Here is a 72,089-nt window from a genome sequence, read left to right as displayed (position 1 = left end):
AGGAACATCAAACGGTCTAATTTCGCCTTGACAGAGTCACGCAATGTGACAAATAGCTGCTGTGCCTAGAAAAAATGAGGGTGGATAGACTATTTCATGGTAATATGGGCCAGAAAACTGATAGCACAATTGATCCCAGGGGAAAACAGTGACAAAAACTCACAGTAGAGGGACTTCAGTTACTGACATGGAACTTGATATGCTGCTAAATTCACCTCATCGACAATAGAGAAACCAAAAGCGTTAAACACACCTAACCCAAACAGGTCTGTGGCATGGGAATGATCCACAACAAGGAAGGTGAGGAAATGCACAATAGATTTTTAAGATGCAGGAGAACTGACCTAGGATTGGAATCTGCTGTTTATTGTAGCTAACCAACTTCTGTGAAACCTGTGTGAGGGAAGCGAAGCCCAATTCCATGTATGTTTGTGCTTTTACTAAAGTCACTAAGCTCCTGGGTCCAGTTGCATTTTTAGTGGTTTGTTAAACACATGCAAGTCAATAAACAATTTTTTTCAGGGAGATGGTCATTGTAGAGATACAGTTTATGTACATTGGTATTACTGTGTCTGCCACATTTGAAGGGGGGCTACACACTGATGTAGTGTGGCCTTTCTTTTGACACTTGTGTGCAAACAGCCCAATGTTTAGGACACACAGCATGCTCATGTTGAATGAAGCAGTACAGGCAAGACAGAAGTGGGGTATGAGGCTGCTGTTGTGACAATTCCTGTTCCTAATGTGACCTTAAACAACGCTACCCCACGTGACGCTGAGCTGAATATTTTACTGCTGGAATGCCTTCTCCGTTGTCCTGAACACTCACAGCATGCCTGACAGGGGTTGACTGAACAACTTCCAATACCTCCCCTCCATGCAGCAATTTGATCACTTGTGGCTAGTGACATTTCAAAGGACTGCGCTGTATCGAGCCATCTGTTAGCATCGGATTCTCACATTGCAGTGCTTTTTTGCAGACTTCCTTCAGTGTAGGATTCAAATGGATACTAGTGACAACTTTTCAATGATGGGTCAACCTGTGTAAAACTGGTTTGGGCATTTTGACAGTGGTAAAATTCTACACACCCTGCAATGACATGCATTCTATCACATTAATAGATTGAGAGCAACTTGCGCATTACATCAAATGATAAGCTGGTCGGTTCTTGCAAAGATGCAAGTTGGTAAAAATGATGCACATGTGGTGAAAGCCAGGAAAGAAAGCAAGCCCTAGACAGGTTTGGACCACCCTTGCAAAAAACCTGGAAACGTTGGAATAACTGTGTCTCATGGAAGTCCCAATCTTGACCCAATTCATCATATGCTGGAAAGGGCGACAGTTGCCCTGACAAATGAGTAACCTGCTGTGAACACGTAAGTGCCACTTGATTGAGAGTGGTGATGAGAGCCTGCTGTTGTTCTGCGAAAGCCTGTTGCTGGGCAATGATACATTGGAGTATTTCTTCCACTGAGATGTTTGTCAGATGACTTGGCACTGAATTAACACTTGGAAAAAACATAACCCTCACTCATCACGTTTGTTATAGCAAGAACAAACATGATTTATGGAACATAGTACCTTATAGAGCCAATGTAAGATATGATGAAGTACAGTTTGTGCATAGCACTGAACACATTTAATGGACAACAGTAATGCAGATTAGAGAATAGGCCGAGCGCTTGTTGGCAGTCACTTAAAAGACTCATTACATTTTCCAGTTATCCTGCCAAAGAACCAAAGTCTGCCACCTGCTTTTCCTATGTCTGAGACTACTGTACTTTCCATTTCATATCACCAGAAATTGTTACATATGGGTACTTTTATGAGGTGACCGATTCTGATAGTGACTCGTCGGTACTACGATCTTGGCATACCACATTTTTGTGTTTTGTGAAGTGCACAGTTTTATATTTCTGAACATTTAAAGCAAGTTTACAATCTCTATAGCACTGTGAAATCTTATCAAAGTGTGACTGGACATCATGGAGCATTTTTCAGGTAGCACTTTGTTATGGATAACAGTATTATCTGCAAAAAGTCTGAAACTTTTAATATTGTCTACCAGGTCATTAACACAACACAAACAGTGAAATCCCAATACATTTCTCTATACCATGCTGAAGTTACTGCTCCTTCTGTCAATGACTCTCCATCCAAGATGACATGCTGCATCCTGTCTACAAAGAAATCCTCAATCCAATCACAAATTTTGTTTGACAGCACGAATGGCGGGAAGTGACTAAAAAATTAAAGAAAAACATTGTATGTTAAACAATTACACATTGAAGATAAAAATTCTTTTTCTTTAGTTATATTTATGTTTCAAAATTCTTAATTCATGACAATGGCTAAATGTATATTATTCCAAACTTTTTTTTCCAAGCTAAAACTTTTATTTGTGTTCCTGATATGAAACAACATGTGTCCAGGTGTTACGTACATCATGCATTGAACCCTCACAATGACAACTAGACCAATAAAAACTCTATTATACTTCCACATTTATACACACATAAATAAGACTTTGAAAATTCTTGGTGTAACTGGGGTGAAGTTGACCTGATGGGAAACCTAGTGTAAAATTTACAGTCCTTTCTCAAACTGTACTTTTCTAGCCTGGATTCATTGTTGTCATAAAACGCAAGGTGGTCAGCAATTGTTTAGTGTTAAGAACAAGTGGCTCTATGACTCCTTGGTTATGTAAACTGGGGATTTTCACTTACTGCCATTGATTTTCAATATATATCAAAGGCATTCCTGTTCCAAGAAAACAGTGACACATTATGTTCCTTTGTAGAAATGAGTCAGATTTTGTGGGGCTTGAAATTAATGATACAGATGTAACTGAAGTTTTTGATTTAAACAATTCAACAAACCCAGTAATTGGAAGACTGGGGGTTTTTCTTTTGAAGTTGACATGCTGAGGTTTGAGGTAAAGTGAATATATTTTTTGTGTGTGTTTCTTTGGAATTTCATAAAACAAGTTTGTGATCACCTTTCTTTGTCCTTGAACTTTGCGTGTTACTCTTACTACTATTAAAATTTAATTATTATGCCAAATTATTTTTCAATTACTGTGAAGTTCCAGAACATTTAAAGTCACCCTAGAGTCATTAAACTATCCACAATTATCACAAACAGATAATCAGTCAAATTCACCTCCAGATGGGATGAAGTTGACTGACACAGTTTTTTTCTTCAATTTTCTGAGCTGTTAGAGCAATAGGAAACAAAGAACAAAAATCTCATTATTACGACTCAGTACCCATGCTCACAAACAAAAAGAAATGTATTAATTTTATTGCTTTCAGAAATATTAAACTTGAAATTTCAAAATCACCCAGCTTCACTCCATTTGAAGGTACTCCTTATGATTACACTTTTGTTAATAAATTGTGTGTGGTACTGAGTCAAATGTTATTTGAAAGTCAATACTGCATCCAACTGATTGCCTTGATTCATGACTTACAAAATGTCATCTGCATCTATAATGTGCAAACCACCGTAAGGTGCATGGCAGAAGGTACATCCCATTGTACCAGTTATTAGGGTTTCTTCCCATTCCATTCATATATGGTGTGTGAAAAGAATGATGTGTTTGAATGCCACTGTGCATGCAGTAATTATTCTAATTTTACTCTCACAATCACTATGTCACTATGTGAGCAATACATAAGGAACTGTAGTATTTTCCTAGAGTCATCATTTAAAGCCTGTTACTGAAACTTTGTTAATAGACTCTCTTGGGATAGTTTATGCCTATCTACAAGAGCCTTCAGTATCTCTGTGACACTCCCCCATGGATCTAACAAACCTGTGATAATTCGTGCTGCTGTCCTCTGTATACATTCAATATACCCTGTTAGTCTTAATTTGTACAGGTCACACACACTTGAGCAATGTTGTGACAAAAGCACAAGTTGGGTTTCACAGGCTGAAGTTTTCAGAATCCACACTGGTTGGTATGCAGGTGGTCATTCTGTTAAACATAATTCCTTACTTTGGAGTTCAGAACATACACTCCTGGAAATTGAAATAAGAACACCTTGAATTCATTGTCCCAGGAAGGGGAAACTTTATTGACACATTCCTGGGGTCAGATACATCACCATGATCACACTGACAGAACCACAGGCACATAGACACAGGCAACAGAGCATGCACAATGTCGGCACTAGTACAGTGTATATCCACCTTTCGCAGCAATGCAGACTGCTATTCTCCCATGGAGACGATCGTAGAGATGCTGGATGTAGTCCTGTGGAACGGCTTGCCATGCCATTTCCACCTGGCGCCTCAGTTGGACCAGCGTTCGTGCTGGACGTGCAGACCGCGTGAGACGACGCTTCATCCAGTCCCAAACATGCTCAATGGGGGACAGATCCGGAGATCTTGCTGGCTAGGGTAGTTGACTTACACCTTCAAGAGCACATTGGGTGGCACGGGATACATGCGGACGTGCATTGTCCTGTTGGAACAGCAAGTTCCCTTGCCGGTCTAGGAATGGTAGAACGATGGGTTCGATGACGGTTTGGATGTACCGTGCACTATTCACTGTCCCCTCGACGATCACCAGTGGTGTACGGCCAGTTTAGGAGATCGCTCCCCACACCATGATGCCGGGTGTTGGCCCTGTGTGCCTCGGTCGTATGCAGTCCTGATTGTGGCGCTCACCTGCACGGCGCCAAACACGCATACGACCATCATTGGCACCAAGGCAGAAGCGACTCTCATCGCTGAAGACGACACGTCTCCATTCGTCCCTCCATTCACGCCTGTCACGACACCACTGGAGGCGGGCTGCACGATGTTGTGGCGTGAGCGGAAGACGGCCTAACGGTGTGCGGGACCGTAACCCAGCTTCATGGAGACGGTTGCGAATGGTCCTCGCCGATACCCCAGGAGCAACAGTGTCCCTAATTTGCTGGGAAGCGGCGGTGCGGTCCCCTACGGCACTGCGTAGGATCCTACGGTCTTGGCGTGCATCCGTGCATCGCTGCGGTCCGGTCCCAGGTCGACGGGCACGTGCACCTTCCGCCGACCACTGGCGACAACATCGATGTACTGTGGAGACCTCACGCCCCACGTGTTGAGCAATTCGGCGGTACGTCCACCCGGCCTCCCACATGCCCACTATATGCCCTCGCTCAAAGTCCGTCAACTGCACATACGGTTCACGTCCACGCTGTCGCGGCATGCTACCAGTGTTAAAGACTGCGATGGAGCTCTGTATGCCACGGCAAACTGGCTGACACTGACGGCAGCGGTGCACAAATGCAGCGCAGCTAGCGCCATTCAACGGCCAACACCGCAGGTCCTGGTGTGTCCGCTGTGCCGTGCGTGTGATCATTGCTTGTACAGCCCTCTTGCAGTGTCTGGAGCAAGTATGGTGGGTCTGACACACCGGTGTCAATGTGTTCTTTTTTCCATTTCCAGGAGTGTATATTACTACGTGACTATCCTAGAACCCAGCACCAGCTGCAAGTTGCATGTCTAATGGCTTACAGCGGCAACAAAAATTAAATTTTATTTACAGTACTTCACCCAATTATCAACTTAATTTAAAAATGTTTAGTGCTGTCATAAACTACTTGTTACAAGATATAATAATACGTTAAAAATTTAACACACAAAGACAAGTATTACAGTTAGAAACTGTGTGTGTCCTGAGGCAGCATAAGTAATGGCACACAAATATCCATACTTTATTCATCCAGTAATTGAGAAACAGAGCACTTAGCAAATTCCAACAAACTTTACACATAATTTCAACCTTTTTTCTTGCTTAATCAAACAGTGGAAAATCCATGGTGGAATAATGACAATGTTATGAAAGGGATAGATGCTACTCACCATATAGCGAAGATGCTGACTCGCAGAGAGGCACAACAAAAAGAAAGTCAAACAAAGCTTTTGGCCAACAGACTTTCGCCAGAATAGACAAAATACATACACACACAACAATGGGAGAAGCAAACTGGTTGTTGGGGGTTAGAAGGAACCTGGAATGGGGAGGTGGAGGGATAGCAGGGTGGGGGTGGGGGACGATAAAGTGCTGCTTGTGGGAGCACACAGGGATGAGGTGGAGAGAGGGTAGGGCAGTTATGTGCAGTTGAGAGGTTAGATGGGGCAGCGGAAAAGGAGAGAAGTAAAAAAAAAAAAAGATTGTAAGGAGAGTTTCTATCTACACAATTCAGAAAAGCTGGTGTAGGTGGGAAGAATCCTGCGAAGCAGTCATTGAATCGAAGAACACGGTGATGGGCAGCATGCTCAACAACTGGGTGGTCCAGCTGTTTCTTGGGCACAGTTTGTCGGTGGCCATTCATGCGGGCAGAGTGATTGTTGGTTGTCATGCCCATGTAGAGTGTAGCATAGTGGTTACAACTTAGTTTGTAGATCACATGATCGATTTCACAGGTAGCCTTGCCTTTGATGGGATACATGAATATTGTGACCGGACTGGAGTAGCTGGTAGTGAGAAGGTGTATGGGACTGATCTTGCATCTAGGCCTATTATAGGGATACAAACCATGAGGCAAGGGTTTTGGAGCAGGGGTTGTGTTGGGATGGACAAAGATATTGAGTAGGTTCAGTGGGAGGTGGGATACCACTGTGGGAAGGGTGGGAAGGATAGGGGTTAGGACATTCCTCATTTCAGGACACAACAAGACTTAGTCGAAACCCTGGCAGATAATGTGATTCAGTTTTCCCAGTCTGGGGTGGGTGACTGGGGAGATAAGGAATGGGAGAACAGTTTTTGTACAAGGTTGGGAGGGTAATTATGGGCTGTGAAGGTCTCACTGAGACCCTTGATATATTTTGAGAGGGGCTCATTACTACAGATGCAATGGCCAAGAGTGTATAGGTTGTATGGAGGGGATTTCTTGGTATGGAATGGGTGGCAGCTGTTGAAGTGGAGTATTGCTGGTGGTTGGTAGGTTTCATATGGACACAGGTACTGACGTATCCATCTTTGAGGTGAAGGTCAACATTGAGGAAGGTGGCCTGTTGGACTGAAAAGGACCAAATGAAGCAAGTGGGGGACAAGATGTGTTGAAGTCCTGGAGGAAGGTGGATAGGGTGTCCTCACCCTCGATCCAGAACACAAAGATATCATCAATGATTCTGAACCAGGTGAGGGGTTTGGGATTCTGGGCGTTTAGAAAGGATTCCTCTGGATGGCCCATGAATAGGTTCGCATAGGATGGTGCCATGTGGGTGCCCATAGCCATACCCCAGATTTGTTCGTAGGTAATGCCTTCAAAGGAGAAGTAATTGTAGGTGAGGATACAGTTGGTCATGGCGACTAGGAAAGAGGTGGTTGGTTTGGAATCTGTCGAACATTGGGAAAGGTATGGCAGTAAGGCCATGAGCATTAGGGATGTTAGTGTAAAGGGAGGTGCCACGAATAGTGATGAGCATGGCACCATGTGGTAAAGGGACAGGAACTGTGGAGAGTCGATGGAGGAAATAGTTGGTATATTTTATGTAGGAGAGTAGGTTGCGGGTAATGGGCTGAAGGTGTTGGTCTACAAGAGCAGAGATTCTCTTAATGGAGGACAGTAACTGGCCACAATGAGGCATCCTTGGTTTATGAACTTTAGCAAGCATGTAGAAGGTAGGAGTGTGGAGAGTGGTAGGGGTGAGGGGAGACTCCAGGGAGGGGTTCTGTGGTGGGCCTGAGGTTTTGGGGAGAGACTGGAGATCCTGATGGAGTTCTGGAATGGAGTTGCTGATGTAAAGTATGCTCGTGTGTCGGTGTTGGGAGGGAGGTTTTGAGGGTGGGGTAAATGTAGTCAGTCTGCAAGGCACAGTTTGTCAGCTGTGAGGGGATGTGGGGGAGGTTGGAAGGTCCTTGTAGACATGGCCATAGTGGTAGACCAAGGCAGGAGAAGGAACTGAACCGGGTGGAGTTTTTTGAGGTGACACTGTGCATGCTGCTCTAGTTCCTGGAAGGCAAGAGTTTCAATTTGTGATATGGAATCCAAGAATTTAGGATTGCATAGCAGGAGAATTTTTCGGATGGAGAGGAGGTAAGCCATGTTGGGGGAGTCCATGAGCAGGAACATTATGTGGGACTGATTTCTGGCTAGGGATAAGAAAACTTTACTGTATTGACACAGTTGGAAGGAGCAAGGATTCATGGTGGAGGATAAAAATATATACAAAATATGTATATAACATAGAAATACAATTGAAAAAATTTGCAAAAATACGTCAAATCACTTAGAAAAATTCAAGAAAAGGATGAAACTCATGAAGTATAGGGGAATCTGAGGGAGTAGGCCAATACTGAAAGACGAAAATCAACTGAAATCAATGTGAAAACACTATGAGATAAATGAAAAATTAATAAAAAGACTGTAATGTTGGTTGCAGGTCTGTGGGTAGGCAAGTATGAAGGAGGATGGCAGATGGGACTAGATCAGGTGAAGTTAGTATGTGCAAACTGGAACAGACCCACGTACTGTTCCTGCATTGTTGCTTGGCTCATGCAATCGCCCCCCCCCCCCACCCCCAAATGACCTTACTATCGAATTACACTTCTCCCTGTCCCTACGATGGAAACACCTCTCTGCCACCAACCCTACCAGTCAGACCCAACCATATACCAATGCTGAATCCTGCCTGACTCGGTTCACTCCTCCATCCAACCATGATCCACTCCCTTTGCCCCCGAATCACCCCATTAACTTTCCAGAACTTCTTAACCTCGAAGTTTGCATCACCATCACTCCTCAAATCCCTCAAAATGCAAGCTAACCTTTCATCTGCCACAGAAACAACAACATTCCATCACATAAAAACTAATCACGACCTTATAATCCTACCTCCCGACAAAGGCTCTGCCACCGTTGTTTTGAACTGCAAAGATAACCTGGCAGAAGGACTCTGCCAGCTGTCAAATTCCTGCCACAGTGACCCCATTCCAGAATTCCAACAGGATCTCCAGTCTCTCCTTGAATCCTTAGGTCCATCCCAGAACCTCTCCCCGGAGTCTCTCCTCACCCCTACCACTCGTACCTTCACGTGCTTCCTGAAGTCAATAAACCCAACCACCCAGGACACTCCATTGTGGCCAGTTATTGTGTCCCCACTGAGAGAATATCTGATCTCGTAGACTAACACCTTCAGCCTATTACTTGTAACCTAGCCTCCTATATAAAATATATCAACTGTTTCCTCCACTGACTCTTGTTTCTTTACCACATGGTGTCCTGCTCATCACTATTGATGCCTGCTTCCTTTACACTAACATCCTTAATGCCTTTGGCCTTGCTGCTATTGAACACTATCTTTCCCAATGACCAACAGATTCCAAACTACAACCTCCTTCCAAGTTGTCAGGACCAACTATATCCTCACTAACAATTACTTCTCCTTTGAAGGCATCACCTGCAAACAAATCTGGGGTGCAGATATTGGCACCTGCTTGGCACCATCTTATGCCAACCTATTCATGGACAATCTAGAGGAATTCTTACTAATTATCCAAAATCCAAATGCCTCGCTTTGGACAGATTCATTGATGATATCTTTGTGATCTGGATTGACGGTGAGGACACCCTATCCACCTTATCCCCTATTTGCTTCACCTGGTTGTCATCAACCAATAAGCCACCTTTCCCAATGTTGATCACCTCAAAGATGGCTACATCAGTGTCTGTATCCACATCAAACCTACCAATCACCAGCAATATCTCCACTTCAACAGCTCCACCCATTGCATACCAAGAAGTGATGAGCAGTTCCTCTCAAAATGTACCAAGAGTGTTATTGAGGTCTTCACTGACCATAATTACCCTCCCAACTTTGTAAAGAAACAGATCTTCTGTGCCTTATCTCTCCTGTCATTCACCACCTCTGAAAGTCCCACTGTCTGGCCGCAGAAGAGCATTCCCCTCATGACTCAGTACTATCTAGGATTGGAGCAGCTGAATCACATTCTTTGCCAGGATTTCAACTACCTCTCGTTGTGCCCTACAATGGGGAATGTTTTACCTACAGTGGTATTCTGCCACCCACTGAACCTTCACAATATCCTTGCCCATTCCTACACAACCCCTGTTTCCAATCCCTTGCCTCATGGCTCATACCTCGATAACAGGCCTAGATGCAAAATCTGTCCCATACACCTTCCTACCCTACCTTCTCCAGTCCGGTCACAAGTATAACCTATCCCATCAAAGGCAAGGCTACTTGTCAAACCAGTGATCTACAACCTAAGCAGCAACCACTGTGTTACATTCTACGTGGACATCATAACAAACAATATGTCTGCCTCTGCATCAATGGCAACTGACAAACTGGTCAAAAAATGCTGCCCATCACTTCATCCCTTGTATGAATGACTGCTTCACAGCCTGTGTCATCTAGATCTTTCCACCAACTTAAGATTTTCTGAACTGAACCCGTGGGACCTCTCCCTACAATATATCGAACGTTCCTGTAACCCTCCTGGCCTCAACATACATTAGTCCTTGCACTTTGCCTACCTATACCCTTCCCTGTCCCCATTCCAGCACTACACACATCTTTATTCCACTAACGCACCCAGAGTTTTTTTACTCCTTTTCTACTGCCCCCCCCCCCCCCCATGCCCTCTCTCTAACCTTAGTTGTCCTACCCTCTCCACACCTCATCTCTGCAAGCTCCCACCCACAAGCACAGAACGTTACTGTCCCCCACCTCTACCCTGCTATCTCAAACTTCGTCTGACACACTTTTTGTTGCACCTGTATGCAACTCAGCATATTCAATTTTCCTCACTTAAACGCTTAGTGTCAAATATTTAACACATTAACTCATTAGTAAAAAAATCATGTTTTAAGTTGATTCTTACATAGAAATATCTGAGATTTCCTGGTATATTCTAAGATTATAAAACAGGTGGATGTGAATGATACTGGATAGTAATTTGTGTATGAAGTCCGCCAAACTACTTTTACACTGGTGGTTTGTGCATTCCTTCAGCTACTAGTCAGAACAGAATCTGATTGGGATTCTATCTGGCCCTCTGGCTTAATTCAATTTTAGCAATTTCAGTTGTTTCTCAACATTGCTGACACTAATATCTGTATGACCCACCACTGCAGTGGTGTGAGAATTAATGAGAGACAATAATCCTGGATTTTCTTTGCCAAGGAACATATGAAAGGTGGGTTAGTTGTTCCTGTGCTTTTTCTTTGCTACCCTCAATTTCAATACGTGTGTTATCAGTTTGTGCCTGGACACTAACTCTTGTCTCTGTATGACCATCTTTTCAGAGATGGTTACAGGACTCGGCTGTTGGATGCAGGATGTCAAATCAAACACCTTTCGGCAGTCTAGTTTCCAAACTTATTTTATTTGGCTACCAGTTTCGGCGATTTACTACGCCATCTTTAGGCCCCTGACCAACGTGTAGCAAGATTCCACCTCTGTTCTGGTCAAAATAGGAGCCAGCATTCAAATACTGGTATTAGTAGATTTCTGCTTGCTATAGTAGATCACTTCAACCATTATCTACCAACTGTTGTTGATTTATCTAACAGTCGGCAGATGAAGGTCAAAGCGATCGCTATAGCAAGCAGAAATTTACTAATACCAGTAGTTGAATGCTGGCCCCCATTTGACCAGAACTGAGGTGGAATCTTCCTACGAGTCAGTCAGGTGCCTGAAGATGGCATAGTAAATCGCCAAGTAGCCAAATAAAACAAGTTACGAAACTAGACGGTTGAAAGATGTGTGTCTGCCTCTGTAGCCGAGACATCAGTGTAGATGGCTGCCATGTGGAGGGCCTGGATTTGATTCCGATTTAACCAAGGATTTTTCCTCAGGATAGGATTGGGATGCATTCAGCTTTGTGATATTTATTGAGGTGCTGCTCTACAGAGATCAGTGACTCCAAGGTCTACACATTGACAATGGCAGGGAGAGTGGTGTGCTGATCTTGTGCCCCTCCATATCACATCCGCATCGCGCCATATGGTACAGGATGATGCAGTGTCCGGTTGATAGCACGAGTGCTTCAGGGCCTGATTGCAGAGTTTCTTTGTCAGTGACACTAACTCTTGTTTTACTGGCATTTCTCTGGGTTTTGTGAGTCTTTCATTAAGATTCCACTGTGAAGGCTTTGCGCATTGCTCTTTTTGTCTGTTCACAGTACTGTGTTATGTAATAGACTAGTGAAGCACTTGATACATCCTACTAGTTTGGTGGCCGAGCCCATGTCTTGAGTATTGCAAGGTACCTTAACTATAGTTTTGAGTTGAGCAAAGCCTTATTAAATGTTATAGGATTTCATTATTAATTACAATAATAACATTTTGGTTTTTACAATACAGCTATTTTCATGTAAAATTAATGTCTTATAAATTCTTGTAAAACAACATAGTAATGTTAATTGTGTCCGGAAGTATATTTCATAACCAACTTGACTAAAATAATCAACTTCTGCAAAAGATCATGTGAAAATGTTAGTAATTGAAAATATGTAATTAGTAACAAATTTAATGTTATTTTGAACAACTTGTTTATATTCTGCATTTTTCAAAATTTTATATACAACACTAATTGTCTCTAAAACCTATTTATGCCAAACATTCCTGTTTACTGTAATATTTTAAGCTGTACTCAAACATTTGTGAACACACAACTTTCAATTATAAGTTTACTGAGACATGTTTAAATAATGGACTTAAACATTTTGCATTTTTGTGACTTTATTTATAGTACGGCAGCGGCATCTGCTGAGTTAGCTCAGTTTGAGTACAATTACAGATGTGGAAAGGCCTAGGTTGTGTTTTTACTTAACAACAAACAGTATTTTGTTTTTCAGTGATGTCCTAGCAAGTTTTGTCATGGACTGGAGTGTAAAAAGGAGGTCCTGTGTGGTTCAGTGTATAAATTAGCACTGCTGCAAACAATAAACAGAAGAACAAGTGCAAATAGTTGCTAGGTTTGCATCTTCATGTTTTCGTGGCATAAAGACTGTTCCATAAAATGTTGGGCGTGCAGCTGTATAAATTCAGCTTCTTCTTCTTCTAATATTTCAGCTGAATACTGTCCAGTCATCTTCAGAGTGAGTCGAGGTGGCTAACGCTCCAGCATTTGCTCCATCCCTTTAAACCCGAGGACCGAACTGCTGCATGGTCAGAGCAAGTGCTGGGGTGTTTGTCACCTCAGCTCACTCTGAAGATGGCTGGACAGTATTCAGCTGAAATATTAGAAGAAGAAGCTGAATTATGTGGCTGCATGCCCGAAATTTTATAGAACAGTTGCTACATTATTAATTAATGTACACAAACCCAAGAGCTAATTGTTCAATATCCTGAGTAAAGTAACTTTAAAAAAAAATTATTTTTTTAGGTACTGTACGTAAAATTCAGTCTCTTGGCGATTATCATTGGCTTGTTGTTCCAACCAGTTCATTTGCTAATCCAGATATATTTTCTGCTAAGGAAAATAATGGTTTTTATTATGTATAACTATCAGATGATGACATTAGAACTGTAAATTTCAGTAGGAAACAGCCACCACTGTCTTCTGTAATACTGACATTGTTAAATTCATTGATTTAATGAATGTATAATATACTCATTGGATACAGTGGTTAGTGGTTTATAATATTTAGCAATTTATTTCTCCATAAAACGATACAAGACTAGAACAACACTGCTATGTAAACATTCAGTTTTTTTCTTTGGTGTTTCACATTAAATCAATCAGTCAAAGGAATGGTGGAGCATTTTAAATAAATATAATTTATTGTAAATAATGCTTCATTTCCAAGTAAATGTTATTTGTCTATAAAATCCCAAGAAATAAAAATGTATAAAGGTTAATATATTCTCAAGACAGATACATCAAATGCAGCAGAACACAGCTGAACTAAAAATTAACAACATTGTGCATATTAACTGCGGTGATTAAACATTTTATTATTTACTACATTCTACAATATCTGACAGTTTCACTAAGTCACATTGTAATTTCAGCTTCAATCTTTCATACAATGGAACATATTCATCTTCATCATCATTGTTGGCTAATTCTTCTTGTTTCAAATCCACTGTGTTATCTGGACTACATTTTCTGCCTACAATATCTTCAATTATTGATGTGAGATCCATATCTTCATCACCAGAAACCTTACACATGTCACATTCATCTGACAGAATGGAACAGTTGCAAAGCAGTGAACTGCTTTCACTTTCTTCACTACTTTTATATTTCTGCGTACATTCTGATTTGACAAGAGATTGAATGCCCTTTTTTAATACTTTCATTCTAAGATCAGTTTTGTTACTTGCCCGTTTGGGAGTACTCTGATAGGTTGGGGTTAATGCTCTTTTGTATTGTTCAGCAGACTCTCCAGAATTAATATCTGTTTCTAAGTTGTCAACAGTACTGATTGACAACCGGCTGAAGAACTTCTCAATATTATGGTATCCTTCTACAACAGTTTTCTTCGTAGCATTTTTCCGTTGGCAAGCTTTACCATTAACATGCTGACAACCTCCATTCTCCTTAGATTCACAGAGACAAGGCACAGACACTGTTTTCACGGAAGGCTTTTGTTTTCTTTTGGTCTTCTCTTTTCCTGATAATAATGAAGAACATATTAGCAAAATCTTATTTATGATGCACTTCTCATTTAATTACAATTTTGTTTTGTATGAAACTGTATCTAATAACAAACTACATTTGAAATTCAGCACTACTTAAAAAATTAAAAAAAATAAAAATAAAATAAAAAATAGTCTGTGATTTTGTGTGTCTATATCAATGGCCATAAAACCATATAAGTAACAATACTTATCAAATGAAAAACAGCGGAAGTATTAGTTAAAATAAGAGAAATCATCACATTTTAAGTAATTACTCCTTTTGTGGGATTTTCATCCACAACTTCATACATGGAGGTCTCTGAGGAAGTGATTGTTGCTAATCTTGCAGAAAACCAAGATCAATGAATGTGAGACATTATTATTTTTAAAGGAAAGAACCGAACCTAAGCAAATCATAGCTTCTTATCACAGTTTTTCATTTTTCATTGCTGATACAGCAAGGAGAGCACAAAACTTATCAAACTGTAATAGATGGAAACAAATACTGTAAATTTCCCACTGCACACAAAGTTAAGAAATCAAATACGTCAGATTCTATACAAAAACACAATGTAACATTTTGAAAATGTTCTTGGTACCTTTTTTAGATTTTTCTTTTTCAGCCAAGAATTCTTGTACTACATCAGGGTATGCTTTCTGAACTAGGTGTTGTGGTTCCACAGTCGTTAACAATTTGTCAATAGTAATGCCATCATCCATTTCAATGGTATTCATAAAACCTTCCACATCATTCCAAAGTATCTCATAACTACAAATACCTTTAACAATCCTTTTCTTTGTTATTATTTTTGGAGATATTTTCAAAAACCCTTTTGTAGCCTCTACTTTCTTAATTTTACCTTCACTTAAATGCACAAGATGCCATCGTGTTACCAGTGGAATGAATTTTTCAATAGCATAGCATTCTGTCCATTTCAGCAACTTTCCTGTGTACTTCTGGAAAAGAAATAAGCAAAAGTATGTCAATTGCTCCAGGCAGAAAGGGCTTCAGTCAAAAAATTTGCAAAATGAGATTTTGATGGATATCGTATCTTTATGGATACTTCCATCATTCTGAGCACAAAATTATTCAGTCCAGTGCATAGAAATACACAAACTGAAACTTCTTGTTTAGATTTCTATGCTGGAAGGAATTCAGTCCAGGACTAAAGTTCTTCTTGCTAAGTAACTGCATTTAAGAAGGGAAGTAGGACACTTCACAGGGAAATGCTGTTAACTTCAATGTGCAAAATATACTGAGGGGGAAAAAATGCAGCACCAAGGAACAAGTAATGTACAGTAATTAAATTTTCTGAATACATTTGTCCAGGTAACATATTTAAGTGATTAACATTGCAAGATCACAGATTAATATAAGCACGAGATAAGCCATTGCAAATTTAAAATGCTGGTACATTAATAACCAATGTCAGTGCCAAAATGTGAATGCAAGCATGCAATTGTGCATGCATTGTGTTGTACAGGTGCTGGATGTCACTTCGTGGGATGGAGTTCCATGCCTGTTGCACTTGGTCAGTCAGCACAGGGAAGTTAATGCTCATTGTAAATGATGGTGCAGTTGTCATCCGATGATGACATGTAGAAATGGAGGCAGTTCTGGTAATTGAGCAGGCCAAGGCTACATGATGACACACTGTAGAGCATATTTGGTTACAACAGGGGCATGTGGATGAGCGTTATCCTGTTTGAATATAATCCTGGAATGCTGTCCATGAATGGCAGCACAACAGGTCGAATCACCAGACTCGTGTATTAATTTTCAGTCAGGGTGCATGTGATAACCACAAGAGTGCTCCTGCTCTCATACAATATCACACTCCAGACCATAGCCCCAGATGCAGATCCAGTGTGTCTAGGCTGCAGAAAGGATGGTTGCCAGATGCTCACCTGGCCTCCTCCTAACCAGCACACAGCTATTAATGGCAACAAAGCAGAACTAGTTTTCATCAGAAAACACAACAGACCTCGACTCCAACCCCCAATGAGCTCTTGCTTGACACCACTGAAGCCACAAACTGTGCCAGGTTGGGGCCAGTGGAATGCCCACTACAGGTGTCTGGCTCAGAGATGTCCTTGAAGTAATTGATTTGTACAGTTCATGGCGTCAATGGGGTTCCAACTACTGCTCGAATTCTGCTCCAGAAGCAGTACGATGCGCCACAGCCATATGCCGAACACGGCAATCTTCCCTCTCTGTAGTGCCATGTGACCATCCAAAGCCCAGTCTTCTTGTTACTGTACCTTCCCATGACCACTGCCGCCAGAAATCATGTTCAGTGGCTACATCCCTGCCAAGTCTTTCTACAGTATTGTGGAAGGAAAATCCAGCTTCTCATAGCTCTACTATGCGACCTCGTTCAAGCTCAGTGAGCTGTTGATAATGGCATTCTCAGTGTCTTAAAAATATTCTTCAGTAACACCAACTCACTACATCCAATCTCAAAGGTAACAAATGCTCAAGACTGTTAAAGTGCTTATTTAAAGCCAAACTGATTTGTGTCCTTGTAGTGTGCCACTCTCATCCAACATGTGCCAAATTTCAACGCTGTCATCTTTTGGATGTAGAAACATGCCTACCAACTTCAGTTTTCCTTGCCCAACTCCTCCTTTGTTGCAATTTTTTTCCATTAGTGTATATTGGCTAACCTGTACAATTTGTTTATTGGAGGGAAACAGCTGGTATTGTAGGCCCAAAACATTTCTTTGGTAGATAATATTTCCACTTTATCAGGACAAGAAGAAATTAGATTAGAGAAGAAAAGAGAAAGTAAACCTTTAACATGGGAGAGGAATATTTCAAAAACAGCAAAGGTAAAATGCCAAGTACATGTTCACTATAAAGGACAATACATACCAGCTAAAATTATAGGATATGAATGCAGGAAATTTTTAACTATAATGTATGTAACTAACAGTTTCTTGAACACTAGCGTCTGTAATAAACAATACACTTTATTATGATAGTGTTAACTGCTTGGATATGTTTCTACAGTGGATTCTTTTATGTTTTCAGGTGCAAGAGGTTCCAGTGTTTGATGTGAGATCCATATCTTCAGTGCTTTAGTGCAGATGATAAGGGGCTATTTCAGTACACCTTCAAAACCTCTCCTTTTTGTATAAACAAGATATTTACATCCAGTCACTTACAAACATACATGACATCCTAGAAAAGAGGATTCAGTTTGGCAAGTTGATAAAGTTTTTACTTATCATGCAGTTGTGAGCAACAACAAAAGGAAGGCATGTTACAAAGCAATTCTGCCTCTTCTAGCTACAACTGACAAGAGAGTGAAACAACTGAGAAAGTTATCTATATTAGATCAGAGTCCAATCAAGCAATGGAAACTTCAGGTCGAAATATCAGCATTGTAGGAACAGACAAACTGCTGCTTACCGTAAAGAAGAAACATCAAGTTGCAGAGAGGCACAATTAGAAGGCACTTACATAAAGCTTTTGGCCACAGCCTTCATCAGTACAGGACACACACACACACACACACACACACACACACACACACACACACACACACACGCGCGCGCGACTGCCAACTCTAGCATCTCAGGCCAAAATACAACTAGCATGTACGATGCAAGCAGCAATTTGGAGGCGCAGGGAAGGGGAAGGGATAGTAATGTATGGGTGGGGAGAGAGATGAACACTGCCTAGTGGAGTGTACAGGGTCTAGACTGCCAACAGGTGCAGCATCAGGAGATTGTGGGGCAGAGAAGTAGGGAAAAAAAGGAGAGGAGCAGGGAACAATGGGAGGGTGCATTGGCAGGGGGCTGCAGACAGAGTGAGAGATGAGAATGGGGAGGAGGCGATAGGACAGAGGGGGTGGAAAATGTTGGGTGGAGGATGTGGGGACAGTATATTATTGTATGTTGAGGCCAGGATAGTTACAGGAACTGAGAATGTGTTGTAAGGATAACTCTCATCTGCACAATTCAGAAAATCTGGTGGTGGAGAGGAGGATTCAGAAAGCTCGGGTAGTGAAGCAGCCACTGGAACCAAGTGTGCATTGTGTTCAGCTGCATGTTGTGCTACAGGGTGGTCTACTTGCTCTTGGCCACAGTTTGGCGGTGGCCGTTCATTCTGGTGGACAGCTGGCTGGTAGTCGTACCAATACAAAAGGCTGTGCAATGATTGCAGCATAGCTGGTAAATGACACGACTGCTTTCACGTGTGGACCGACCTCTGATGGGGTAGGATAAACCTGTGACATGACTGGAATAGGAAGTGCTGGATGGGTGGATTGGGCAGGTGCTAAAAAGGCACTACTATCCCTTCTCCTTCCCTGCCCCTTCCAGATAGCTGCTTGCATACCATGTGATGCTGGAGCTGGTGGTCATGTATGTGTGAAGTGTGCTTGCTTGTGTCTCTCTCTTTTAGTGAAGAAGGCTGTGGCCAAAAGCTTTACGTAAGTGTCTTTTAATCATGCCCATCAGCAACTTGATGTGTGCTGTTTAAGGTAAGTAGCTATCTGATTTTTCCTACATTATAAGATCAGAGCCCCAATGATGAAATAGGGAAAACTCCCAGTGTAAACACTTTGTCACCCATAATCAGAAAACTTGTCAGAGAACAATTAAATAGCTACCCAGTAAAAGAAAGCCATTCCTCTGGGAGGACAATTAAGTATTTATATACAAGACTCAATAGAAAGTTGATTCATAAAATGTTCAAGGAAAAGCATATTAACGTCAAATGTAGCTATCAGACTTTTGCTTTGTTTTTTAATGAGAACTACTACTTGTCACTTGGGTGACTTCAGGTGATGCATGCTGCTTGTGCGATGAATTAAAAGTTAATATTTGAAATCTTCATATTAATGATGTGGCAAAAAAGGTGTGTAGTGACTGTGGTGACTGTGCCTAAGAGCAAGGCTAAAAATTCTGTGAGAAATGAAGTTGAAACTCTAATGAAAGATCAACCCCATGTATAATCTCTGGCAATAAATTTTATACAGAACATTCAGTTACCAGTTATCCCAGTCTAGAAAACATTTTGCTTGCCCTAGCTGACTACTAATGAGTTTTGTATTCATGATATTGGGGAAAATAAAGTTAGAATATTGTTTATCACAAGGGATTTGCCATGAAAGGATTTAATGAGGTGTATTCTTTCTTGCATAATTACCTGCACATCATTCCTGCTGAAATTAAATGGCTACATTTGTTTTCAGAAAACTGTGCAGAGCAAAATAAGAATTTTTAACAGACATTGACTGATCTTTAAAAAATGAGCAATTCTTTCGTATCAGAGGACATTCTTTTCTGCCCTGTGACAGGGCAATCAAATACAACCAATTGTACTCTGTGCATGAAATAACCAAACTGATCATAGAAAGAAACAATCTGCAAAATCTGAAATATGTGAAATGAAAACAGAAGATGATTTGGATTTCAAGAACTGGTGGCTACTGATTTATAAAAGACACTGCATATCAGAAGAAGCTGTACTGAAGTCTGTATGATGCAGTTTCCATACAGTAGTAAACTCTGTGGATGTCTAAGAACTTCCCATTTTGTTGATGGTATCATGAAACAGACATTCTGTCTTTCTCATCCTGGGCCTGTTTAAAATTCTACTTTTCCACCAAACTGGGCATATTCCATGGGGAAAGTTCCAGCAAAAGCAACAAAAATAAAGAACATTACTAGGGTACTCACTTCTATACCTAATAAACATCAAGAACTCTACCACAAAATTACATGTTGGCCCACAAGTGAAGTTGTTAACCCACAAGAGCAAGACAAGTCTCAAGAAACTCGAAATGGTGTATTGAATTTTTTTCTTCTCAGTCATTTTCGTAATAAATATTAATCGAAAACCAATTGTTTTATTTTATTAATACTCACAATCCTTTTATAAGCATATCTTCAAAGTAATAAATGAATCATTTCCTTTTCCCCAAGAAAATGTAAAAGTGAAATGTAAAAATATTTTGGTCCATGCCAAAAGGATTTTAGTAAAAAAACTTTCTTTTGTAATTTAAAACACATCAAATTCATTGAAATTCTCTAAGGACTTTTTCACTCAATCAATAAACAATAGTGATTTTTTTCCTTTAGCTTTGAACTCATACAATAGTGTCCAGAATGTTTTTTTTTTGTTTGTTTTTGCTTTTGTTTTATTAAAACTGGGAATAATGGACTGAAGCCCTTTCAGCATGGAGCGATTCATTGAACATCATTAAGACAACAATGCAGATTTGTATGTGTCTGTGGGACACCGTTACAAATAGCATCGCCCAACAGCGTTCCCAGGCGGAGAAGTGGGACATCTATGACTGAGACATGCAGTGTGCCGTACAGTGCATTACTGGTATGTTCCCTTGTCCTGCTTACATTGGGGACTTATGTGAACACTGGGATAACCATGAAATTTCATCTCGAGGCACCTTATTGCTTATTAACAACGTAGCCACTGAACATAAAACCTGGCTTGTTCGCACTTCCACATGGCTCTACTGCTCTGATTTCATCAGGGCCTGCCACTGCTCAGTGTTTGCATTGTCTTCAACAACAAAGTGCATAAAACCAAATTAATGTACTTACACTCTGAACCTACAAAGGCAAGTTTCGGTGACACAGCATATTCGGTATACAGGGAGACGCATATCGTGCCAACCTTATTGTCATAACATCAAGTCAAACACATATATTTCAAAACGACACAATATATGTACGTCACTGAGAAGCTGACAAAACACGACATGTTAACACCGTGACATTCAAATGAGCACTGAGTCCAAGTCTAGCAGCCGCTGGCTGGCTGGCCGCTTAGGTGGCGCGGCTGCTGCACGGCTGGCAGACAGCGCCGCATGTAAAGGATGTGCGTAATTGCGCGGCGGCACTTTGAACGATCGGCGAGTCACAACACTTTTCCCCCCTTTGAAATTTTTGCACTGGTCTTGATGGAGGTGGCCTGTAGATTGCTAACGTCCATAGGCATTGTTTGACTGGCCGTAAAGTCTTGAGGAGGAGGCTTCCTGTACGGACGGAAGTGTCCCCGATGATAACGGGTCGAGAAGACAGGAGACGTAGGGGTCGAATCTGCTGGGGCCCCGTGCACCAATCTGCCCGTTGCAGCAAGTCTGGTTGATATAACAGGAGACATGGGCGATGTGTCGGCGTCCGTAGGAGGAGGAGGCGAGTCGAGTTGCTCTGACAGATGGTCATCCGGTTCCTGCATGGGCACGTCTCCTGGTGGCGTCCGTTCTTGTACTGGTACCGAGATGATGGTGAGAGGGCTGCGTTGTGAGTAATGAGAGATGCCAAGATCCTGAGCGTCCCGTAGAGCTGAAGGTGGTGTAGCGGCATTCGGAACAGGCGTTACCGGCACACGAGGCTGAAGCTGGTCCGAATGACGCACTGCAACACCCGTGTCTGTCTGGATTTCATACAGGCGTCGGCCACAGTGTCTTAAGATGCAGCCCGGACTCCATTTTGGCCGCTGCCATATCCCCGTACCCATACAAGGTCATCGGCGGTAAACCGGCCAAGCGAAGGCACCCGCGGCCGTGAGGTGGAAGGCCGCAGAAGATGAAGTAGCGTGCGGGGCTGTCGGAAATGTAAGAGCTCAGCCGGGCTGTGGTCGCCCATGGGGGTGAAATGGTAAGAAGCCAGAAATTGGAGAAGTGCATCATCAGCAGCAGAAGAAGTCAGGAGTTTCCTCATCTGAGCCTTAAATGTGCGGACTAGTCATTCAGCCTCACCGTTTGATTGTGGATGAAACGGAGGGGCCGCGACATGCATCACGCCGTGACGAGCACAAAAATCCGCAAATTCGGAAGAGGCAAATTGTGGACCTTTATCAGTAACAAGAGTAGAGGGAAGGCCTTCCAAAGAAAAAATGCGGGTGAGATCATTTGTGGTTGCCACGGTGGTAGGCGACGTGCAGACCGGAAAGTTAGAGTAGGCATCAATGACGAGTAGCCAATAAATACCTAAAAAAGGTCCTGCGAAGTCAGCATGAATGAGCTCCCAGGCCATCTCAGGCGAAGGCCATGGTGACAACGATGACTTCGGGGCGGCGGCCTGTGACGCACAAGGACCGCAGGCAGCGACCATGTGTGCGATTTCAGAGTCGATGCTGGGTCAGTACACATGATGGTGCGCCAGAGATTTTGTGCGAGAGACACCCCAGTGCCCTTGGTGAAGGAGGCGCAAGACCGAAGCACGCAAAGACGCAGGTACCACAACTCGGGGTGAAGCATTGTCGGTGGAAAGGAGGATAACACCATCCCTAGCCGTGAGGCAGTAGCGCAAAGCGTGGTAGTTCTGCAACACATCAGAAGTCTTAGCGGACGGGCGATCTGGCCAACCCTTCTGAATACAGCGTAATACCCGGGAGAGGGTAGGGTCAGAACCCGTAGCAGCCGCCAGCTGGTCCCCGGTGATGGGGAATCCGTCCACAACCCGCTGCTCGGCAATATCCAGGTGTAAACACAAAAGTTCGTCCCTATCGAATGCCAGATCAGGACCCATGGAAAGGCGAGACAGAGTATCAGCATTCGCATGTTGAGCCGTCGGCCGAAAATGAATCGCATAACTGAAACGAGACAAGTAAAGAGCCCAACACTGGAGGTGGTGTGCAGCCTTGTCGGGAAGTGACGTTGATGGATGAAACAAGGTTGGTTGGTTGGTTTGGGGAAGGAGACCAGACAGCGTGGTCATCGGTCTCATCGGAGTAGGGAAGGATGGGGAAGGAAGTCGGCCGTGCCCTTTCAGAGGAACCATCCCGGCATTTGCCTGGAGTGATTTAGGGAAATCACGGAAAACCTAAATCAGGATGGCCGGATGCGGGATTGAACCGTCGTCCTCCCGAATGCGAATGAAACAAGGAAACAAGTGGTTTGTGATCCGTAAAAAGATGAAATTTGGATCCATAGAGAAAAACATCAAACTTATGAAGGGCATAAATAATGGCCAAAGCTTCTTTTTCAATTTGAGAATACTTTTGTTGGGCATCCGTGAGCGTTTTGGAGGCATTCCTGTGGCCCTTCGTGACCAGGTAAAACGGGAGCTGGATCATCTCACTACTTCAGGGGTCTTGATTCCTGTCACTTCCAGTGAGTGGTCCTCTCCTGTCATTGTCGTTGCTAAGCCCAATGGTGATATTCATCTCTGTGGCGATTTTAAAGCCACTGTAAATGCTCAATGCCTCATTGACACTTAGCCTATGCCCCGACCTGAAGAATTGTTTACTAAACTTGCTGGAGGCCAGTATTTTTCTAAAATTGACCTTTCAGAAGCTTATCATCAAATTGGTTGTTCAGAACCGTCAGAAAAACGGTGCGCAAGGACTGCACCAACCCCATATTGAGAGGCGTCCGTGGCAAGAACAAGATGTTGGCCAAGTCGATAAGTAGCCAGGCATGGGGCCTGTTTCAGCATAGTCTTCAATTTCTGGAAAACCGCATCACATTACACAGACCAGTGAAAAGGCACGTTTTTATGCAACAGGCGATGCAACGGCTGAGCCACCAAAGCAGCAGATGGTAAAAACTTGTGATAGAACGCTATTTTCCCCAAGAAAGCCTGCAGTTCCTTAACGGATGTAGGGCGAGGAAGGGCATCGATTGCAGCGACAGTTTGCTGAAGCGGACGAATACCATCCCGAGAGAGTTGGAAGCCCAAGTATGTGATAAATGCCTGAAAAAACTGCGATTTCTGAAGATTACACTTATGACCGGCGGTCTGTAAGACATGAAAAAGTGTGCGCAGATTCTGAAGATGTTCTTCAGTGGTGGAGCCAGTGACAACAATGTCGTCCATGTAATTGATACACCCAGGGACAGGGAGCAATAACTGTTCCAAAAATCGCTAAAAGAGAGCAGGGGCACTGGCAACCCCGAATGGCAAACGTTGGTACTGATAGAGGCCGAAAGGCGCGTTAAGGACCAGAAACTGCCGGGAAGCGGTGTCGAGAGGAAGTTGATGATAAGCTTCTGAAAGGTCAATTTCAGAAAAATACTGGCCTCCAGCAAGTTTAGTAAACAATTCTTCAGGTTGGGGCATAGGCTAAGTGTCAATGAGGCATTGAGCATTTACAGTGGCTTTAAAATCGCCACAGAGATGAATATCACCATTGGGCTTAGCAACGACAATGACAGGAGAGGACCACTCACTGGAAGTGACAGGAAGCAAGACCCCTGAAGTAGTGAGATTATCCAGCTCCCGTTTTACCCGGTCACGAAGGGCCACAGGAATGGGCCATGCCCGAAAAAACTTAGGCCGAGCAGTGGGTTTGAGCGTGGTATGAGCTTCAAAGTCATTTGCGCAGCCTAACACAGGAGAAAAAAGGGGCGAAAATGTCGTCGACAAGGAATCCAATTGAGCATAAGGAATAGCATCAGAGACGATATTGACAGAGTCATCTATGGAGAACCCAAAAATGCGAAAGGCATTGAAACCAACAAGATTCTCAGCATTCCTCTGGTCAACCACAAATATGGGAACAGTGTGAATGATGGATTTGTAAGATACTTCAGTATTAAATTGTCCCAAGAGAGAAATCTTCTGTTTATTGTAGGTCCGTAATTGCTGAGTGACAGATGATAGGAGTGGAGAACCCAACTGAAGATACGTCTGAGAATTAATGATAGTGGCAGCAGAACCAGTATTCACCTGCACGCGAACATCCCTACCAAGGATTTGGACAGTGAGGAATAACTTCCCCGAAAGGGAAGAAGTGCAATTAACAGAAAACACAGAAGCAGAATCAGCATCATGTTCATGAACATCATAGATGCGATCGGAAGATACGTCTGAGAATTAATGATAGTGGTAGCAGAACCAGTATCCACCTGCACGCGAACATCCCCACCAAGGATTTGGACAGTGAGGAATAACTTCCCTGAAAGGGAAGAAGTGCAATTAACAGACAACACAGAAGCAGAATCAGCATCATGTTCATGAACATCATGGATGCGATCGGATTTGCAAACGGAAGACCCATGACCCTTCTTTTTGCAATTGTGACACACGGCCTAATGTTGGGGACAATCCTCCCGTGAATGTTTCATAAAACACTGTGGACATGAAGGAAGTTGCCGGGGGTTTTGTTGCAGTTTCTTAGAGGGTTGTTTAGGGTTAGGCCGAGGCTGCGCGTGGGAGCGTACTGCGGCCACGTCGGCCGGTGGGGACACGCCGCATGCGTCGTCAACAGTGCACAGAGGTTGTATTTCCCCGACGTCACCCCACGCCTCTATTTGCGCCCCAGCGGCGCGAGAAATTTCAAAAGACTGCGCGATGGAGAGGACTTCATCTAGAGTCGGATTTGCCAAGTGAAGGGCACGTTGCCGAACTTCTTTGTCGGGCGCCGACCTGATAATAGCATCCCCTACCATGGAATTGGCATAGGATTCTTTGTGAACGTCAGTAACAAATTGATACTTTCGACTGAGGCCGTGAAGTTCAGCAGCCCAAGCGCGATAGGATTGATGCGGTTGTTTTTGACAATGATAAAAGGCAACACGAGAGGCTACCACATGCATTTGCTTTTGAAAATAGACAGACAGAAGTGAGCACATTTCAGCAAAGGACAAAGACGCAGGATCTTTCAAAGGAGCCAATTGCGACAACAACTGATACATTTGCGGTGAAATTCATGAAAGGAACATAGACTTACATGTTTGTTCGTCCGTGACATGAAATGCCAAGAAGTGCTGTCGAAGACGTTTTTCGTAATCAGACCAATCTTCTGCCGTCTCGTCGTAAGGAAGAAAAGGAGGTATAGGCAACGACGAGAAATGGCCCGCATTAGATGCCGCGCCGAAATCGCGAATTGCCGATGTTAGAAGCGTTTGCTGTTCAATGAGACCTTGCAATAGTTGCTCTACAGTAGCCATGGAAACCGGCGGGTCAACGATGAAAAGGAAAAATCCCATCCTCTTCGCCAATTGTTATAACATCAAGTCAAACACATGTATTTCAAAACAACACAATACATGTACATCACTGAGAAGCTGACAAAGCACGACATGTGAACACCGTGACATTCAAATGAGCACCGAGTCCAAGTCTAGCGGCCACTGGCTGGCTGGCCGCTTAGGTAGCGCGGCTGCTGCATGGCTGGCAGACAGCGCCACATTAGAGGACACGCATAATTGCGTGGCGGCACTTTGAATGATTGGCGAGTCACAACACTTATCTTCCGCATCTACCACACTGCGATCGCTGTCATTCTACACAATCACTTTGCATGTTCAACTGCTGTGCAATGTCAACATCTTGTTCAGGGCTACAACCCTATTGTGGATGCCAGTGGTGGCAAAAGTCATATCTTATTATATGGCTTTCTCAGTGCATCCGTTATCAGACCATACACCACAGTGCCGAGATACACCTCAACCTAAATTCCGTCTTTCTGTCCTGACCAAGTGACACTGTGGTTTGCGACAGCAGAGTCGTCTTTTCTTAGGCGGGCATAGTGAATGACAATTCAAAGTTTGTTATGCTTATCTGACACCTTGCTGAACATATTGAACAAATTAGTGCCATCTTGCCCCTCCTACCGACTATAAGCAGGACACTGCAAAGGCAGATTGCTACAATGAGTCACTCACACAATGGAGCAACAGGCACACCAAGTGATTTACAATGAACATCTGAATACTGTGTCTCCTTTAAACTGTGGCACTGGCCATGTCTTGTGGTGCTACTGCCTCAAACCTATTGTGACCTTCCCAGGTTCCTCAGAATTCTCAATTTCTAGCCCCCTCCCCCCCCACCCCTCCACACACACACACACACACACACACACACACACACACACACACACACACACACACACACACAGGAGATGCAAATGGTATTCAGACACACTAAGGAGTGTGTCATGAAGGCTGTTCCCTAGCACCTAGCACACCCTATACCAGATGAACAGCTTACCATCACTACGGATGCAAGTGATTCAGCCATCTACATCTACATCTACATTCATACTCCGCAAGCCACCCAACGGTGTGTGGCGGAGGGCACTTTACGTGCCACTGTCATTACCTCCCTTTCCTGTTCCAGTCGCGTATGGTTCGCGGGAAGAACGACTGTCTGAAAGCCTCCGTGTGCGCTCTAATCTCTCTAATTTTACATTCGTGATCTCCTCGGGAGGTATAAGTAGGGGGAAGCAATATACTCGATACCTCATCCAGAAACGCACCCTCTCGAAACCTGGCGAGCAAGCTACACCGCGATGCAGAGCGCCTCTCTTGCAGAGTCTGCCACTTGAGTTTATTAAACATCTCCGTAACGCTATCCGGTTACCAAATAACCCTGTGACGAAACGCGCCGCTCTTCTTTGGATCTTCTCTATCTCCTCCGTCAACCCGATCTGGTACGGATCCCACACTGATGAGCAATACTCAAGTATAGGTCGAACGAGTGTTTTGTAAGCCGCCACCTTTGTTGCTGGACTACATTTTCTAAGCACTCTCCCAATGAATCTCAACCTGGTACCCGCCTTACCAACAATTAATTTTATATGATCATTCCACTTCAAATCGTTCCGCACGCATACTCCTAGATATTTTACAGAAGTAACTGCTACCAGTGTTTGTTCCGCTATCATATAATCATACAATAAAGGATCCTTCTTTCTATGTATTCGCAATACATTACATTTGTCTATGTTAAGGGACAGTTGCCACTCCCTGCACCAAGTGCCTATCCGCTGCAGATCTTCCTGCATTTCGCTACAATTTTCTAATGCTGCAACTTCTCTGTATACTACAGCATCTTCCGCGAAAAGCCGCATGGAACTTCCGACACTATCTACTAGGTCATTTATATATATTGTGAAAAGCAATGGTCCCATAACACTCCCCTGTGGCACGCCAGAGGTTACCTTAACGTCTGTAGACGTCTCTCCATTGATAACAACATGCTGTGTTCTGTTTGCTAAAAACTCTTCAATCCAGCCACACAGCTGGTCTGATATTCCGTAGGCTCTTACTTTGTTTATCAGGCGACAGTGCGGAACTGTATCGAACGCCTTCTGGAAGTCAAGAAAAATAGCATCTACCTGGGAGCCTGTATCTAATATTTTCTGGGTCTCATGAACAAATAACGCGAGTTGGGTCTCACACGATCGCTGTTTCCGGAATCCATGTTGATTCCTACATAGTAGATTCTGGGTTTCCAAAAACGACATGATACTCGAGCAAAAAACATGTTCTAAAATTCTACAACAGATCGATGTCAGAGATATAGGTCTATAGTTTTGCGCATCTGCTCGACGACCCTTCTTGAAAACTGGATCTACCTGTGCTCTTTTCCAATCATTTGGAACCCTCTGTTCCTCTAGAGACTTGCAGTACACGGCTGTTAGAAGGGGGGCAAGTTCTTTCGCGTACTCTGTGTAGAATCGAATTGGTATCCCGTCAGGTCCAGTGGACTTTCCTCTGTTGAGTGATTCCAGTTGCTTTTCTATTCCTTGGACACTTATTTCGATGTCAGCCATTTTTTCGTTTGTGCGAGGATTTAGAGAAGGAACTGCAGTGCGGTCTTCCTCTGTGAAACAGCTTTGGAAAAAGGTGTTTAGTATTTCAGCTTTACGCGTGTCATCCTCTGTTTCAATGCCATCATCATCCCGGAGTGTCTGGATATGCTGTTTCGAGCCACTTACTGATTTAACGTAAGACCAGAACTTCCTAGGATTTTCTGTCAAGTCTGTACATAGAATTTTACTTTCGAATTCACTGAACGCTTCTCGCATAGCCCTCCTTACGCTAACTTTGACATCGCTTAGCTTCTGTTTGTCTGAGAGGTTTTGGCTGCATTTAAACTTGGAGTGAAGCTCTCTTTGCTTTCGCAGTAGTTTCCTAACTTTGTTGTTGTACCACGGTGGGTTTTTCCCGTCCCTCACAGTTTTACTCGGCACGTACCTGTCTAAAACGCATTTTACGATTGCCTTGAACTTTTTCCATAAACACTCAACATTGTCAGTGTCGGAACAGAAATTTTCGTTTTGATCTGTTAGGTGGTCTGAAATCTGCCTTCTATTACTCTTGCTAAACGGATAAACCTTCCTCCCTTTTTTTATATTCCTATTAACTGCCATATTCAGGGATGCTACAACGGCCTTATGATCACTGATTCCCTGTTCTGCACTTACAGAGTCGAAAAGTTCGGGTCTGTTTGTTATCAGTAGGTCCAAGATGTTATCTCCATGAGTCGGTTCTCTGTTTAATTGCTCGAGGTAATTTTCGGATAGTGCACTCAGTATAATGTCACTCGATGCTCTGTCCCTACCACCCGTCCTAAACATCTGAATGTCCCAGTCTATATCTGGTAAATTGAAATCTCCACCTAAGACTATAACATGCTGAGGAAATTTATGCGAAATGTATTCCAAATTTTCTCTCAGTTGTTCTGCCACTAACGCTGCTGAGTCGGGAGGTCGGTAAAAGGAGCCAATTATTAACCCAGCTCGGTTGTTGAGTGTAACCTCCACCCATAATAATTCACAGGAACTATCCACTTCTACTTCACTACAGGATAAACTACTACTAACAGCGACAAACACGCCACCACCGGTTGCATGCAATCTATCCTTTCTAAACACCGTCTGTACCTCTGTAAAAATTTCGGCAGAATTTATCTCTGGCTTAAGCCAGCTCTCTGTACCTATAACGATTTCAGCTTCGGTGCTTTCTATCAGCGCTTGAAGTTCCGGTACTTTACCAACGCAGCTTCGACAGTTTACAATTACAATACCGATTGCTGCTTGGTCCCCGCATGTCCTGACTTTGCTCCGCACCCTTTGAGGCTGTTGCCCTTTCTGTACTTGCCCGAGGCCATCTAACCTAAAAAACCGCCCAGTCCACGCCACACAACCCCTGCTACCCGTGTAGCCGCTTGCTGCGTGTAGTGGACTCCTGACCTATCCAGCGGAACCCGAAACCCCACCACCCTATGGCGCAAGTCGAGGAATCTGCAGCCCACATGGTCGCAGAACCGTCTCAGCCTCTGATTCAGACCCTCCACTCGGCTCTGTACCAAAGGTCCGCAGTCAGTCCTGTCGACGATGCTGCAGATGGTGAGCTCTGCTTTCATCCCGCTAGCGAGACTGGCAGTCTTCACCAAATCAGATAGCCGTCGGAAGCCAGAGAGGATTTCCTCCGATCCATAGCGACACACATCATTGGTGCCGACATGAGCGACCACCTGCAGATGGGTGCACCCTGTACCCTTCATGGCATCCGGAAGGACCCTTTCCACATCTGGAATGACTCCCCCCGGTATGCACACGGAGTGCACATTGGTTTTCTTCCCCTCTCTTGCTGCCATTTCTCTAAGGGGCCCCATTACGCGCCTGACGTTGGAGCTCCCAGCAAGAGATGGCAGGAGACACTCAGCCCCTCCATTTCTTTTGCAAGAAATTCACAGCCTCACAAATGAAATGAAATGGTCAGTATTTGACCACGACTTGCTCACAATATAGAAGATTATGTGCCACTTCTGGGAGGATACTGAGGGTTATGAAGTTATCATAAACAATTAACACAGCCAGCTGGCAGATTCCATGTCACCCATCAATGTCTGTCAGCCCACTACAATTCCACCATCTGTCTCTCATTCCTCCATACTCCACTAACCTCTATCATCTGCACAGCATGGAAAACACTGTCGCCAATGATCTCTCACACGTGCACATGACTTTCCTCACTCTCAATTATGGCAAACTGGCTGAGGAGTGGAACATCTGTGACACACTATAGTTCGTTCTAAGACAGACCATGTACTGTTTGCTTTTGTGTGTGTGTTTTGGGATCTTATGGGCGCCCAATGGCGAAGTTATCAGTGCCCTAACATTTAACAAAACAAACAAATGTGGATAAGAATGAAAACTGTCATACACGCATGCACTCGAAATGACCACGCTACATGTGGATCCCAAATGGCATCGTGTCTTGTGGACAGTCAGAAAAAAGGCACTCCAGATGTGGATGAACAAAGTATAGTGTGTGGGTGAAGTTGGAGCTGTGAGGAACTTACGTGCTTGGCTCACCACGAGAAGCTTGAGCTGGATGGTGTAATGTAATGGACTACTGAAACTACCGATACCACCGGCTGGCGAGATGTGCGGGGCCGTCAATCAACTTGAAGGAGCAAGTGAACTTTAAACTACGTAAACATAAAGTGAAATATTATTATTTTGTTACAAAACTGTTAATATGATGACAATAATGAGGTATATTGCCACAGAACTATATTATAAACACTTTTCAGTTTTCATACTATATTTTTCATATATGTATACGTGCGATGTGTAAAATATCGATATACAACCAAGGTTGGCAGTACTGCACAGTTTGTAAGCTCTGTGAACAGGAGCCGGTTGTTGGCAGGTGTAGAGACAATGGGCAGTTGGTGTTGAGACGTCTTGTAATACGCATGCTTTGAGAAGGTCAAGGATAGAGGGAACGAAATGATGTGTTGGTAAAGCTGTTACATTGAAAATTATTGAATATCATCATGATTGGTTGGTTGGTTTGTGGGATTAAAGGGACCAGACTGCTACGGTCATCCATCCCTTTTTACAAAAAAACTAAAACCACCCACAGAGAATAAAAAAACGAACAACAGAAAAGACGGCAGACGACACAGGACAAGAAATACTCAGACAGAGATCAGACAAAACAAATTAAAATCACACAGAGTGTGACGGTGGTTGGCCGACCATAGAGATAAAAAAGGAAAAGCCAACCACCGAGAACACATTAAAAAACAAAGTTTAAAATCGTAGGCCAAAGGCCAAAATCAACACAATAAAACAAACTCTCAGATTAGACGATAAAAACCCCCTGCCCGAATAACATGCAAAACTAAGTCCACCATGGCAGAGTCTGCCTGAGCACACTTAAAAGTGGACAGTCCAACAAAATGTGGACCACCGTCAAAGCCGACCCGCATCGACAGAGGCGGGTCCTCATGCCACAGTATAAAGCTGTGTGTCAAGCAGGTGTGGCCAAGGCGGAGCCGACAAAGGACTACTGAGTCCCTGCGCCACACAGTCGTCGTCTCCCTGACGGCACGGAGTTTGTTAGGGGTGGTCAGACCACGCCATTCAGCGTCCCATAGCGCGAAAACTTCACGGCGTAAGACTGCTCGCAAATCAGTCTCTGGGAGGCCAATGTCCAGGGTTGGTTCACTGGTGACCCGTTTGGCCAGGCGGTCAACATGTTCATTGCCCGGGATACTGACATGACCGGGGGTCCACACAAAGACCACAGAGCGGCCGCAACGGGCAAGAGTATGCAGGGACTCCTGGATAGCCATCACCAGACGAGAACGAGGGAAACACTGGTCCATAGCTCGTAAACTGCTCAGGGAGCCGATACAGATAACAAAGGACTCACCTGAGCAGGAGCGGATATACTCTAGGGTACGAAAGATGGCGACCAGCTCAGCAGTAAAAATGCTGCAGCCAGCTGGCAATGAATGTTGTTCATAGTGGTCCCCTAGAGTCAGAGCATAACCGACACGACCAGCAACCACCGAGCCGTCAGTGCAAACAACACCAGAGCCCTGATACGTTGCGAGAATGGAAAGAAAGCTGTGGCGGAAGGCCTCCGGAGGGACTGAGTCCTTCGGGCCCTGTGCCAATTTGAGCTGAAGGCAAGGGCAGGGCACACACCACAGGGGTGTACGCAGAGGGGCCCAGAAAGGAGATGGAACAGGGAAAACCCCAAGCCCGGAGAGAAGCTCTCGGATGCAGACGGCGATCGTACAACCCGACCAGAGCCGACGTTCTGGGAGATGGACGACTGACTGCGGGAACAGGAGCTCATAATTTGGATGCGCGGGCAAGCTAAAAACATGGGCAGCATAAGCAGCCAGTAAATGTTGGCGCCATAACCGCAGTGGAGGGACACCTGCCTCCACAAGTATGCTGTCCACAGGGCTGGTCCGGAAGGCTCCAGTTGCAAGTCGTATCCCGCTGTGTAGTATTGGGTCCAGCACCCGCAACGCAGATGGGGATGCTAAGCCATAAGTCAGACTCCCATAATCCAGACGGGACTGGATTAACGCCTGGTAGAGCTGTAAGAGAGTAGATCGGTTGGTGCCCCAGCTGGTGTGGCTCAAGCATCGCAGAGCATTTAGATGCTGCCAACACATCTGTTTAAGCTGCTGAATATGAGGCAGCCAAGTCAACCGGGCATCAAAAACAACTCCCAAAAATCTATGTGCGTCCACCACAGCAAGAAGTTCGCCGGCAAGATAAAGCCGCGGCTCAGGGTGGACTGTTTGTCGCCGGCAGAAATGCATAATGCAGGTCTTGGCAGCTGAAAACTGGAAGTCATGCGCTACAGCCCAAGACTGCGCCTTGCAGCTGACGTTCAGCAGCTGCAATGCCAATGGAGCTATAGTACAGGCAGAAGACGTCAGCATACAGCGACGCTGAGACAGAAGTTCCCACCGCTGCGGCGAACCCATTTATTGCAATTAAAAACAGGCAGACACTGAGGACAGATCCCTGTGGTACCCCATTCTCCTGGACTCGGGAGGAACTATATGAGGCCGCGACTTGCATGCAGAATGTTCGATGTGACAGAAAATTTCGGATGAAAATCGGCAGTGGACCCCGAAGACCCCATCCATGAAGCGTAGAAAGGATGTGATGACGCCATGTCGTATCATACGCCTTCCGCATGTCGAAAAATACAGCAACCAGGTGCTGACGGCGGGCAAAGGCAGTACGGACGGCTGACTCCAGGCTCACCAGATTGTCGGCGGCGGAGCGGCCTTTATGGAACCCACTCTGAGAAAGAGCCAGAAGGCCCCGAGACTCCAGAACCCAATTCAACCGCCGGCTCACCATCCGTTCAAGCAACTTGCAAAGAATGTTGGTGAGGCTAATGGGACGGTAGCTGTCCACCTCCAAAGGGTTCTTGCCAGGTTTCAAAACGGGGATAACAATACTTTCCCGCCATTGCGACGGAAACTCACCCTCGACCCAAATACAGTTGTAAAGGTCGAGGAGGCGTCGCTGGCAGTCCACTGAAAGGTGTTTCAGCATCTGACAGTGGATACGATCTGGCCCAGGAGCGGTATCAGGACAAGCGGTGAGGGCACTGCGAAATTCCCACTCACTGAATGGAACATTGTAGGATTCAGGATGGTGGGTGCGAAAAGAAAGGCGTCGACATTCCATCCCCTCTTTAATGGAGCGGAAGGCCAGTGGGTAATTGGAAGAAGTGGAACTCAGAGCAAAATGTTCTGCCAAGCTGTTGGCGATTACGTCGGAGTCTGCACAAACTGCTCCATTCAGTGAGAGCGCAGGGACACTGACAGAGGTCCGATAGCCATAGAGGCGTCAGATCTTGGCCCAGACCTGCGATAGAGTGACATGGAGGCCAATGGTGGACATACACCGCTCCCAGCACTCCTGCTTGCGTTGGCGGATAAGGTGGTGGGCTCGCGCATGCAGCCGTTTGAAGGCAATGAGGTGTACTATGCAGGGATGTCGCTTGTGACGCTGGAGAGTCCGCCGGCGATCTTTAATCGCCCCAGCAATCTCAGGCGACCACCAAAACACAGTCCGCCGCTGAGGCGACCCAGAAGAACGGGGAATGGCAGATTCTGTGGCAGTAACGATGCCGGTGGTGACTAAGTGAATCACCGCATCAATCTCGTCATTAGAGTGAGGCTCAATAGCGGCAGTGGAGGAGAACACGTCCCAGTCAGCCTTATTCATAGCGCACCTGCAAGGGCGCCCAGAAGACTGACGCTGTGGCAGTGACAGAAAGATCGGAAAGTGGTCACTACCACACAGGTCATCATGCACTCTCCATTGGACAGACGGTAAGAGGCTAGGGCTGCAAATTGAAAGGTCGATGGCGGAATACGCGCCATGCGCCACACCGAAGTGTGTGAAGGCACCATCACTTAAAATCGAAAGATCAAGCTGTGCCAATAAATGCTCAATGGTGGCGCCTTGACCTGTCGCCACTGGCCCACCCCACAGAGGGTTATGGGCGTTGAAGTCACCCAGTAACAGGAAAGGCGGCGGCAATTGCGCTATCAGCGCAGCCAGGACATGCTGCGGAACATCACTATCCAGTGGAAGGTAAAGACTGCAGACGGTAACAGCCTGTGGCGTCCACACCTGAACAGCGACAGCCTCTAAACGTGTTTGTAGAGGGACAGACTTGCTGTGAAGAGAGTGAAGGCCATAGATGCAGACGCCACCAGACACCCTTTCATAAGCTGTTCGGTTCTTATAATAACCCCGATAGCCACGGAGGGCGGGGGTTCGCATCGCTGGAAACCAAGTTTCCTGAAGAGCAATGCAGAAGAAAGGGCGAAGGCTGATAAGTTGGCGGAGCTCAGCTAAATGGTGGAAGAAACCGCTGCAGTTCCACTGGAGGATGATATTGTCCATGGCTGAGAAAGGCGTGAAGGGACTGGGGAAGCAGATTACGCCTGCTGGGCCCCTGCTGCTACCAAGTCACTACCTGTGCAACAGCTATCTATCGCGTCTGAGGGACTGGTGAGATCCAGGTCCTCAGCGGACGCCAGAATCTCCACCTCATCCTCAGACGCAGAGTTGGAAGGTTGCGGTGGGACAGGTGCCACCGCAATGTCAGGATGCTTGGGAGCCTTTTTCTTCGACTGCTTTGCACGCTGTGCCTTTGGTGGGTCTGGCTGGGAGGACCTCACTGGGTCAGTCTCAGGGATGGACGACGACCATGAGGCCCTACGACCAGCGACCGGTGGTTGCTTCAAAAATTTGCGGGTGTCCGCTTTGGCACTGGGCAAAGCCTGGGATGGGAGGGCCCCAAGGGACCCCTTCCTGGCGAGAGTAGCCGAAGAAGTCTCACGCTTCTCCGGCTGGGAAGGGGGAACTAATGTGAGGTGGGGTTGCTCCTGAAGTAGATGGAGCAGGAGCAACAGAGAGGGAAGTGCCCCCCCCCCCCCCACAACCAAGGGGGCCAGTGCATTCTGACAAAGCTGAGAGGCAACAGTACGTGGCGACACGGGAGAGGATCGTACCAGTGTTGCAGCAGCAGCATAAGTTGATGGCACTGGCACAGGATGTAGCCGCTCATATTTCCGCCTAGCCTCTGGGTAGGTCAGGCGGTCCAGGGTGTTATATTCCATTATCCTCCTTTCTTTCTGGAATATCCTACAGTCCAGCGAGCAGGGGGAATGGTGTTCTCCGCAGTTAACACAGATAGGAGGCGGGGCACATGGAGTATTGGGATGCGAAGGACGTCCACAATCTCGACACGTGATGCTGGAAGTACAGCGGGATGACATGTGCCCGAACTTCCAGCATTTAAAACACCGCATTGGAGGAGGGATATATTGCTTCACATCACAATGGTAAACCATCACCTTAACCTTTTCGGGTAAGACATCACCCTCGAAGCCCAAGATGAAGGCACCGGTGGCTACCTGATTATCCCTCGGACCACGATGGATGTGCCGGACGAAGTGAACACCTTGTCGTTCTAGGTTGGCGCGTAGTTCATCGTCGGACTGCAGAAGAAGATCCCTGTGGAAGATAATACCCTGGACCATGTTGAGACTCTTATGGGGTGTGATGCTAACTGAAACATCCCCCAACTTGTCACAAGCGAGCAACCTCAGTGACTGAGCAGGGGATGCTGTTTTGATGAGTACTGACCCAGAGCGCATTTTGGACAAGCCCTCCACCTCCCCAAACTTGTCCTCTAAATGCTCCACAAAAAACTGAGGCTTGGTTGGCATAAAAGATTCACCACCAGCCCGTGTACAGACAAGGTACTGGGGTGAATAATCTCCACTGCTGTCTTTAGCCATGCGTTCCTCCCATGGAGTGGCCAGGGAGGGAAATGATCTTGGATTGTACTGCTTGCCATTGAGGTTAGACCTCGATCGCTTAGAGACTGCTGGTGGAGGCCCATCAACGAGAGATGATGTACCACGCTTCATTGCGGGTCATCCGCCCTGATGCCACCCACTCCGACCAGGGGCTCTCCCCACGGGCGCCACCCAGCCGCAGCAAAGACCACCTGGCAGGATGGCCTTTGCTGGGAGTCCCGATGCCTCAGAGGGATAGGCATCGACTCCTCGGCATACGTGGGGAGGTAGCAGCTCAGGCATCAGCAGTGCGATCCCTGTGTAGTCAGGGGGCTACCACCAAGGGGTACATGACGACTCCACCACAACGGACTGGCTACCGTGCTGGATGACGGGTGTCGAAATATCCATGTACATCACGAGGGCAAAGATGGAAGTGCACAATGGAGGGAATGTATGCTACCCAGAACACACTGCAGTGGATGTGGCCGGAAGCTCGATGTAAGTCCAACTCCATGACAATATCGGGTGTGCCAGATCTTAGGGCAAGATGGATTTAAGATGCACCACGTAAGGCGTCCTTCCCCAAATGGTACGCACTAATGGAAAATTTGGAAAGGTAGTGGCCAAACCCCTTAGGGGCGATCACTACTGATGGCTATGGCAAAGAGGGTAACGATTAAAACACTGCCCTGACGGACAGCATTCTCCTGCTCAAATGGATCACAGAGTGTGGAAGCAACTCGGGTCCGAAAAAACCGCTGAGACAGGAAAGACCGAACGAAAATTGGGAGGTGGCCACGAAAGCCCCACTGATGCAGTTGCGCAAGTATACAATGTCTCCAAGTAGTATCTTGTGCCTTACTTATACCGAAGAAAATGCCAATACAGTGATGCTAACGGAGGAAAGCCTGCTGAATAGCTGCCTCTACAAGGGTCAGGTTGTCGACAGTGGATCGATATTGGCAGAATCCACACTGAGAATGGCTAAGGAGTTGCCTGGTCTCTAAAAGCCAGACAAGACGACGGTTAACCATTCGCTCCATGGTCTTTCCTATACAGCTTGTGAGGGCGATGTTCCGATAACTACTTGGATATGTACGGTCCTTTCCTGGTTTGAGGAGAGGGACCAGAATTGCCTCCCTCCAAGAGTTGGGGAAGTTGCCCGTCTGCCATATTAGATTAAAACATTCGAGGAAGATTTCCTGGGATGCCGCTGACAAATGTTGAAGCATGCAGTACCGGATGTGGTCGTGACCAGGTGCAGTGTCCGAAGTCTCAGCCAGTGCCGATTCGAGCTCCCACATGGAGAAAGGGCAGCTGTAGGTCTCAGAACCATTTGACCTGAAGTCCAATTTTTCCCTCTCTACGGTTGCACCGTAGTGTCGAAACAATGCATCCTGGCTTGTAGTGGCAGTAGTTTGTGCAAAATGCTCAGTCAGTGTCTGAACAATGTCCCTAGGAGTCGTTTGGAGGCAACCCTGTTTCAGCACTTTAGCTATCGGTAAATGGATGTGTGTACCAGAAATCCTCCAGATGGCTTCCCATACTTTTGTGGAACAAGTGGAATGGTTGAGGAATCCAGGAACTCCTGCCATGACTGTTTTTTGCTCCCTTTAATGACACAGCAAGTCTTGGCTCTCGCGATTCGAAAGGCGGTGAGGATTGTCTGCTGTGGGGTGGCACTTAAACAGTCGAAGAGCTGCACACCTGTCCCTGATGGCTGAGTGGCACTCTTCTGTCGACCAAGGTACGAGTCGCTCCTTAAGAGGGCTGAAAGACTTTGGTATGGACAGGTCAGCAGCATGATGGATCACACGTATGATGTCATCCACCCATTCCTGGACGCTGTTATGGTGTTCAAAGACAGCCAACTGACTGAACAGCGGTCAGTTAGCCCTGCCGATCATCCATGTTAGCGGCTTCTGTTCCAGCAACACACCATCCAGGAGGTGAATGCGGATGGGGAAGTGATCGCTGGAATGAAGGTCGTGAATAGTCAGTGAGGGCTGAGAGCAGAGATAGGTCAATGGCTGAGAATGACCTAGTAGCAGCACAGAAATGAGTCAAGAGTACCAATGTTGAGGATGCACAACACTTGAGATGTCAGGAGGCTCTCCAAAACTTGATCCTGAGGGCAAGTAGAGGTTGAGCCCCATGGGACATGACGGGCTTTGAAGTCTGCCAGGAGGAGAAATGGTCGAGGGAGTTGTTCCGTAAGATCTGTGAGAGCCTCGAAGTCTCCTGCATCCAAAGGAGGTAAATAAAGGGAGCTAACTGTAAGCCTCTGACGTGAACGAATTTCAACTGCAACTGCTTATCCAGGTGGCCATTATTGACAAACATGGCGACCGCTTCTTTGGCCCTTCAGTCAGGTCATCCTTGTGACAGAGCATATAGCCCCTTAGTGCAGAAACATCAGATGTTTTTAAATGTGTTTCCTGTAAACACAAGCACAGGGGGTGTTGATGTACTAGGAGTTTCAGTTCCTCCACATGTGTCTGGAATCCATGCATGTTCCACTGTACAATGGGAACCATTTATCAGGGTGGGAGTACCTTCATCCTGACTTTCTGCCAGGGGGATGGGGGGAGGACAGGGGTGGGGTGGGGGTGGGGGGGAGCCCACAATAAGTGGAGGCTCAGTTTTCAGGCGAAATGATTGCCCCAGTCTGACATCAATCTCCATCGCCTCTGAAGAAGAGTCGAGAGAGATGTCCGAGAGAATGACGTTGACATCACTGGACGTGTATCTTCTGTCTCCTTCAATGGGTGAGTCTTTGCCTTTGATTTCGATTTTTTGGTCTGAGACGGCTTTGGAGTCACAACCTTAGAAGTGGAAGGGGGTGTAGCAGCACTGAGCGGTGCACAAGACTTGACCTGTGGAGGGGCAGGAAGGTCCATGATGTTAGCAACCACAGCCTTTTTGAAGTTAGGAGGAGAGGGGCAGGCTTCAAACGAACTGCAGCAGCACATGTGCATTGACAAATGCAGATGCCAGTGCTGACAGTAGCAACCTCCGTTTGTGTAGTGGCACCAGTTTACAGGACAGGTTGTTTCAGAATGGAAGAAAAGGAGGCAGTGAAGGTGGGTGGCTGCATGGACTTGTATAACTTCTTGGCTTCACCATACAGGATGTTCTTTATGGTTTGGATCTCCTGGCTCTTCCCCTCCTCAAGGAAAACTCTGCAGTCCCTGCTCCACACAGGGTGATCCCCAGAGCAACTGACACTCTCTGGAGGAGAGGAGAAACCAACTCCCTCATGGGTGGCTTTAGCACATTTCCCTCAAGTGGCTTGCCCTCTACAGCCGAGAGTAGTGTGCCCATGGTGCTGGCATTTAAAACATCGCTTTGGATTAGGGTAATAAGGCTGTACACTGAGACATTGGAAACACACCTTCACATGCTCTGGTAGTTTGGTGCTGTTAAAAGTAAGGATAAATGGGTCTGACTTCACGAGAGTGCCATCCATCCATTTCATAATGTGTTACACATCAACAATGCCTTCCTGGGACCATTCAGCTTTCAGTTCTTCTTGGGGAACGTCAACTACCAGGTGTACCGGTATGAAATGAGTGTTAAGATACAAATGTGTCGATAGGTAACATTTGTTTTGAACGAGCCTTAATTTTTGTTTGTTTGGTTGGTATGACAACTGTCAAAGATATTTAATATACATCAAGTCATGGAACAAACAACATCATATGTTTTCATCGTGGTAACAAAGTCGAATTTTGTACCAGAAAGTGATGATATGCGGAAAGCATTAATTTTTTGTTTTCATTTGAAAAGAAGTGCTGCAGAGTCGCATCGAATGCTTGTCAAGGCATATGGTGATCATGCTCTATCAGAAGCAACATGCAAAAGTTGGTTTCAACGGTTCAGAAATAATGATTTTGATGTAAGAAATGAAGAACATGGAAGACCACCAAGAAAGTTCGAAAATGCCGAATTGCAAGCAATATTGGATGAAGATGATACTTTGAGTCAGAAGCAAATGGCAGCAATGCTAAATGTTGCACAACAAACAATTTCTGACCGTTTGAAAGCTATGGGAAAGATCCAAAAGTGTGGAAAATGGGTGCCACATGAATTGAATGAAAGAAAGATGGAAAACCAAAAAACCATTTGTCACATTTTGCTTCAAAGACATGAAAGAAAATCAATTTTGCATCTAATTGTTACTGGTGATGAAAAATGGATTTATTTTAAGAATCCTAAACGGGAAAAATCATGCGTTAATCTGGGACTACCATCAATATCGACTGCAAAACCAGATCGATTCGGCAAGATGACAATGCTATGTGTTTGGTGGGATCGGAAAGGTGTGGTGTATCACGAGCTTCTAAAACCCGGTGAAACTGTGAATACTAATCGCTACAGACAACAAATGATCAATCTGAACTACGCATTGATCGAAAAAAGACCAGAATGGGCCAGAAGACATGGCAAAGTATTTTTTTTACATGACAATGCACCTGCAAACAAAGCTAAACTGGTTCAGGATACAATCAAAACACTTGGCTGGGAGCTGCTACCACACCCGCTGTATTCACCAGACTTGGCCCCTTCCGACTACCATTTGTTTTCATCAATGGGACACGCACTGGCTGAGGAACACTTCGATTCCTACGAAGAAGTCAAAGCATGCCTTTGCTTCTATTGGCATGGTGTCCACAAATTGCCAGAAAGGTGGTCAAAAAGTATAAAAAGCAATGGTCAGTACTTTGACGTTTTTACTTTTCAATTCAAAATTAGTGTTTCATTTTCACAAAAAAATGCTTATTTCATACCGGTACACCTGGTAGATCCCTGCAAGTCACAACACCTTTGCTGTAGTTCAAGGTGTTGTGCAATTCAGTTTCTATTGCAAACTCCTCACGGCATTGTGCTTTCTGAAGGTTCTTGACTTGTTGGAAGCTAGATGTTTCAACCAACAGGGTCCCATTTCGCAAGCACTTAACAGATTTTAAGGTACCAGCAATGCCTTCTAAGCCTTTCTGTATGTAAAATGGCGAAACTTTGTCAAAACTCCCCTCTTTTCTTTTAACTATAAGAAACACATTCTGTGAAGCAGCATGCATTCTGTTACTACTGACTGAATCACGAGGACTGGCTACACAATCCCTCTTGTTGGACCGGGTGTTGCACCTTCCAGCAGCCCACCTTTTACACTGGGCAGAGGTAAAGAAAATTTAGGAGGATCCATTTCGGTCCCACAAGCAGCTATTGAAATAAGGGTCCACTCAGACAGAGCCCGTGTGCCTGAGTAAGCCTTATACAACTGAGGTGCAGCAGGTTCCCCAGAAGTTGCCTGCTAACGACTGTTCCATTTCAACAGCCATGCATCTCATCAGTGTGCAGCACACTTTGAGATTGAGTTTTTTTCTTACAGAGGTTTATTCCGTCCTCGCGATCCGTGGAGTCAAGCCGAGATCCCCATTCCCTGCGACACACAATGTTCCACCGCCACACTGCACGGTGGTCACTGAAGCGTGCTTAGAGCTTATGCTAGCAGAGAACTGGCGGCACCTACCAGTCGCCAGCTCAGGAACCCTGGAGTCACCGAGCCTGTACCCAGCAAATGAATGCCGAGCCCCTGGGGGCGCTGTTTGCTTTGTGTGGTGTCGGAACTGAATAAATGCTTTACAATGAAATTCATGTTCGTTGTGAGGAAAACTACCTATACGTCCACAGTTCAACTGATTTTCAGAAGTGTAGGCAAATAGAATTTTAAAAGAAGAGGAAACAACAAAGCTGGCCAGGATATTGGAATAGAGTCAATGTACAGAATATCTGAAAACTGAGCTGTGGTCAAACACCAAACAATCAGAAATTGAGAGTAGAATGACACACTAACTAATATTGGTCAATGAACGAGGACATATGATTGCAAAGCAGAGAGAAAGTAAACTGTTCAACAGTGGATGTTTACTGCAACACATTGAAACAGACTACCACATAAAAAAGTAGATAGGTTAACACAGCTTTTAAGCACGTATCAAATAAAGGATATGTATCATAAAACAGGGGAAAAAGGGACTGGACACAGTCAAATCTCACTGGGGAAAGAAAGACAGGTTGCTAAATATGGGAAAAAAGGTTCCTGAATATGAGAGAAAGGTTACTGCAGATTCAATTGTATCAAAAGGAAAAGAAAATTGGGAAAATTAAAATTATGAAACAGAATTCCTGCCTAGAATTTTTACACTCATGAGGTGGTATTTCAGTACTGCTGACAGATACATATAAAACTACACACACTATCCTAGGTTTCAGAACTCTACAGGGAGGAGAGATGGATTGAGGAACATTAAAAAGGTAGTGCAGACCACTCAGACCCCAGACTCATTACAACATGTTGGCCTTTCATATTCTGGTGTCCAAGTGAACTTCCTTTCCTTTATTCAACCTTCTATGATACTACGTACCCTTCCTCAATTCACTTTGTGTCTTCGCACATGTTTCTACCTGTTCCAGCACCTTCTTGAGGAAGAGTTGTATAATTATATAACATCTTATACGGAATCAGTTTTCAGATTTCTTCATCGAAATGACCAATACACCATCTAAAAGCTTTAGCGCCAAAGGACTTATTCAGCCAAATACTATTGCAGTGGTTTCCTTAATATCACTACAGTTGCATTACTCTACAGGAAATGGTCTGCATTCTGTTTAACCTGTATGCAAAGGCACCAGTTGTGAATTCTTCAATTTTCTTGTGGCTTAGGACAATTATTTTATTGTGAACTTAAAGACATTTGTTTCATGTTACAGTGTTCCTGTGCAATGTCAAAAATAACAGATGTCACAGAAGAGTGAGTCACAAAAAGAGACATGAGGGTAAACAAAGATATTCATTTCCCCACATACTCTCAATAGGCAGGTCTGATTGGCCTGCCTGTCCTTTATAATCTTTCCCAATCAATCCCTCTGTCCTTGAGAAAGGAACTAATAGTGCTGAAAGGTACGATTAAAGGTTTTACTTTTAAATGTATCTCTTGGTAGTACCAAAATCTCACTTCCTGAAGATAAGTATTGTGTCTATATAATTTTCTCATGCAAATTTCCTTTTCAAACAATTAACTCATTTTTAGCAACTGTAATAACTTTGCAACAGTCTCCTCTTTCATAGCTTCTTCCTGCAGTATTACTCACCGACAGTTCTCCCTTCCCAATACCTAAATACTGTAAAACAACAAAGTAGATTTCAAATGTAATATCCAAAACCAAACAACCGAACAAAAGAAACAAAACAAACAAATAAAACAAAGACCATGAAAAAACAAACCGGGAACAGCCTCTTGCCACCTTCACGCTGGTTATTCCCAGAATTCACAGAGAGCGAGACCTTATTGATTCAATTAAATCACTCAGGAGCCTGTCTTTTATGGTTGAACAGTGAAATTGCAAACAACACTATCGCCATGTACAACATGCGTCATATGGTGGACAGATTGCATGTATAGCGATATATAGAGGTACTTCCAACTTATATCTGGCTACTGCGGCTTCAGCATGTAACTTTATCACATATTGAATTTGTTGTTAAATACACTATTAGATTTACTACAAAAACTTTTTACCATTTCAAAAATTGTGAGGTAAGGGGAGGATTTCAAAATATATCAAAATGTTTAAAGATGTTATTTCACAGTAGTTGTAAAGTACAGTATCAACCATGGAAATTGTGTTTCAACATCTTTGATATATCTCTTACTGTTTTGACAATATGTGCTCAGAATGATAACAACCACATTTTCTTTGGGAGGGTTTTCAACAATTCAACGGTCGTATAGGTGTGTATAGAAAGTACGCGTCTCATTTTGACCTAGACTATAACATACTCGAAAAGTATCAAAATCGGTGAGTGGCACTTAGGTAGTGCTACTTTTAAGTATAAAGTTTACTGCTGTTTCTTAAGTATGTCCAAAGAGTTACACATCTCTGGAATTTTGTCAGGTGAAATCATAAGCTGTTACTGATTGTTACAGATACTGTAACTGTTGTATGTAATAAATGCACATGTTTGTGGGCAACTTTTCTCTATATCATCCTCTCTTCAAAAAATAAAAAATAAACTAAAGATAAGAAAACCAAAATCATTTACAAAAACTGTTGAAATGCTAATGAATCTTAACAACCAGCTGCTGCTTAAACCTTTGAAGTATGATTTCCTTTCCTTGTGGGAAGCCATGTTCAAGTACAAATTTCCCCATTTTTATGAAGAATGGTAACAACAATTTACGCAACTGAAATACAGAAAGGGGGGGAAAAAATCAGAAAATGTTATTCTGCTGGACTCACTGAGAAGAAAATAAAACATTTTTGTTCTAAGTCTGGATAATTAGGTACCTTTATCTGGAATTTAGGCTATATTTGCATACATTCTCAAAATAATTCTCAAGTTAGCCTAGCTGCAAAACATAGATTTTGTTCACTTAGCTTAAAATCATCACTTTTCCAAAAGGCACATCTTAACTGATAACAAATGTTTGAAAAAGAAGTAATTTATGGAATCTGATGTCTGTGTACAACTGCTTTTTAGACATGTACGTGCTGTTTAGAACTACCAATTTTTCCATATAATATGGTACATAATTTTGATATGAAAGTTTTGGAGACTGCATCTGTTCCTGAAAATGTACATTTGAGGCAAACATTTAAAAATATAAACGGCTGGTTTCAAGTACCCTGGTACCAAACATCAACAACAGTTTGAATGCACGAACTAATGAAAGTTAAAAGTAAAAGGTGCTCGTTTTTCGATTCACTCCTTGGTTCCTTAGATCCACAACACAAGCTGATACAGTTAGTGTCAGTTGTTCTCATAGTGTAGATGTTAGTGCATGAGACTACTGAGCTGTTGGCTAAGATTTGATCCTTGCTACCATTCATTGTCCAATTTTTTATCTCTCTCTTGTTGGGTTCCAGGAAGCCTAATAAATATTATGTTTGGCAACACTGTCTCTGCAGACTACTCGAATCTGTGCGCACAATGACTTGATTGGATAACTTCAGTACTAACTGAACAAGAAATGGTGCAACATATCTAATTTTTTTCTTAACAATTATTTCTCAGCACCGCCTACACTGCAATACTCTTACAAGCTTTCCAAACTGGTTCTGACCACCCTGTGTATTTCCTAACCCTGTTTTTCCTCCTCCTACCGTCATCTCATTTCTTACACTCTGTGCCTTTCCATTTGCCTGCATTTGGCAAACTCTTTTCTCAATTTCTTCTCTGTTACTGTCCCGTTTCTTCCAGTTTCATACTGACCGTCTTAGGTGCAACTTTTAACTTTAAAGTTTTTCATATCTCATCTATTGATGATATTTCACTGGAACTTCCACCTTGTCCTGTCCCATTGCCATGTTGCCCCTCGATCTATGTTTTTGGGTGACAAATGGGTAAATATTTTGTGACTATGGATGTTTCTTCTTGTTTTTGTCTACATCTACATGGATACTCTGCAAATCATATTTAAGTGCCTGGCAGAGGGTTCATCGAACCACCTTCACAATTCTCTATTATTACAATCTTGTATAGCATGTGGGAAGAATGAACACCTATATCTTTCCGTACGAGCTCTGATTTCCCTTATTTTATCATGGTAATTGTTCCTCCCTATGTAGGTCGGTGTCAACAAAATATTTTTGCATTCGGAGGAGAAAGTTGGCGACTGGAATTTCTTGAGAAGATTCCGTCGCAACGAAAAACTCCTTTCTTTTAATGATTTCCAGCCCAAATCCTGTATAATTTTTGTGACACACTCTCCCATATTTCGCAACAATACAAAATGTGCTGCCTTTCTTTGAACTTTTTTGATGTACTCCGTCAGTCCTATCTGGTGAGGATCCCACACCGCGCAGCAGTATTCTAGAAGAGGACGGACAAGTGTAGTGTAGGCAGTCTCCTTAGTAGGTCTGTTACATTTTCTAAGTGTCCTGCCAATAAAACACAGTCTTTGGTTAGCCTTTCCCACAACATTTTTTGTGTGTCCTTTCCAATTTAAGTTGTTCGTAAATGTAATACCTAGGTATTTAGTTGAATTTATGGCTTTTAGATTAGATTGATTTATCGTGTAACCGAAGTTTAACAAGTTCCTTTTAGCACTCATGTGGATGACCTCACACTTTTCGTTATTTATGGTTCACTGCCACTTTTCGCACCATTCAGATATTTTTTCTAAATCGTTTTGCAGTTTGTTTTGATCTTCCGATGACTTTATTAGTTGATAAATGACAGCATCATCTGCAAACAAGTGAAGATGGCTGCTCATATAAAAAACAGCAAAGGGCCTATAACACTACCTTGGGGAATGCCAGAAATCCTTTTGTTTTACTCGATGACTTTCTGTCAATTACTACGAACTGTGACCTCTTTGACAGTAAATCACAAATCCAGTCACATAACTGAGATGATATTCCATAATCATGCAATTTCACTACGAGCCGCTTGTGTGGTACTGTGTCAAAAGCCTTCCGGAAATCCAGGAATATGGAATCGATCTGAAATCCCTTGTCAATAGCACTCAGCACTTCATGTGAATAAAGAGCTAGTTGTGTTTCACAGGAACAATGTTTTCTAAACCCATGTTGACTGTGTGTCAATAGACCACTTCCTTCGAGGTAATTCATAATGTTCCAACACAATATATGTTTTAAAATCCTGCAGCATATCGACGTTAACAATATGGGCCTGTAATTTAGTGGATTACTCCTAGTACCTTTCTTGAATATTGGTGTGACCTGTGCAACTTTCCAGTCTTTGGATATGGATCTTTTGTCGAGCGAATGGTTGTATATGATTGTTAAGTATGGAGCTAATACATCAGCATACTCCGAAAGGAACCTAATTGGTATGCAGTCTGGACCAGAAGACTTGCTTTTATTAAGTGATCTGGGTTGTTTCACTACTTGGAGGATATTTACTTCTACGTTACTCATGTTGGCAGCTGTTCTCGATTCAAATTCTGGAATATTTACTTTGTCTTCTTTTGTGAAGGCATTTTGGAAGGCTGTGTTTACTAACTCTGCTTTGACAGCACTGTCTTCGATAGTATCTCCACTGCTATCACGCAGTGACGACATTGATTGTTTCTTGCCGCTAACATACTTCACATATGACCAGAATCTCTTTGCATTATCTGCCAGGTTTCGAGAGAAAGTTTCATAGTGGAAACTGTTATAGGCATCTCGCATTGAAGTCCATGCTAAATTTCAAACTTCTGTAAAAGATCGTCAATCTTGTGGATTTTGCGTCTGTTTAAATTTGGCACGTTTGTTTCATTGTTTCTGCAACAGTGTTCTGACCTGTTTTGTGTACCAAGGAGGAACAGCTCCATCGTTTGTTAATTTATTTGGTATAAATCTCTCAGTTGCTGCTGATACTATTTCTTTGAATTTAAGCCCCATCTGGTCTACACTTACATTATTAATTTGGAATGAGTGGAGATTGTGTCTCAGGAAGGTGTCAAGTGAATTTTTATCTACTTTTTTGAATAGGTATATTTTTCGAGGATTTGGGGATTACGATATTCAATCTTGCTACGACAGTCCTGTGTTCACTAATCCCTGAATCACTTTTGATGCTCGTTATTGATTCAGGATTATTTGTTGCTAAGAGGTCAAGTGTGTTTTCACAACAGTTTACTATTCACGTGGGCTCATGAACTAACTGCTCGAAATAATTTTCAGAGAATGCGTTTAGCACAATTTCAGATGATATTTTATGCGTACCTCTGGAATGAAACATGTATTTTTGCCAACATATGGAGGGTAAATTAAAGTCACCACCAACTATTATCATATGAGTCAGGTACGTGTTTGAAATCAAACTCAAGTTTTCTTTGAACCTTTCAGCAACTGTATCATCTGAACTGGGAGGTCAGTAAAAGGATCCAATTATAATTTTATTCTGGTTGCCAACAATGACCTCTGCCCATACTAACTCACAGGAAGTATCTACTTTAATTTCGCGACGAGTTAAACTACTACTGACAGCAACAAACACGCCACCACCAACCATGTTTAGACTATCCTTTCGGAACACCATTAGGTTCTTCGCAAAAATTTCAGCTGAGCTTATATCTGGCTTTAGCCAGCTTTCAGTGCCTATAACGATTTGAGCATCAGTGCTTTCTATTAGCGCTTGGAGCTCTGGTATTTTCCCAACACAGCTACGACAATTTACAACTGTTGTACCAAGGGTTCCTGTATGTACGTTCTTCCTGTGTTCAGCCTGCACCTTTTGTGACTGAAGCCCTTGTGTTTTCCTGTGACCCTCTAACCTACAAAACCGCCCAGTCCATGCCACCCATGTAGCCGCCTCCTGTGTATAGTGGACTCCTGACCTATTCAGTGGAACCCAAAACCCAACCACCCTTTGGCGCAAGTTGAGGAATCTACAGCCTACACTGTCGCAGAACCGTCTGAGCCTCTGATTCAGACCATCCACTGGCTCTGTACCAGAGATCTGCATTTGGTCCTGTCAACTATGCTGCAAATAGTCAGCTCTGCTTTCATCTTGCAAGCAAGACTGGCAGCCTTTACCACTCCTGTTAGCTGCTCGAAACCAGAGAGAATCTCTTCTGATCCAAAGTGACACACATCATTGGTACCGATGTGAGCAACCACCTGCAGTTGGCTGCACCCTGTGCTCTTCATGGCATCCAGGAGGACCCTTTCCGCATCTGGAATGACTCCACTCGGTATGCACACGGAGTGCACATTGGTTTTCTTATCCTCCTTGTCAGCCAAGTCCCTAAGGGGCCCCATAATGCGCCTAACGTTGGAGCTCCGAACTACCAATAATCCCACCCTCTGCAATTGCCCGGATCTTGCAGGCTGAGTGGTTTCCTCTGAAACAGGGCAGGCAACAGCATCTGGTCCAGTGGCATTGTCAGCCACAGACAGCACCTGGAACTTATTTGTCAGACAAACCGGGGAGACCTTACGTGCGGCCGTCTGGGAAGTCTTTCACCGCCTGCTTCGCCCCGGGGCGACCTCCCACTCGACCACAGGTGAGGGGTCAGCCTCAGTGCAAGCAGGAACTGGGTTGGCCACTGGTGAGGACCACAACAGTGGTGCCCATCCACTGCAGCCTCAAGCTGTGTAACCGAATCCATCACAGCCTGAAGCTGAGAGCAAAGTGTCACCAACTCGGCTTGTGGACAAATCAACTTAAGGTCACAAAAGCTAATGGACCTGCCAGTTTTTAGCTGTCAACTGATCTGCTAATGGTTGGTAATAAAACATTTATTTCTATTTTCATTCCATTTATTTCTGTAAATGGTGAATTTTTGTAAAAATAAGATTTTTCAGAACAACATACTGTTGGTTTCCAGCATGGTTTATTTATCATTCCCTAATCATAGCGAACAGTTTCATAAAACTGTTCCATTTTTTGTTGTTGCTGTAAATGATTGAAATATGATTATTCTGCAAATGAGATTACACAACTTGGTATGTTAGTTACTGATTTTTAAAAGTGCTACAGTAATCAAGTTAAAAATCTGGTAACCATGTCATAAAAATTTTATGTCCAGAAAACACAAAATAAAATTAATATAATACTTACAATAAATTTAATTAAGTCTGGTTGTTTCCATGAAGTGTCTATCGGCAAAGATGTTTTTGCTTGGTTTTCTTGTAGATATTCATCAAGGACTGCTTCCGAAGGAAAGTATGGGTCTGCTACTGCTTTTTTTCGTAACAATAGTTCAGATACAAATATTCTGAAAATAAGATACCTTATTATGCCTCTGGTAAAAGTAATTATTAACAAGAAAGTAAAACACATGACAAGCAACACAGTAATACCTGAACTGAAAGCAATGTGTGATACATCTTGTAGTGCTAATGTTATGTGATACAGTCCTTACTTATATCCATCGAAAATAAATCATCAGTGCTTGCAGCAAAAGCATTCTTAACAAGAGATATTTGTGCTGAGGATTTTTTTTTTTTTATTCTTAGCTGTTTAGATGGCTCTGCATATCTTTGCATTCCTGTGCAATAACATGCAGAAAGCAGACAAATACATTCATTCATACAGTACTGGCCAGGTTTATGGAAGATATACAGGACAACAACTCTCAAGGTTTCTCTTGGTATCCAGCTGCAGTCTACAAGAAGTCTTAAGGGTGTTACATGCATTGGTATACAATCCTTCAAGGACAATAATAAGAAATACTGAACAGTGGTAAGTCCAGATTCGAATATCAATGATATCATGAAAAGGATATGTTGCTATTCACAATAAAGATGACGCGCTGAGTTGTAGATAGGCATGACAAAAGACTGTAAAAAAGCACCCCACATTCTCACAAGCATGCACATCTTGCACACATTAATGCTACCTCCAGCTGCTGTGCCAGAATGCAATCAAAATGCATCAAATGCGAACATTACAGATTTTGGTGGGAAGGGGGATGGGATAGCAGGGTACAAGCAGGGGAAGAGAAATCAGCACTGCCTGATAGAGTATGTAGGGACTTGATGTGGCAGTACAGGGCTGCTACGTGCAGCATTAGGAGGCTATGGGGGTGGGAGAGTGGGGGAAAACAGGGAGAGGAAAGGGAAAGACTGGTGAGTGGGCCAGAAAACAGCACTGCACAGTGAGGGTGAGGGGAGGCAAATTGTGAAAAGGTGACAGGGCTGAGAGGGTAGGGCATGGGCACAGTAGATTGAGGCCGGGGTGATTTCAGGAGCAAATAATGCGTTGTATGAATAATTCCCATCTGCACAGTTCAGCAAAGCTTGTGGTGGAAGGGAGGATCCAGATGGCCAGGGTTGTGAAATAGCAACTGAAATCGAGCATGTTATGTTCAGCTACATGTTGTGCCAAGGGGGTTGACGACTTTGTTCTTGACAACAGTTTGGTGGAAGCCATCCATCCTTGTGGTTGGTAGCAACATCAATATAAAAAGCTGAGCAATGATTGCAGCAGAGTTGATATGACGTGGCTGCTTTCACAGGTGGGCTGACCTCTAATAGGGTAGGATAAGCCTGGAATAGGAAGTGCTCGTTGGTGAATTGGGCAGGTCTTGCACCTGGGTCTTAACAGAGGGATATGATTGGTGTTTCAATTGGGAGTGGCATATGGATGAACCAGCATGTTGCGGAGGTTGGACGGGTGGTGAAACACCACTTTAGGAGGGGTAGGGAGGACCTTGGATAGGATATTCCTAATTTCAGGACATGATTATAATCAAAGCCCTGACGCAGAATGTGGTTCAATTTTTCCAGTCTGGGGTGGTAGTGGGTGACAAAAGGGGCAATCCTTTGCATCTTGTTCTTGAGGGTAGTTGGAGGATTGGGGGTGTGTGGGGATATGACATGGGAAATCTGTTTGCAGACTAGGTGAGAGGGTAGTGCCTGTCTGTGAAGACCTTTGTGAGATCTTCAGCATACTTTTCAGAGGAGATCCTTCCAATAGATACAACATACACAGGCTGTATGGGAGGAATTGTTTGGTATGGGAGAGATTTTTTGGTGTGGGAAGGATGACAGCTATTAAAATGCAGGTACTGTTGGTGGCTGGAGTGTTTATTTGGAAGGTGGTGTGGATGGAGCCACCAGAGAGGAAGCAATCAATGTCAAGGAAGCTGGCACACTGAGCTGATGAGGACCAAGTGAAGAGGATGGGAAAGAAGGTGTTTAGGTTGTGAAGGAATGAGGATAGGGTGTCCTGGCCTTAAGTGCAGATCATGTAGATACCATCACTGAATCTGAACCAGACCAGGGGTTTGGGTTTTTGGGAGGCTAGAAATGTTTCCTCTACCAGTTCATAAACAAGGTGGCATAGGAAGGTACTATGCGGGTGCCCACGGCTGTGCCACAGATTTATTAGTATATCTTCCCTTCAAAGGAGTAGTAGTTTTGTGTTCAGATACAGTTCGTAAGGTATATGAGGATTGAGGTTGTGAGTCAGAAGGATACAGGGAGAGGTAGTATTCAATAGCACCAAGAACATGAGCACGAGGGTCATTCATGTATAGGAAGGTGGCAACAGTGACGAGTAGGGAGGCAGGTGGTAAAGCGGTGGGGATAGTGGAGAGTCAGTGACTGAAATGGTTGCTATTTTTGATGTGAGGGGCTAGATTTCAGGCAGCGGCGGGGGTGGAGGTGTTGGTCAATGAGGCTAAATTCTTTGAATGGAAGCACAATAACCAACTAAAATGGGGCGGCCAGAATTCTTGGTTTTGTGAATTTTGGGGAGCATGCAGGTGGCAGCTGTGCAGGGTGTCATAGGAATGAGGAAGGAAATGGATTCAGGGGAGAGGATTTGAGTTTATGTTAAACTTCTGGATGGGATCCCTCTGGCAGAGTTTATAGAAAGAGGAGTCAAACAACTGGTGTATGCTTTCTGCGAGGTAGTCACTGCGATTCATAATGACAGTGGTGGAACATTTGTCTCCAGGTAGGATGATTACGTGAGAATCTGCAACTCAATGTGTCACGTTCATGGTGATTATCAATCTACCCTTTTTATAATATTGTTGATATAACAAATGCTGAATAATTTATAATAACTTTCAATTTACATCCAAGTCTGACTGCTCTAAAGAACTGTCACCAGTAACATGAGAGTATTTTTCTGGTATCTTACTTGACACAACCATTGCTCCAGAAAAAAATTAAAGAAACAAGAATTTGAAGCATTCAACTTTTCATTCCTTATAACACCTTTTTACCTGTCAGTAAGTGGAAGACGGTCAGGATCCTGAACACAGCCAATACTTGGAGCCCCAGGACATTTAGGGCAACCAGACTTTTCATGTCTTTGTTGCCGTCCGCTATGTCCACATCGGGCACATTCAGCACCACTTGTTACAGCCTCATGTGCTGCATCAAATCGTGCCAAGCAAGGATCTGCTCGCCAACCTTGTATCCTGATGTTTTACAAAAGAAAATGATTATACTTTATAAAATCAAAGCTTCTCATATTACACACAAATTGAGGTAAAACATTTTGTAAATGTCAGCTCATACATAAAGGATGTCGAAGGCCCGTAGTTACTTCAGCAGGTTATACAAGAAAATAAATGACTGTAACAAAATAGCAGATTGACATGAGAAAAGAGAAGGATGCAAGTTTTGAATAACTAAAAGTGCGGACCTGTTGAAATTTAATATTGTAGTGGACTAGTAAGCAGCGTTTCAAACAAAAGATGAAAATTTGAGAGAGAGAGAGAGAGAGAGAGAGAGAGAGAGAGAGAGAGAGAGAGAGAGAGAGAGAGAGAGAGAGAGGTTCTAATCCATTCTTTTGTATCTAAAGTAGTGTGACTCCATATAAGTTATCACCACTTAAATTTTGTGATGTTTCTGCATCTACATACTTGTGTTTATACCACGCAAATAAGGTTATCTATGAGGCTTATGTATTTTGCAAATTTTTATTAGGAAGCAAAATAATGAGGAGCAAGGAAAGTTTCAAAACACAACATGCATTTCCTCACTTCCTATGGTTAAAATGGAAGTGAAATGAAAATTGGACAGAGAAATCAAAACAAGTCTGGACAATGCACGAACAGTCAATCACACTTCAGAAAAATAAATGATGTTTTAATGGAAATAAGAACAGTGATACGGAGCAGGTCTCCTAAGCCCAACTGTGGGCTGAAATGCAATGTATGAAGGAAGAAATGTTACCACAACCACCACCAGCAACAAAACATGCTGCCTTTTTCTAGATCACGTAAGAAAGTATTAGACGGAAGTTTATGGGCAGTTTTTAACAGAAAATATTTGTGACACAGAAGTAGGTGCAGAGAATAATCAATTAATTCTATTACTTAAAGCATCATTACAAACTAACTGTAAAAAAACTATGAGAAATGTAAATCTGAGGGAAAAAACCCACCTAGTTCAACGACATGATAATATTGTATGATTACACAACACTGAACAGTGCTGTGGCAAGAATTAAGATTATTAATCAAATATATGCTACCTCTAAAAATGAAGCTTCTGTACCTAGAAATCAAACCTGTATCAGGGACCTGATCCAAGAAATTAACAACTGCTTGTCTTCCAACTCCACGAATACCTCCAGGCGTGTAATCACATCCACACAGCAAAGCCAAAGCTATTAACTTCTCCCGTCCAAGTCGTAGTTTCTGCTTAGCTTCATTCAAATTATAAACATCTACACTGAAACCTGCACTGCCATCAGTTCCTGAAGGGCTGATTGTAAAGTTACGATATACTATTTGAGCTCCATACAGAAAGCAGTCCCCATCTTGTGAAACACAACCATCCACAAGCTGAAAAGAGAGAAAAAATATGCTGGGGGATTCTTACAAGTACTATACATTAAAAATGTTGTATTGCATGTTACAAAAATACACAGACGGACAGTTGTTTTTTACAGTAATATCTGATTTATAAATAAAGAATGACATCTCTTCTAATAAAACATCAGATGATAGAAACATATACCAATTTAACTTAGAGTTTTAGAAAAATGGCAGGCATTCACAAAGATATAAGAAACAGGGTGGTAAGTCTTATCAGTACAGAATTATGTCTTTACAGTAACAAGCAACAGCCCAGTATAAACCCTGAAAAGGGAACCATAAAATGGAGCTAACTGAATTTGGTACGATGTTGATGGAAGTGCTACCCTGAAATTGTGACTGACAAGAAAACAGGGCCAATAAACATCTTCCTGGAATATTGAACACTACTAAATAATAAATAAAAATACACAGAAATCCACATACAATATTACAAGAAAAAAGTTCAAGAGATACAGAGAACACTGTGAAGCAAAAACTTCTAAGAAATCAATTGACTTTGATGGGGACCAAACCCAACTATGTTAGAAACTGCACAAAAAGGATACACATTTCATGAATTGTAAATGTAGTTGAACTCACTTTACATCTACACCACTACAGTGAGTGCAGTGGGGAAGTATATTTTTGGTTAGGGCATGTACTGTATGCCAGAATTTTCCCATCATTCCTATTCCATTTATGAATGGTCTTGAAGAAGAAAGACAATTGGTACTCTGTACTGCTTTATGTCCACACAAATTTCTCTAGTTATCATTCTGAGATACATAAGCTAGACCATGAAATGTGGTTTTTGACTAATTTTACAATGTGAATATTTTAAATTTATGGAGAGAGTTCCATGCTTTCCCCATAGCATCTCTCACTGGCATTTCGCTGGTGGTTTTTTGGACACCCTTCACAATGACTAAACAAATCTTTGACAGAATGTACAGCACTTCTTTGAATCTTCTCTGCACGTCCCATGAAGCCTACTTGAGGATGATCCCAGACCAACAAGCTATTGTCAAGAACTGGTCGAACGAGTTTCTTTTTCTGTAGATAAGTGATTGTTCTGATTTAAATGACTCTGGACATATGATGCTAAATACTTAACAGCTGTGATTAATTTCTGTAATGATAATCAATTATACCGTCAAACAATATTCATTATTTTTGCATATTTATGCTCTATTAGATTATGTTGAGAGCAAACTAGCAGCAAGAGCTGATCCTCATGTCTTCCTGTACTCGACAATAATGTGGTCTCCCCCTATATGAGCACATAACCTGAAAACAATCTCAGTGAACTAGTAACATTGCCTGGCAACTATTTTATTGCGGTCAAGAACAGTAATTGTCCTGTCTCACTTTCTTGACTGTCTCTCATGACCTCAATGTCAACGGGAAGAGGTACAAGTCAATTAATAAGTCACATAATCAGTTTACCTTACACCATATTTAAATTATGCACTCATATTTAGTCTGCAGATAGCAGCATATATGGCTTTTCATAGATCATTGCATAGCAGCCACTGCGAGATAGCGGGTGAGCTACATGATTGTACACCAAAAGAATTAAAAACTAAACTCTGCCCGAACAGGCCATGAGAGCTCAATGGTAATGACTGGCCACCATGTCGTCCTCAGGGCACAGGTGTCACTGGATGCAGATATGGAGGGGCGTGTGGTCAGCACACCACGCTCCCATCCATATATCAATTTGCAAGACCAGATCCGCTACTTCTTAATCAAATAACTCCTCAGTTTGCCTCACGAGAGCTGAGTGCAACCCACTTGCCAACAGCACTCGGTAGACCAGATGGTCACTCATCCAAGAGCTAACCCAGAAGGACAGATTACAGTTATTGTGGGTCAAAGAACTGCCCACCGAGACATTGCATTGCAAAATGCGTCCCATGTATGGTAACAACTGTTTATGATGGAAAGCTGTGTTCAACTGGATCCAGGAGTTTAACAAGGGAAGGCAAAGCATCAGAGGTCAGAAGTATCCTGGTCATCCTGAAGTGGTGGCCACAAACCACAATGCAGTATGTGGCATAGATCATTCGTAACGACTGGAATGTGATGATGCACGACTTAGCACATGTTATGCATGAGCAGTTGAGAAGTTCCATAAAATTTGTGCACAGTGTGAGGAACACAAAAAATGAGTCTGCTTTGTAGCACCTCGCTGAGTACTCTGAGGAAGGAGAGTACTTCATGGCACGAAATGTTACAAGGGTCAAGTCTTGGATTTGCCGCTTTCAACCGGATACATTACGATCTTCCATGTAATGGAAATATCCAACCTCCCAAACATAAAAGTCCAAGACCACTCCATCAGCCCACAAGGTTATGCTCACTGTGTTTTGGGACATGTAAGGGATAATATTGATGAAATTCCAGCCTCACAGTGAGACCGTGAATGCTGCAGCATACCGACCATCCTGGAGGATCTCTGACAGGCCAGGAGACCTGGTTTCCTGACAAAGGGAGTGCTTCCCCTGGATGACAATGCCAACCCCCACACAATGAGAAACTCAGGAGCTGTTACAAACATTTCATTGGCACACTTTGAACATCTGATCCACAGTCCCCACAGCCTTTCATGACCCAAAAATCTCGTTCGAGAGGCCAATGTTTTGAAAATGATACCATAGCCAAAGATGTTATGTATTGGCTGTGTCAGCAATCAACAGACTCCTTTTCTGCTGGCTATTAAGTACTTGTAATGATATGGGATAAGTGTCTGAATATAGGGGATATATAGAGGATGTATACCGGCATGTAGAAGACAATTTATCTCAGTCTTCATTTTATAATATTCTGTTTTGGTGGTATTATGATCAACAGCTATCTAGTCAGACTGATTTTACGTGATGCCAAATCTACTTCAAGCTTTCTGATAACTCAGCAGGTAATATCTTGCTTTCAGTCAACTGCTTACTTCTACACGGCTGTCTTTACACTTCTTTGGACTTATTCAGCATTTGTTTGTCAAAAAGTGCTCAGTTTTGGTTGAGTCTGCTACGCAGCAATATCAGCTTTTTTGATAACTTTCTAATATTGTTATTGAAAATATCCAGGCCCATGCTAGTGCTTGCAGGTGGCTATGGGGTGTGGGGTGTTGGGCAGCAGAACTTCCCACTAATGGATCAAGCAGCAGAGGCTCAGGACAACTAACTCAGATGGCCCAGCTGGGGACTGCGGGGGACCGTAACACACAGGCTGCGGGCTTCACTGGTATGAAAGGGCCGAGGAGAGGCTTGGGCAGAGAGAGTAGTTTCATCTCCACATGTTTCCACACTGTGGTCGACTCCCCAACCTGTAAGGAAGCACAGGTGTAGGGTGTACTGGGGCACAGATGGTGCAGTGGAATGGCATGGCTGTTGGTGGTCCTGGTGTCTGGGCCAAGGGTCAGAGGCAATATTGGGGGGTGCTGACTGTGACGGACTTTGTGGCTGGACCTGGTTGCAGTGTCATGTCAGAAGGTCATACTCAGGCATGATGTCACACAGCTGACAAATCCCCTCTATCAAAATGGCTCTGAGCACTATGGGACTTAACATCTACGATCATCAGTTCCCTAGAACTTAGAACTACTTAAACCTAACTAACCTAAGGACATCAGACAACACCCAGTCATCACGAGGCAGAGAAAATCCCTGACCCCACCGGGAATCAAATCCGGGAACCCGGGCGTGGGAAGCGAGAACGCTACCGCACGACCACGAGCTGCGGACCCGCTCTATCCATTTATCCCCCCCCCCCCAATCACCCCTTTATCCACCACCCTGTTATCACTCCAACTTTCTAGATATTAAGTAATATGTATACCAAGTCTGGTTGAAATCAATCAGGGGGGGGGGGGTTAGGGGAAGATGTTGAACATATACTTATGTGACACATATTGCACACACATATATATTTGATTCTCTGCTGCTTTGCACCACACAACCCCAGAGAGGATGTTAATTTTATCTGTGGTATTCAGCCATGTGGCTTGATCTTAAGTCTCGGACCACATAAACAAAACTATTGGCTCACTGAAGTGCTATTTCTCATGACCTGGTTGACACAATGAACAGCACAAATAAGAGACAAATTGGACATCATACTTTTAAAACTATTCCAGGTCAACTAACTACAGGATGTTTTTGAAAACTTTTACTTCACATGCCTGCCCATAGTAGTAGTGGGGAATCTTTCTCCCAAGGTTTTTTTATACCTATAATTTATGAACCTACAATATCTAGTTGAAACTGCTCGAGTTATACTTCAGTGTCACCCCCTTTTCATTCCCACCTTTATGTCATTTAGATTGTTCTTAACCCCATAATGCTTCTTTTCAGACAGTATGTAGCCAGAACGAATTAGTACGTAATCAATAAACCAGAGTCTTCACAGAATTAAGTTCCATGTATAAAACAGCTTCAAACTTATTACTTTACAACTGAATTAACGTGTTAAATATTTAAATTTAAGCACATAAACAAGAAAAACTTTGGAAAAGTTCTGGAAGTTGCCAAGTAACCTAACACTCAAATACTGCTGGATGAAGACAGACTGGGTATTTGCACGTGGTGTGTTACATTTCTTTTTCATCCCCCCTCCCCCGAGGGAGGTAGGAGGTTGTTACACCCGCACAGTCTTTCTTTGCAGGCAGCAAGTGATCTATGCAGAACATGTGGTTGAAACTGATTCAGTAGTTTAAGAAAAGATAATGAATGTACATGCAGTCCTTTTTTTATAAGATACATTTATTAAAAATAATTCCTGCTTACCCCAATTTCATTGAGGTGGGCACACATAGCTTCCGCTTCTCCTTTACTTCGAATGCAAGTCAGTCCCATAATTGTAAGAAGTTCCTCGCACTATAACAGACAGACTATGTACCATACATATACAACTCACTACCAAAATAGGTAAGTATATTTATTAAATGCTATTATGTTCGCAACTTTTTTGTAGTTCTCTGCTCTAGTGCAGAGCCAACTGAAATATGTTGTGCAGTCTCTTACTCCATATTACAATTACTGAATATCAGTTCTATGTTTATCAAAAAAACAAAAAAGGAGGGAACCGTCAACACTTAAGTAATTAGAGGCAGAGCACTTTGTTGGTTTGTACAATGGTGTTATAAGAAATTGCTGTGAACTTCCTGCAGGCATTTGTTTTTGGTAGTTTTTGAAAACAATGAAAAAGAATAATGCATAAACAAAACCTACATGAAGTACATAACTTTATTAAGAAACGCACAGTATCACATTTCATGCAGTATGTGTCGGAAAAGACATTCTTAACAGTTTTTTTGACTACGGCCTGTTTTCTCCTCTTATAGCAGAAGTAATAAAATCATCAAGTCATCTTAGACAAGCTGTACATTAGCATAACACCACAATCAAACCAACACACTGGTAGCATCTAAATTTATGGAAAAGAAAATAACATGAAGTTAGCAAATCACTGGCCAAAATCAGCAGCAACAGCTCTGCCTACAACCAAATTAACTGTCACCACAAAATGTGTTTTAATCTATTTCTAACATTTAGATACAGGCCGCAGCAAGCAAATGTAAATACTTTTTATTATTTTCTTTGCAAGAACGATTTTATAGCATAAAATATATACTAAGATGATTCAATTAACATTAACTGTGACTGTCACTTTATATAAATTATTTTTAATGTTATTACACTGTATTATAATTATGTAATTTCTATTTCTAAATTGGGAAGTAAAATAAAATTACCGGTATGTTACATATTCCAAAGTGTAATCTTCATGATATACTAAAATTGTATTATCTTGTTTATTTTCTGGATTATTTGTCTGTTTGATTTTTTTTAATCATGTGAGAGATAGAAATTTTCAGGTTTTCATATTCAAAAGGGCTTTAAGAGAGGGAGACGCTGGCAAAACAGAAAGTTACGATTCCACCCATCCCCTTTGACCCATTACATCATCAAAATGGCGGACAGCCCTATTTCAAGCATTTACAATACGACAACTAGGATGCAACTCATTACACCTGTGAACAAACATAAATAACATGCAAAATATTTGGGATAACGGAAGCGTCTGATTCCACCCGTCTACTTTGACCCATGTCACCAATATGGCGGAAACGACCATTCACAACAACTCCCATATCGTGCCTACGACATCATTACATACACATCACAACAAACACAAAAATAGATCGAAAAACATTCAAACACATACTCATTGAAAAATACAGTGAAACTAACGGGAGTAGCGGGAGAAATTGGGGGGGTTTTTAGGTTTGGACAAATCAAAAACAAACACATGCCACTAAACAAAACGAGAAAAACGATAAAATAAAACAACCACAACCTTCCGAAAAGCAACTAAAAACAATATCCACTGGAATTGATCACTTCCCTTGACCTATATAGGGCAACAGAAACTAATACCAAATCATAAAACCCAAAACTAACACCACCTCCACAATCATAGCTACCTCAAAAAAACACCCACGACAATAAAATTGGAATCGTTCACTTCCCTTGAGCTATAGGCATCACACCCTTCAACTGCAAAACAATAACAACAAAACAAATTCTCCACAACAAAATCAAAAAGCACCGACTACCCCCCATCCACCTACCTCCCCAAACGTTACCAACCAAGACACCCCTCCCCCACCCCCCAAACCAAACTAACCCACAACCTTCAGCCTATACATCTTACTGACAGCCCTTAAAAAAAGACCCTCAGGGACACTCTTCCGCCAACAGTACTCATCTAAATGAGCCTGAAGGTTAGAAGAGCACCTCTTCCCCCACCCAATGACAGGCTTAACAGCCCCCCAAAACCCCTCTAGGCCTACAGTATTAGTACAGGCCCCACTCTCATAATTCTTAAACTCAACACTGTGGTTAACTACTAAATGCTGGTACCCCTGCTGACCCAACACACTATAAGAAGAAAACATGCCTGAAACTATTGTGCTACCAATTTCCACATATTCCTCAATCAAACCCACTAACTCCCTTTTTGTACGCCCCTAGCCAACCCTGAAAACACATTCTGAAGACCCCCCCCCCCCACGCCCATAAACCAACCATAGGCTTACCCCTCGTATACGGTATCCTTCCAAACTGCAACTCATCAACCTCTACAACAACCCCAGGCCCACCCAACTTACCCCTATATTTAATATATTCCGAACAAACCTCACGACAAAAAGAATACCAATCAAGCACTGTCCTCTCACAAACACCCACCTCATGAGCACAAAAACTGTGAGAGGATTGATAACAAAAATGATAACGCATCAACACAATTTCATGCATGCCCAACCTAGACTTCTCGAACCAGGAACTTCGCCGTATAGAGCGCCATAGTTTATCCCTATGACATCTCCACATGTCTCCCATAAGCCCCCACAAACGAAAACTGTTTATCTTCTGCGTCATATCCATACGTAACAAAGATATAACAACAATTATTTAAAGAAGTCACACACAGCGAACTGAAAATGACACTAATATAACTTAGCAATAACGAAAATTAAACCGTCAACTGACTGCAAAATATTCCACTAGACACACAGTCAGCACCACAACAAAACTTGTCAACGACTACCACTCAAATGGACCTAATACAACACGTAACATGCAACCCACAAACACCACCAGAGTATCACCGACCACAGAACACCACCTACAAACACACCACAAACGCAAACTAAATCCACAACAGCACACATCACGCAACCCAGAGAGCACCACTGACCGCATCAACACTACACTTACAAACACACGACACTCACGAACTAAACTTCGCGCCATCATGATGTCACAAACCACAACAGCCTTACGTCACGGGTCAAAACCGACGGGTGGAATCGGACGTTTCCATTGACCCAAATATTTAACACCAAAAAAAGAATGAAACTAAAGGGACAACCACAGGAAGTGAGGGGTTTTGAGTGGGGTCAGACTAAATATAAAATAAGAAGAACACCACCATTCCCCAAAAAATATTGATCCAAAACTCAAAATTCAACACAGTCAAAAATACAAACAAAAAAACCATTGTAACTGTAAATTTCACTTGACTAATATAGCTGAAACGAAGAGCAGCAACCCACACAAAACTCTGAGCCAAAAATTTTACTTGACCTCATGCATAACTGTCAGTACCATGAACCCACCCACAACTCCAAAGTCTGAAGCTCCAAATTTTACCTGACATATATGGCAACTAAAATAAAGCCAGAAGTACCAAAAACCAACAAACTCAATCCCACTGTCCATCAGCATTCCCCCCTCTCACCCCAACACACACTTGAAAAACAAAACCACCCAATCAGCCACCATAAAACTGGTACAAACTTGTCCAGAAACAACCTGACACTCTCAATGCAATATACCTAACAAACAACTTTGACACTCTAACATTCAGCATATGAGAATGCCACCAAATACTACAACACACCATCTACAAACACGATTTGACTCAAAAATACAACTATGATGTCACACAACACTTATGTCATGTGTCAAAGTAGGCAAGTGGAAAGCATTGTAATAAATAGAAAATATGTGCAATGTGGCCTCAGTTGCCTGAGACTGCAGTCATGTGTGTGTGAGTTGCATTTGCACGTGTGCATTTGTAGTATAATTTTGACAAAGGTTTTACTATCCAAAAGCTATATTTATGAGTCTTTTTGTTGTGTCTGTCTGTGATTCAGCATCTCTGCTATACGGTGAGTACCAACCTTCGTTTTCACAATATTGTTAGAAAATATACTTAACTACACCACTGCTTTGTCTCGTGTTCACTTTATAGTATATTTATATTAGGCCCATTACTTATGAAGATTGTGTTCAACTTTTAGTCTAATTTCTTGACTGCCATAATTATAAATCATTTGCATTGCCCACTGCTTGTCCAATTTCCCATGTACAAGCAGTTTACTAAAAATCAATTATTGTATGTATCAAGCTAATAATAAAAACTGTGAAGTAAATAATGGATAAATCCCAATTATCAGGCCCTGGTGGTTTGTGCCGACGCCCCCCCCCCCTTTCTCTCTTCTATTATTTCTGAATGTCATCTACGAAATTATTCTGATGTGAACTAGCCTACTTATGATGGCAGAAGTGTCGCAGATTTGGATACTAGAGAGAAGCTCTGCAACAGATTACCGAATGTAAAATGACACAGAAATTACTCGTATTTTACTGCAAGCTCACATGTTTCAGCACACCCTGAAAGTGTGACCGTTTGCCACTGCGTCGCCGTTGACTTTGCTGAGACGCTTCTCCTTTCGTATGACCATGAATATTCGCCACCCTGCGAGCCATTGTATACTTCTTTATAGCTGGAGCTTGGCCCTCAAGTACAAACACAGGCTTGACGCCCATAAGCAACAGGCAGCTTGTACGAAAGAAGAGATTCCTAAAAATAAAAACGTTAACATAAACACCGCCACTTAATTTCACAGAAGCGTATATTGCAGAGAGCAAATAAAACGAACTATGACAAATACAGCACGAAACAACTGAGTAATAAAATAATTTCGTACCTCAGATACAAACGTTTTTGTGGGCAAAATTCCTGGATGTTTTTCGTGTCGCAGACCCAGCAACTCAAATCAACTGCAACAGTTTTATTTTGTAACTCCCATAAGGTTTTTCTTTCGCGTATGGGATTCAGAAGATGCCACAGTTCCGCAACACCCATTTTACAAAAAAAAAAAAAAAAAAAAAAAAAAAAAAAAAAAAAAAATTCAAAATCTTCCGAAGAATGGCAGTGGATATTACTTGTATAGTCACATTTGCTACACGATTACTACTGCAAAAAATAAAAAAAAAATATTCGTTACTTTACGGAGCATGCACAGTACATATTCTCTTTCAAATCATCGACTTAGCACACTATAATCCGCTACTGACACTTGCAACCGATTTCAAAATAACCTCTCATGTTTGAAAACAACAGTGTAGGCAACATAACACTGCAAAAAGTTTTTGTGTTGCAGCAAGCGTTTGACGTATACATGGTTTCTGGGTGAATAAACAAATGTTATTCATTTGTTTCGTACCGAAAGAACTAGAGAGATTTTAATTTTAGGGACGCTATGTGCCAGTAAATTGACTTGTAATTTAAATCGAGATAGTCTGAGTCTAAAGGATTGCATGTAAGTAATTTCACCAGACTAAATGCATGACTCGAAAATACGGCAGGGGCATGGACTGTGAAATATGTAATAGTAGATGTCACAACGACTGATTTTGTTCATACTCTGAAGGAAGGTCTACAAAAATTGAATGAGCCTCCTCACAATTAGTACCATACCGATATGTCAAACCCATTTTCAAGAATAAAATTTTTCTGTTGAAAACATCAGTGTTGGCGAATGCGACAACTAATGATAAACTAATGATTGTGAGAAGTAAATTAAAACATTATTGGATTGATTAAGCCCGCTTAACACTTGACGGAACGGAACGTCATAACATTCCACAACGTATTTCATACGACGACATACACAGAAGCCATCAACGGTACGGAACGGAACTTCACGTCCTCGTCAATGTTTTTGGGCAAGAAAATTTTTACGTCGACGCTAGTGGTGGGGCTGTGTCATCGTCTGCTAACATCGAAAGTTAATCTATTTTCGAAGCTCTCACTTACGTCATTGTACCCTATTTTGTGCTTTTGCATCTTCTCAGACTATATATTATTATTTTGCTTTGTTTTCGTGAAAATTTGCAAATGTTTCATGATAATTTGGATATGTCTTCCATTGCGTGTTCTTATATAAGAGAGGCCAAATGTCAGAAAGAGAAAACTGAATTAGATTTTATAATAATTGAACAGAGCTGAACATACACTGCATGTAGATAAGGATGTAAATTTATGAAGCAATTCTCATTGAATAACCTTTTATTTTAAGTAAAAAAGTCAGGTCTATTGAATCAAAGATATAAAGTCGTTCATGACATTATTTACTATGCAGGAAAAGAAACACAATAGATAAGATAAACAGACTATGTATACCAGGGGTGGTTAACCTTTTGTTTCTTGAGAGGGGATTTCCCAGCGGCCGCATTACCAATTTCTGTTTGTGAGCCACAACAAGATAGATATATTAATTTATTTTTAAAGAAAATAAAATAAATATAAGGAAAGAACATTTAGAATGCAATTTAATGAAATTCAATGTCTGGCTTGGGTTGACTGAACTTAGTGAGTCATTCTCGATGTCAACTGAAGTTGTTGCTATACGCAAAGAATTTTCTGGATGAACATCAGTAATTCGTGTTCTCATTTGTAATTGGATGCAATTTATCTGACTATATAGCTGTTCATGCACGGATTTCCAAATAATGAAATCATTTTAAAGTATGTTCGTAAAACGCTGGATATTTCTTCTTGTTCAAATATGTTTTATAGAACTCTTCCAAACCAACCTGATTAAATTTCTCTTTTAACTGTGCATCACACTGTATTTCGCAGCATTCCATTTGTAAATGTCCTGGTAGTGAACTAATGTCTATGGAGAATGGCACAGCACATAGAGAAAAAAGCAGACTACGTTTCCTAAAATCTTGAAATCGGTTTTCGAATTCGTATTTCAAATCTGATATCAAAGAAGCGTATTTAATCGTTGCCACCTGTGTGATGTCCTTTGCTTTGACTGTGTAGGAAAATGTGTGAAGTTTTTTGTTCATAACTGTTGTTGCCAAAGCCCAAGCTTCATTTGGAATGCGGAAATAAGATCATGCATGACATTAATCATCCGATGTGTTCCTTGTAGTCGAATATTAACATCATTTAGGTGGCTAGTCATATCGACCAAGTTTGCAAGTGGGAAAGCCATTCTTTATCTTCGAACTTGAGGAGTTTCTTTTACTTGGTTTCAAAGAATGATTGCATTTATTGCTTCAAATCAAACACTCTTTTCAACATTTTCTCTCTGGTTAGACATTTTACTTGTGTATAATATTTAATGTTATAATGCTCTGAATCAAAAGATTTTCGAAATCCTTGGAACTGACGGTGATTCAGTGCTTTCAACTTGATAAAGTTAACTGTTTTGACAACTACCTTCATGACATGCTCCATTTTGACGGACTTGGCACATAAATTCTCTTGATGGCTAATGGGATGAAAGTTTAGCATCGACGTATTGCCAACTTTGCAGTCCTTGTTTTTAATTAGCCGCAATAGGTTGTTAACTTTAAAAAAAAAAGGCAACTTAATGTCGATATAACTGCTTCCAACAGATCTCGTGACTTCTTGGTATCCTTAAGTGGGTACACTGCTGTTAATTCTTCTGATTTATTAAAATGGGCATCAATACCTCTGATATCAATCACCGCTTGGGCGATATCCGCCATACCTGTGCATTCACCCAAAGTCTAAGAATAAAATATAAACTGAGATGCGCGACTTTTTAAATTATCTTTAATTTGTCTTCCAATGTCATCCACACATGTATTAATAGTTTGACGAGACAGGCTTATTTTTGAGAACTCCTTATTCTTTTCTGGACACACAGTTTCAGTGATGGTCTCTAAGCATTCTGTAACCATTTTGCCATGTGAATATGGCTCTGACCTTTTTCTCAGAATTAGAGCGGCTGCATAACTCACTTTCACATAGCATGTTGACTCTGAATTCTTCGTTGTAAATATCTGCTGTATAGCAGAAACTTTCCTTCTCTTAAGCGAGTTACCATGTCTCATCAAAACTGTTCCTTGTACTTATCAAACATAACTGTATATTTAGTTTAGTAATGCCATTTGACTGTATTCTTTTGGAACCGAGATAAATTCAACACATATCAGAAATATGGGTTCTGTTTCACATTGCACAAAAAATAGTTTACAGTCCACTTATCTGGAAAAATTCTCAGTGTCTCTGTAACTTTGTTCTTCTTAGGTTGTATTTGTTTACTATTTGATGCCATATCAAGTTTATGTCTTGAACGGGATCAGACATTTTTATCACAAGTTGGAAACTGACAAAGAGACCACATAATAACTGGAGTTCTGTAATTTCTTGTATTTATGCTATGTGAAGTTCAGAATCAATTATCAGTTACCTAATGTAGTGCAATGCAACACTCAATAATTCTCTACAAAATCTACTTTTAATTTGCTTGAAGTTGTTTAGCACCATAAAGCAAGTTGACAGTGTTTTGATGGGCTGTGTGGCTCTGTTGTAGGATGCCCAACTGCCACATCCGCAGTATTGAGGCAGAAACTGTTGCTAATGTCGATTGATATACCCAATCACGATAGTTGAATACAAACAATTTAGTATTTCATCTGAGATTAGGTCATAGCCTGATTATCTGTTTTGGGTATGTGTAGATACACTCGGTCTCAAATTAAGAGCTGTTCCGAGATGTGAATGTGGAGAAGGAGCAAATAGGGACTCCAGAGAGAGAGTAATGGGGAGGTCTGGTCCAAGAACGAAGTAGATTTGTCGATGGAAACAATACCACTAGGAGAAGTAGCGATGGAAGTCACAGACCTAAATGCCAATTGAGTGAAGAGCCCCTTGGGGACCCCATCAGACAGGAGACAGTCTGCACTCAATAGAGGCTCCAAACAGATCGACAGTACAGGCACAGGGAGAGTTCCTTTAATCTACTAGATCAATGCTGAGAGCAGGCTCATCTGTTATATCCAGTTTTGATATTGGTACTTTTGAAAATCTAATTATGAGACATTTCTTGCGACAGAGTACTGAGAGTGAGAATCTAAGAAAGGAAATTAAAGTGCAAAATACTGAATTAGAGAAACTATGGAAAAAGTTTGAGGTGCAAAAGGCCAAATTGGATGCATATGTTGACGAAAGTAAAGCTGTGGTAGAAAAAATTAAGAAGGGGATAAGTGAAGTTCGGACAAAGTTAGAAACAGTCAATTGGTGGAGTACAGGTATGTTACTATGTTTGAGCTCAAAATATATCCTAGAATTCAACCATATAAAGAAGCGACACAAGTCAGTAGCTCTGTGAATTAGTTCTGTTAGCTCTTTTGTAAATGTGTGTGACTCGTGCTCTTCGCCAGTAACTGTGAACTGTTCTCTGCTCAAGGGATTTACAGTAAACTGAGATTAAAGCTGGAGCTAACATACTTGCGAATTCTGAATGGAATCTATTAGAATCCCTATGACCCCTGGTGTCTTATAGGATTTTCGTGATTTTTACTGAATTTCTACATTACTCGCCTTTGGAGTGGCACAAATGAAATGAAATGATCGTATGGCATTTATTGGCTGGGATATCCCCTTCGGGATTCAGCCACCATATTGCAAGTCTTTTTAGTTGACACCACTTCAGTGACTTGCGTGTCAATGATAATGAAATGATGATGAAGGAGACAACACCCAGTCCCCTGCCGGGAATCGAACCTGGGCCCCCTTGCACAGTAGGCGGTAACACTACCGGTGCACTACGGAGGTGGACTGAACAGAGGTTGAGTGATGGCAATATTCCCCATTTTTTGTCTGTGAAGGAGCATTTTAAGCCAGTTCAACATTTCAGATTTCATGTTGTTGTGGTCTTTGAGTCTGTATCAAGAATTGCCTAAGTGTCTTAAGGGGCTCCGGAATGCCCTATACTTGCAATGTTAAAATAACACTTATAAATTACATCTTTCCTCACAAAGTATTTGAGGTAGGAAGTTGAACTTTTTACAGATTATTTATTGGAATATGGGCTACAACTTAACACAGGGATTTTACAAAATTTTAGTTCAGTTATTAAAGATGATTTTTTTCAATTGTAATGAAAATTCACAACATTTTTTGCAATTTTTTATTTATATATTCAAAAATATACAGTTTTTTGGAAAAAGGCTGTGTTAAATTATGCAGAAGGTACTGTGTAACATTTACTGAAAGTTTGAAACAAATATGTTTGGAAGATCCTTAGAAAACATGTAATTAGTATGAGAAAATAAAAGTTTTGGGAATCGAGCGACAAAGATTGGATTAACTTTTTAGTGCATTCCAGGTCCATAGGATGGATTATCTTCATCCTCTGCAAACTCCTCCTCCAGCTTCCTCTTATTCCTCCTCCTGTTTACTCTTGCTTGTATTTCTAGACTCTTTACAGCCCTGTCTGCAGCCCGAAGGCGTTCCTTGTCTAAAGCAAGCATCGCTTGTACCATGTTAGAACCTATCTTCATTCCCATATTTCTAAATACCTTGCACCTTACAATGTTGCCATCATTGAAAGTCGCAACAGCATCATACACACCAAAGTGAAGTGTTTCTATTCCAACAAATACAGTCTTGGGGATTCTCGATCATATAACACTATTTACACTTTCATTGGGGTTTTGAGTTTTTCAGTGAATACACTTTTTCAACAGTTTAGGTGCTGCTAAGTTTCTGAAAATAGGTTTTATCACCTCCATTATTGCATGAGGCAGACTATGCTTATGAGTGTACACTTCACCAGTTAGCAATCCTTTGTTATATTTACACCAACTGTCTTCTTCTTTGGGACACAAGCTATGTTGGGGATTTTCATCGGTTGAAGAAGTATGAAAAAAAAGAGCCCAAACAGCCTTCTTCATTTCGTTGACACTTTGTGTATTTTGCCTAACAGCCATTCCATAATAGTTCTGTATTTTGTCAATTACACTGTCAGTTAACCTTCCCTTCCCATCCAACCCTTTACCATCACTGAGTTTTTGTTTTTTGTACGAAGCTTTCAGTCGCCAAAGTCTTCTTCCCATTTGCTTCTGTACGTGTCCAATACACTCAAATTTCTGCACTACAACATCATCACCATAGGGCTTCAGTACCTGAACATGTTTGAAACTTTTAGAATCACCGTCACCAAGGTAATTAACATATCACACTTTATCACACGCCTCAGAACGCTGGAATATACTGGCAACACCAGCCACTTCCATTCCTCCACTACTGCCACTATAGTTAGCTTTGCAATTATTTTCATGTGTACCTTTACTTTTTTGTGGACATCTACAATACTTTGATATTACTGCTACATCTAAAACTTCTCCTGTATACATACTGGTGGCAGATACTACACCATGAAGAGATGTGTGTCCCCGTTTATGCCAGGTACCATCGAACGCTGCAGTCAAATCTCTGTTACCATTATTTTCCATTACTGCCTCTTCCACAGCGTTCTTCATAGATTCTATACAGACATCTTCTACTTTAGACCCTATTAATTTATTATAGGTCGTAAACTTGGTTGGGGGATTTGGAAGATTCATGATGCCACAAAAAATTGCACCTGCAGTAGCACCCTTACCAACTGAACGCAAGGAATAAACAAATCTAATGTTGTGTTCGTAGATTTTGCTACCATTTTCTTCAGTTGCAGTTACTGCAACACTGTTCCAAAAGGTGGTCATGTAT

At 42.7% G+C, this 72,089-nt stretch overlaps 1 protein-coding gene across 1 annotated transcript; it reads right to left on the bottom strand.

Moving 5' to 3' along the window:
• Positions 1 to 13,774: 13,774 nt before the first annotated feature.
• On the bottom strand, positions 13,775 to 65,464 carry LOC126259428 (flap endonuclease GEN). Its single transcript, XM_049956227.1, has 8 exons — positions 65,257 to 65,464; positions 64,925 to 65,129; positions 60,482 to 60,571; positions 55,393 to 55,682; positions 54,111 to 54,308; positions 50,993 to 51,149; positions 15,195 to 15,552; positions 13,775 to 14,588 (listed from the first exon to the last, which is right to left on the bottom strand). Exons 1-8 carry the CDS (start codon positions 65,412 to 65,414, stop codon positions 13,927 to 13,929), a joined length of 2,118 nt encoding a protein of 705 aa, XP_049812184.1. The 5' UTR covers positions 65,415 to 65,464; the 3' UTR covers positions 13,775 to 13,926.
• Between the last annotated feature and the right edge of the window lie 6,625 nt (positions 65,465 to 72,089).

The sequence above is a fragment of the Schistocerca nitens genome, chromosome 5, assembly GCF_023898315.1.
Source record: "Schistocerca nitens isolate TAMUIC-IGC-003100 chromosome 5, iqSchNite1.1, whole genome shotgun sequence".
Lineage (NCBI taxonomy): Eukaryota > Metazoa > Arthropoda > Insecta > Orthoptera > Acrididae > Schistocerca > Schistocerca nitens.
Note: the sequence above shows the minus strand (reverse complement) of the source record. Positions and strands in the feature narration are given on the sequence as shown.

Coding starts and splice junctions, on each gene's coding strand:
- LOC126259428 (XM_049956227.1), bottom strand. CDS start 65,414: ATGGGTGTTGCGGAACTGTGGCATCTTCTGAATCCCATACGCGAAAGA. Junction 60,572..64,924: donor TTCAGGGTGTGCTGAAACAT/GTGAGCTTGCAG, acceptor TGTCTGTTATAG/TGCGAGGAACTTCTTACAAT. Junction 14,589..15,194: donor AAAAGAAAAATCTAAAAAAG/GTACCAAGAACA, acceptor CATTATTATCAG/GAAAAGAGAAGACCAAAAGA.